The following is a 72,089-nucleotide window of genomic DNA, read 5'->3' as shown; positions in this document are numbered from 1 at the left end:
GAGGCCCTCCAGGACTTGCAGACCCAGAAACACACACAAAAAGAACCCAGCTCTGTGGGGACAGAGGGAGGCAGGCACCAGGCACTCTGGCCACCACTTCTCTTCCTAACAATCGCCATCTGTGTGCAAGGTGACCTCCCATAACCTGGAGCCCCGTCTCCTAAGACACTGCTCTGAAAAGCTGAGGCAAGCAGCACTCTATGCCCTGAGGGCCTGGGTTGGATTCAGACAGTCCTAGGTTCAAATGCCACAACCACTTAGGGCCAAGTGCTCACAAACAACTACTTTGCCTCTCTGAACTTCAGCTGATTCATCCATAAAATGAGAGCTACTCTCAAAAAGATTCAGAATGAATAAGATGATGTACCTAAGACTTCCTCTCTGATGCCTAGGAGACAGTAGGTGATCAATAAACGAGGTGCCATGCATCTTATTCCAGATGTCTTGAGCCCAAAGGCCCAAGTTCAGCCCTGGTCCTCAAGTCAGCCCTTGAAGAGCTCCTGAGCCCCTAGAAGTCCTGCACATCTCCCCTTCCAATCACCTCCTGCTCCCCACCCTAGTCCAGAGCAGCAATGCTGCAGGGTTGGGTGGGCCCCATGACAGCCAGCCCAGCCCTGCATGGTGACTCCGATGTGGCTTCTGCTGGCACACCCTGGAGCATTCAGGCAGACTTTTCTCCCATGCGAGGTCCTTGGCAGTCAGGGGGCCATCCTCCCTCCCTGCAGCCCTCCTTGGCAGAACAAGGGCTGATCCAAGCCCGTCCTTCATTCTGGAATCAGAAGTGTCCCAGATCAACAGCCTGTACTGCTTCCCCATGGAGGAAAGTACAAAATCAATAATCCTTGCCCTTGTGCTGCTCTGGTTAGGGCTTAAACACATTTGTTCATCTGACTATTCACTGATCACATTCTTTGACTATAATACACTTGAATGACATTTATCTTTTCTGAACGCATAATATTTTAAGGTCATAAAATTTTGTGATAAATAATGACTCCTCCAATAAACCAATGCATCAGGGAGTCCTTTGAAGAATTTCTAGAAACTGACTTCTCAACAATGCTATGATGTGGCTTTGTCTAGTGACATCAATTACATCTGAGGCAGGACATTGTCTATGCTGAGTATTCACATACCTTTGAAGACAGGCATTAAGAAAAAAGAATTCTGGTGACTGAATTTTCACTTGACATTGAGCTCTTGGCAGGTAAAGCCCGCCAAATTATCCTTCATTGATGAATGTGAAAACTTATATTTAATTTATAAACATTACTGAGCAACCCTATTAACCCAAAGCCCATGCAATCCCACACCAAAGATAAGAAGAAGCCAGGAAGCATCCAAACATCCCAAGGAAGGGACAGGGCTCTTTAGTCTAACTAGTGGCAGCCACAAAAGAATCCAGAGCAGAGCTGGAAAGAGGAAGCCAAAATGCTGGGAGGCAGTTCTCATGTCTGAGAGAATAATTCCCTGGGGTTTATGCCGAACTGAGCCAATGTTGTAATGTGCACCAAATTTAAAAAGCAGAGCTGATTGAATATTTCAGAGATCAGGATCCCACTGTAAGGGAACCCCAGATATATCAGTCTGCTCTTGCCACAATAATGCTGCATAACAAATTTCCCTTGACGTTTCAGTGGCCTAACCACAACTAGCATGCTCACAAGACTGCAGATGGGCCATGGTGTGATTGATCCAGGGAAAAATGTGAAAGATGCTCTGCTCCAATTAGGAATCCTCTGGGCACCTCCACTCCAGGCCATGGGTTCAGGTCAAGTTCTTGCCACAGCCCAAGTTCAGGGTCCAGTGACCTCATGGTCACTAGAACATGGGAGAACAAGCCCAGCTCCACAGGCACAATGAAAGCCTCTGCTCACAGCACAAGCTCTGATGTTCCACTGGCCAGAGCCAAGAACATGGGCAAACTCAAAATGCAGTCAGGAAAAGAACTGGAGCCAACTGAGTCATCTGCACCTCAGGTGCCCTAGGAGATCCCAGCTGCAATTCATCACCACCCATCCAAGCAGCCTTTTAAGACTTATTTCCTAATCTCCTCTCCATCACAAAAATGTTATGACCACAAATGTACTTTAAATCATTGTTTTACAGTATTTGTATCCGTGCTTTATAAATACTAAAGGGTAAGGTTGTTTGGTTTGGTTTTTCATACGCACCCCCAGACCTGAATGTTGCCCTCTGAGACAGTATCAACCATGTCACGCATACAGGAGATGCAGCAGGTCTACTGGTCTTTGGGGCCCAACATTTCTGCTTCGTGGGAAGAATCAGCTGGATCGCAGAGGTTGGACATCACCTGTTTATTCCCAGTGACTTTGGTCAGGTCTTCCTGTGGCTGGGTCCTCACACTGATGTGCACCTCTTCCGTTTAAAGAAATGATCTCATTTTGTACACAGAATGCAGCCTCAGTGGTGACACCTTCACCCAAGTTTTGCTCAAACAACCAGCAAGTCAAGCAGCATGGATCCTACAGCAGCCATCCAGTTTCTCTGCAGCAGGAGTGTCATATCCTATTAGGGAGTTGACAGTCCGCAGCTATCTTTACAGCCTCCTACAAATGCCTGTTGTTAATATGACTAGCTTAATGCTGCAGCTTAATTCCTCCTTAATGAAAACACGGCAGTTTTTCCCATCAATTACCATAGTGATTAATGATTACCTTTTGTCTACATGCACATCACAGTTCTAAATAGTGAAAGATGTCTCTGCTTCAATTAGGAATTGTGTTCGTCAGCGGGTGACAAATCCCTAAAAGATAATAGAGGCTTAAACAAATTAAAGACATGTTTTTCTCACATGTGAAAAAAAGTCCAGTAATATAGACAGACGGAGGCTAGACGTAGATGCTCATCATCAAATTAAGTGCTGTTGTCTCTCCACACTGCTGTCCTCCACATCTTCAATCTTGCCTCTTGGCCACAAAGCCGCTGTGAGAGTTGCAAATATCACATCTAAGTATCAGACAGGAAAAAGAAGAAAGGGTAGGATAGCAAAACAGTATGCTTCTCAGTAGATTCAGCTTAGTTATTTACACCTCTTTATGCAATTAATGTTATTTCTATATTGCATCTAAAATTATCTCATGTACCATAAGTGGTACATATTGCACACTTTCACAAGTACATGGGTACATCATGGTTGCCCAGGAATCTGTGTGTACTGAAATACTTCTCTTCCCTTCTCGCACATCCTCCATTCTCCCTAAGGCCACCAACACAAAGTGTGCAGGTACTATTGTGACAGAAGAATGGATCACTCAGTGTTAGAGAGAAAAGTTTCAAGTCCTTACAGCCAGGACTTTTCTTCAAGTTGGAAAAGGAAAAGCATCTGAAGACATCAGCCCCGTACAAGAAGCAAAATCTTTTCTGTGTCCTCCTCCCTGCTCAAAATCTGGCATGCACAACCAGATTATGGTTTGGGGGCTGCATTCCTCCCAAAAAAAAACCTTCCCTGAATCTCTGTTTAAATCTTCCCACCCCCCTGGGAGAAAAGGAAGAGGATTCCCCATTTTCCTAAAAGGAAAGATCTCCCCTCCCTGGATACGCCGCCCCTCCCCAGCTTGCAAAGCTTTAAGCCTCTTGAGTCTGTTTGCAACTATAGAAAAGACTTATAAACCACCTACTAACTTCCTCTTCCTCTGTTCTCTACCATAAGAACTCCAATTTTAAACCATGGGACAACGTGACGAGATAAAGGAGTGTATCCCGGCCTCACTTATGTACAACTGGAGGTAGTCAATGTTATGTGAGCCAAAGTTGCTTGGTGGATTTTCCAGGGAATTTCCTTAAGAAAGTCTGACTCAGCTACAAGAAGTGCCTTTTTTTCCTATTCCCTTGCCTCCTAATTCCTGTCTGGAAAAACTAAGGTGATTGCAGGAACTCCAGCAGCCATGACACAACGTGAAGCACTTTCACCATGAAAGCTGACGTTTTACTGGGGTAAAACTGTTTGAAGCCTGACTTTCTAATGATCATCAAGCCACCGTAACCAGTTTTAAACTCTTACTTCTATATGTATGCTGTACAAAAGAAGAGTAAACATTGCCTTATTTAATCGACGGTTATTTGTTTTCTTTTGTATACAACTGAAACTTATCCCAACCAATACAGCAATCCCTACTTTAAAGTTGTGTTCTGATTGTGAATGAACTCACTAACACCTTGCTTTTCAAACTTTAGGATGCAGTAGAGTTACCTGCAACACTCAGTCCAGTGCAGATTGCTGGGCCCAGTCCTCAGAGTTCCTGATGTGGTAATCCTGAGGTGAAGCCTGCACCCCACATTTCCAAGTCCCAGGGACCCTGAAGCTCTGGGAAACACCCTTTGAGAATCACTGCACTGGCTCCTTCCTAATCTATTTGGATAATTCACTTCTCAGACACTAAAGAAAACAAGCCTCTGGAAGCTGAGTCATTCTTGTTTTTCCTTTTCTGAGCCAAAAATTCCTTAATTCCTTTCCCAGACATATCGAACCTTGTTTTCTTTTTCCTTTCTTCCCTTTTTTTGACAGCACACCCCTCCATGTCGGCCATTCTAAGAACCTTTGCTAAGTTGCTAACATAGACTCTGGTCTGTGGGTCCTGGCAAAGATCCACATAATTCACTTGAACCTGCGATTACTTGCAAGCACTTCATCTTGTGCATTTTCTATTTTCCCTTGATCTTTAACAGCTGGAATTTTCACAGAGCTCAAAGTTGCATTGTGCAGAAGGTTTGCAGCTCACTGAGGCTTTGGGTCTTGCTATTTTGTTTTGCATCTGAAGGTAGCACCCATGTTTTTTCCCTCTAATGTGCTGTTTGATTCCTTCTCTCTCCAGCAGGTCAGTTCACCCCCACCACCCAACACAAGTTTTTCCTTCCCAAGTCCCTCCTGTCAGCCCCCACATTCTCTTGTTCTGTAAGACACAATGCAGTGGTCACGTCACTGGACATCTTTTCCCACCCAGCATCCATTCTACCACATCTTGGTGGAAACATCCCGGTTTCTACTTGAAAACAACCTCCCCTCGCTCAACCCTGAAAGTCGTGGGTTGAAGCCCTGTGAATTCCAGAGAACTTCAGGATGTGACTATGGGGTCATGAAGCAAGTAACCAAGTGCAGTGTGGTCTGATGTTGGGCTGAACCCAACAACTAGTGTCTTTATAGAAAGAAATGAAGACACAAACATACACAGAAGGAAGACCACCCAGAAACACAGGGAGGAGACACCTCCTCGGGCCAGAGGTCTCAGAAGAAATCAACCTTGCTGGCACCCTGGTCTCAGATTTCTAGCCCCCAGAATTGGAAGAAAATTAATTTATCTTGTTTAATCCACTTGTTCTGTGGTTCCTTATGACAGCCCCAGCAAACTCATACACCCCTGGCTGTGGGAGTGACAAACTTTTTCCCAAAAAGGGCCATAGAGTAAATATTTCACATTTTGCGAGTCATGTGGTCTCTTGTTTCAACCACTCAGCTCGTACTGTGGCACCAAAGCAGCCATAGACAATGTTCTAAGTGAATGGATGGGGTGTGTCTCAATAATGTTTTATCAACAAAAATGGGCAGGTTGCCCATGGACCATGCTTTGCTGACTTCTGCCCCGGATGATAGGTTCAAGAGTAAGCGTGTGTCTCAGGCCTGGCCAAGGACCACGATTCTCTTCCTCGAGCCAGAAGTTTCAGTGTAGGTATCCAGCCCAGGTAGGTTCAGGTGACTCAGAACTCCTTCAAACAAACAACGAAAGACACTGTACCTTCTTTCCAGTGGCCTGCACTTAGGAGAATGTGAGGAGGCAGCTACTGAAGTGCTCTGCGGGGGGCTCAAGACCTCCTGACACCCAGGCACACCTGCCCTCATTCATATCTCTTCTTACCAGGGACCAGTATTCAGTAGCTGCACCATAAAGACTTTAAGAACAAATGAGTAATAATCAACTATTTATTTTTTAAAAATATGCAAATGAGTGAACTTGGCTGTTTGCTCAGATCAAGTTAACTAGAGAGCAGTCAAGGGCACTGTGTGAACGCAACCAAAAATAACGAATCATGCTGCATTTACCCGCACCTTGTGGAACAGGAGCTTTAAACAACGAGACCCTGGGGGAAAATGTAAGAGTGAATCATTTATCTAGATTCTCCAAGAATGCCCAGAAACAAAGAAGCCTGAAAAACACATCAGATCAAATAATAAAGAGAATGCCAGGCCATCTGAATTTTTATCCTCCAACTAATTTGTGAGATTTTAATTCAGATCTTTAACAAATGAAAGGAAGTTCAAGAGAATTAAAGTTGAAATGCAAAATTTTAAATTGAGAATTGCTTTCTTTTCAGTCTGATATTTATTTCTATGTAGTAATTATTAAAATCGGACACCAGTCTTCTCCAATTGGGTGCTGCCATTGGTCAGAGCAGACTAAGTTAAGCTGCAGGGACAGGCAAGGCCAAAATCTTGGAGCTTTACCTAAATTCACCTCTTGCTCCTGCAAAGACCTCTGGGAGACTGGGTGGGCAGCATTCCAGAGAAGCTGCGCTCTGTGTGGTGACTGCCTTCATCTGTGGCACCTCCATGTCAGCAGATGCTCCTTTACAAGGGAGAGGGAGGGAATGTGGGGGAGAATCACACACACCATGGATGGAGTATAACACTTCTGCTCCCAGCCCATTGGCTGGAACCAGTCACATGGTTATATCAACAGCAGGAAGCTGGGAAATGTAGTCTTGTGGGCACCCAGGAAGAAGGGGGAAGGTGGAAAACAGTGACTGCCACAGCAGGAATCTCTCCAGAGGGAAGAAAGGGCAACATGTCTCTTACAGACCAACAAGGAGAAAGCAAAGAGAAATAGTGGGTTCAACTGCTACTTGGTTCAACTTGGTCCTCAAAATGTCCCTGAGAACAATGTCTGCCAGTGAGACTGGCAGCTATCCTGCTGTATAAGACAGAAAGTAAGAAATACCAGTGGCTATTGGAAAGCTAAATGGGCAGGATGCTTCTTCATTATTGCTAGACTGATAATCATAAAGAGTCTTCCAACATTTTCAGTGTAAAAATGTCATCTCTTTTATGAAGTGCTGGTAATCATAGTTAGTAGTTGTCTATCTAATGTCCTAATTTGACAAAACAAGAATTTGGCAAGCCACCCATGATTTTATACTTTTTTTTTTTAAGTTACTGTGTCAATCTGTAGAACCAAATTCCGGGAGCCGCTGTAGTATTTTGCCTAGAACGTGACTCAAGTGCATGAAGAAAGTGACTTTTGCAGGGATCTTACCCTCTTCCCCAACCCCATGTCCTCCTGACCCTCCATCTGCTTTGCCCATCCTGTGCACTGCTGTTCCTCTTGCCTCGGGCGCCACCAGAGTTTGAGAACACTGGATTTGGGGCAATGCAGGACAGTGGTCTTCAGATGGTAACTAAGCAAGGTGAGCCCCCTGGTGGCTCCACTTACTAACTGGAGTTTCCAGGGCCTGCCATGGGGATGGGGAGCCCTGGGTCCAGGAAAAGAAGGGAAAGATTACAAGAGACCCAAGAAAACATTTGGAGCATAATGAATAGGCTCATTAGCCAGGATGATGGTTTCAAGGTATAAACATACATAAAAACAGATCAGATGGCACGCCTTAAATTAGAACAGTTTATTATATGTTGACTATACTGCAACCAAGCAGTTAAAAATAGTCACTCAGTAAAGAAACATGGCCAACCGTCCGCTGCGGAGCCCAACTTAGGAACATTAATGCCACCCCAGCACGTCAGAGTTTCCACAAATTATGTTTTAAAACAGAAAACTAACCACACTTGCAAACATTTGATGGACTGGACTTGAGCAAGCATAGATTTTGGAGGCTGGAAAAAAAAAAAAAAAAAAAAAGGAATTGTCCATCACAGACAGAGGATGAGTAGAGGTGGGAGGCAGACTGAGCCCAAATGAGAAGAGCGAGCAGCAGCACACGGCAGGAAAGCCTGCCATGGAGGAGACTGGACTTGTGGAGTCTGCCACCAGAGGGTTTCTTCATCCACATGGGCCGCCAACGCCCATTCCCTGGGGAGTCAGAAGCACAGACTGACTGAGCAAATCCATGCACACAGCCAGCTAAGACGACAGGCCCGTGCTTGCTCTCTGGATCTGAGCCGGCTCCATCATGCAGAATCAAGCCACCAGGCAGAGCCACACCACCAGGTCAAAAGTCCAAAGTTTTGCCATTTTGCCATTTTGCCGACTGCAGACCCTGCGTGTTGGTGCTCAGACACAGGCAAAACAGATGGCAGCTCGCCACCCAGAGAAACTGAAAGGTCTCCGTCAAGCCACAGAAGACCTTAAAGCCCAACAGATCACACAGTTTCTTCAAGTGCCCATAAAATATAGTATCCCCAAATGACCTGGTATTTGAACCACCAAGGATGTCTCAACACCCTTTGTAATAACTGATCTCACACTGATGGTAGTGCAATAAGTATAACTAATCATACATCAACTAAAAAAGATAATTCCCAGAGTCCATATATTTAGAAACCTAGATACTTTAGTTAAAGGGTTAAATAAGAAATTTTAGTAGCAACTGTAAAATATTCAGAACCAAATGAACTGGAATGCATGTGATATAGTCCAAATGGTATTTGGAGAGACACAACCATGTAAATTCATTTACCAGAATTGCAAACTTAAAAACTAGGAAAGAATAAACTAAAAACTTCAACTGATGATCTGAGAAAAGCACAAGAAAATAGAGTCAAAAGTTATTGAGAAAAAATAAATAAAAACAGAAATAAACAGAAAAAAATACTAGAATTGACTTACAATGTCACAAGCTGGACCTTTGAAAAAGACCCATAACATAGGAAAATCTCCAGCAAGTCTGGTTCAGAAAAACAAAGACAGACATCACAAATAACATTAGTAATGGAAAGGAGGCTATAACACCAGGTATCACAATGATTTAAAACCAAAATGGACAACTGCATGTGCTATGAAATTTTCAATTCTAGATGACATGTAGTTTTTCAAATACATTACCAAATGTGGCTGAGATGAAATTTTAAAATTAGAAACCAATTACCTTAAAAGAAATTTCAACACTAATGATCTGCCACAAGACGGAGCTGGGGTTGTGACTCAGTGGCAGAGCACTTGCCTCACACATGTTAGGCACTGGGTTTGATCCTCAGCACCACATAAAAATAAATGAACAAAATAAACATATTGTGTCCATCTATAACTAAAAAAAAAGATCTGCCACAAGAGGAAGGAAGAGGGGAAGGTCAGAAAGGAAGGAAGGAAGGGAGAGAGAGAGAGAGAGAGAGAGAGAGAGAGAGAAGGAGAGAGAGAGAGAGGGAGAGATAGAAGGAGAACAAAGACCCCAGGTCCATAAAGCTGGACAAATTCTTCCTAATCTTTAGACAATAAATCTTCTCTTCAGTAGTAAAAATAAAATGCTACCTGACTTATGCTACAAAATTATCATAAGCTTGACATCAAATCCAAATAAACATAACACATGTGAGAAAACTGAAATCCTACCTCACTTAGGAAACAAATGTCAAAAATCCTTTATAAAATCCTAGCAAGTCAAATCCAGCAGTGTATCCAGGGCAGTAAATGAATACCTGAAGACTATCTGCAGAGGAAGAACAATTTGAACAGAGTCCTGGACTGGAAGCCTGAGTCCTGACTCACTGGGTAAATGCTATCAGATTAATCCATGCCTCTGAGCCTCAGTTTCCCCATATCACAGTAAGAGTGGCCACTCATTGAGCATTTCCTGTTCATCAGGAACCGAGCTGAGTGCTTTATGTGGATTGTGTCAGTCAAATTCCATGATGACCAAAAGAGATAAGGGTTACCAATCTCAACTTTCAGATGTTAACAGGTGCAGAGAAGGGACCTGATTGCTGCCTGCCGGAGGGTGGAAACACATCAAGTCCGCCTGCGCTCAGGACCTGTGCTCCCCCCACTGGCCACCGTTCCTCTCCTTCATAAAATGGAAACAAAGATACTCACCTACCTACATTTCGGGTGTTCTGAGCTTCAAATGAGAAAATATGTAAAAAATATGATATAAACTGACAAAAGCTATACAAGTGAAAGTGTGGTTGTTAAATTTTAAATCCTAAGAAGAAAACAGAAGAAATGCTTCATGACATTGACCTGGGCAAGAATTTTTTGGATAAGACCTCAAAAGTATAGGTAACAAAAGAGAAAATAGACAAAAGGCAAAAATGACATCAAACTAAAAAAAACTTCCAATCAGCAAAGGAAGCAAATAACAGACCTATGGAATGGGAGAAAACATTTGAAAACTATACATCTGGCAAGAGGTTAATACCCAAAATATACAAAGAAGTCAAGTATGTATGCACAGACAGACAGACAGACAGACAGACACACACACACACACACACACACACATACACATACACATATACATACTATTTGCATATGCTGCATTATATGATATTTTTATAGGAAATATATGCATATATGAAATTGGGATTATACGTGTTACATTTTCATGTGAATATTCCAACCATCTCTTATGATTATGTATGCTCATAGCCCTACAATAACTTGTTATTCTGTATTGCACCTTGTGGATCTGCTTCTCTGATTGAACCCTGGCTGATACGCACAGAGCCCCCATCTCAGGGTCTGATGGAAGGCAAATTGCTTAATACATGATGGGCTCTGTGACTTACCAAGCCCGCACAGCTAACTAAAGTGGCACTGGGCCTTAGCCTAGGTCTGTGTGACTAAAGGTCTGTCCTCCAGAGCATTAGCCTCTGTAGTGCTGAGCAGAGATGAAGATGGACATCCGGGTCACCTTCACTTGGTGCACACTGGCAGAACTCCTCCAGATGTGTCCAAACAGTCCACCCCTCCCGCCCTCCAGCAATGAGAGAACCTCGCAGCAGGGAGTCTGAGGGCAGCAACTGACTAATTCGCAGCGCAGGTGTTCTTGTCGGATATTGATAGCGGGTCTGAAGTCAAAATAGAGTATCTCTGGCTCTTTCTACACCAGCAGGTGTTTCACGCTCCCAGCACCCGAAATGTGTGTGCCTTCTAAGTCTGTAAAAATAGGCATCCCCCATAGTTCTCTATAGGAACACTTGGAAATAAACAACATTTGGGAAGCTGCATATATCTTATATGAAATTGCTCCACTTTCACAAGAGGCTTGCTAAGTCGGATGCGTGAACATAGGTATTTGTATATTCATAAATTTCTGGTGCTGATACACTTAGAATTCACTGTTCCTGAGAAAGGCAGGAAGAGGCAGGTCAACTGTGAACACGCACTGCTTTTTTTAAGAGTTCTTTGCTAAATGAACTTGTAAATTTCTAAATTGCTTTATGTTGTTAAAATCCTAAATGTTATGCATTCATATTAAAATCTCAAACTCTAAGTAGGATATTTTGAAAACCTCAAATAAAATTTAACCATTCTAATTTGATTACTACCCCACTTAGGTAATTTTTATACCAAATATTTCTCATCTACCTGAATTTCCAATAATTGCCCTTACACCTGGACTTTCTTCTCAGTAGAGGAAAATAAATCCTATAGGTAACAAGTTATTTTAAAACTGCTTTTATTCTAGACTTCAAAACTCAGAGAGAATGTACTTTTTGTATTCTATAACTTGGGATCAACAATCCATTGTCATGAAAATCACATATCTTATTATTCACAAGTAATATCTTGGTGGAATAGTTAACTAAACGATGCGAGGATTTGCCTCTTTTAAAATCATGTCCATTCAATGCCTTTAAAAAGGTACTAAAACGCAAGGAAAGAGAACATTAACCCTAAATCCCAGAGAAAAAGCTTAAGTTAAAAGCGATTTTCCAAATTAAATGAACAAATTTTTTTTTAATTCTTGTCCATAACTCATGAAGATAAATCTATACATTTATGTCTCTGTTCATATTTTATTATGTGTAGGTCTACATTCATATTTACATAGAGACAGATATAAATACTTGGTAAATCGCAGCATTCTATCTATATGTTCATTTACATCTAGGCAGACACAGAGGTAGGCGAATTCAGGAAGTCACTAAGAAACGAACGTGGAGAGCCACTGGACAAGAAGGCATCAATGCAAAAGACCCTCATTAAAGAAGAAAACAGGTCGAGGAAATCTAGATTCCACGAAAAGAATCAAAATTCACACTGGAGATAGTTTCAAACTAAGCAAGAAGGACTCTGTAGAAAACTGAAAATGAACACAGGAGATAAACTTGAGAAGAATCCTCCTCAAGAAGGCAGAGGAGGGGAAAAAAGCAATGAAAATCAATTTTGATGGCAGAATATGAGATGTAAAATCAAGCATGTGTGCCGTGAGAAGAAACATAAAAATGCCATTGCCCTGTCAATGTCTACAGCCATGAAACAAGAGATCGAACGTGTTTCTTGTGACAATAAACACAAACAGATAAAGTTCTCCGACAAATGACGATAAATTTCAAAGAAGGTTTTAAAAAAACAAAACTACCTATCGCTTAACTTGCATATACGAAAGAAGAAGATTAAGTAAGGTCATAAACTGGGCATGGTGGCGCACGCCTGTAATCCCAGAGAGTCAGGAGGCTGAGGTAGGAGGATTGCAAGTTCAAGGCCCACCTTAGCACCTTAGGAAGACCCTGTCTCAAAATTTAAAAAAATAAAATAAAAGGACAGGGGATGTGGCTCAGGTGGTTAAGCATCCCTGAGTTCTATCCTTGGTACCAAGAGATGAAATTAAATAATTGAGAAAGATATGTAGGCAAATGAAATCAAAAAAAACAAAAAAAACGAAACACAATGAGAGGTAAAAGTGAGGATTCAGCCTAGTGTTCGCACAGGTGAACGGCGCGCACTGGAGGGGTCTTGTCCTGGAGCAGCCTCTTCCCAGCCTTCCTGGGCAACCCCATGTTGGGCTTGAAATCCGCCTTTACAGAGTACTTACACCATAAAAATCAGCAAATACTAGAAATTGAAGAAGGGTTTTTGTCTGATTTTTCTTGGGGGACACTATAGTTTAGATATTAAGCATCCCCCCCAAAGGTCCAAGTGTCATAGGTGCGGTCCCCAGTGTGGTGCCACTGAGAGCCGGGGCCTAGTGGGAGACCTTCCAGTTACTGAGGGCAAGCTCTTAAAGGGGACAGTGGGACTCCTGCCCCTTCCTTTTCCTCTCTTTCACTTCCTGGCCAACAAGTTCATGGTTTTGCTCCGTCATGTGCTTCCACTATAATATGCTGTCCACACTGTCACAGGCTCAAAGAAATGGAGCCAGTCAATCATGGACTAAAACCTCTGGAACCATGAGCCTAAACAAACCTTCTCTGTATGTAAGTTCCCAACGTGTCAAGTGTTTGTTATAGTAACGGAAAGCTGACCGGCACAGGGAGTGGTATGTTTTTGTTTTGGAGAATTGGTTTACTAGCACACCACTACATGTACTTCTTTCTTTCTCTCTCCTCAACTTTCTCCAGTTTTGTGGATGTTATCTGACCTTTGAGATCACAGTACATATGATTAAAATACTTTTATTTGTTGTGATGGTTAATTTTAAGTGTCAACTTGACTGGTCCATGGGCTATCCAGATCAAACATCATTTTAGGTGTTTCTGCAAGGGTGTTTTTAGATAATATTAACATTTCAATCAATAGAATAGAGCAGATTGTCCTACACAAAGTGGGTGGGCCTCATCCAGTCAGTTGAAGACTTGAATATAAGGGAAAGTTGGATTTACCCCAAGTAAGAGGGAATTCTCTAGTGGACTGCCTTTGGACTTTACCTGCACCCTCCATTCTCCTGGGTCTTGAACCTGCTATCCCACACATGAATTTAGATTTGCCACTCTCCATTATATCCCATGAGCCAATTCCTTAAAGTCAATCTCTTTCTATGATACAGTGTATGCACATCATTTTGGCTCTGTTGTTAGAGAACCTCAACATTTGTATATTTTATGCTTTTGAAGATTTTGTGAATATTTTTATTTTTCCCTAGGCATTCTAGTAGTAATTTAGATTTAATGTATTGCTCACTTAGTGACTTACAACTAGTTATTTTACAGCATGAATTCAACATTGTTAATTTTTTAATCTGATTCACTTCTCAGCTGTCTGGAATGTGACGATCAGTAATTATTTTCAGGAAGAGAATGTTAAAGATATGTGTCCCGAGAAGGCCTTTCTGTTGAATTCCCACATGAGCAGCAGAGGAGCTGGGTATCAAAATCTCCATGCACTATGTTCCTCTCCATTTTCTGTATAGCTGTTTCATTGGCTTTGATCATTTGATGTTTCAGATTAATCTTTTTTTTAATCTCTTGTTTTTTTTCCCTTGTGAAATAGTCTTTTATCCCAAGTGCTCATTTTTCTTAAGAGTCAAGCATTTCATCTGCATAGCCTATATCATTGATTTGTAGATGAAATTTTTTCACATTTTTTCCACTATCTGCCACATGGTAACAGCATGGAGGTTCTGCAAATCCTTTAAAGTGACATTTCTGAGACACCAAGCATAAAACCTTTAACTTGTTGCTATGTGTGTTAACTATTTGTTTCTCTCTTTCCATTAATCTAATCTCTTTTTATCCTTAGTAAACTACAAGTCTGACATCTACATCCTCCTTTGGCCAAAACTATCTTCAATCACCCCTCTGAATTATTCCTTCTTACTATGCCACTTCTTTCTACTTCTTTCTTGAGAAATTCTTACTCACCCTCTGCTCTCCTCTTCTGTCTTTTCTGAAGTCGGCATTCATGTCTTTGTCCTCTTCCTCTGAGTGTTGCAAGAAATGTATCACGTCTCCCACTTCATTTGATTCTATTTTATGTATTAAACAACCCACAAATTAGATAGCTATTGTGTCCATCATAGATTTTAATTTGTCAATCACATATTTTCTCTCCAGTGAGAGAGGGGAGAGAGAGAGAGAGAGAGAGAGAGAGAGAGAGAGAGAGAATTTTTAATATTTATTTTTTAGTTCTCGGTGGACACAACATCTTTGTTGGTATGTGGTGCTGAGGATCGAACCCGGGCCGCACGCATGCCAGGCGAGCGCGCTACCGCTTGAGCCACATCCCCAGCCCATCTACCTCTTTACCTTTTAAAAGTACAAGTGTAATGTTTACAAGGTAAATGATCCCCCCAAATCGTGTTAAAGCATGACATAGAAATACGGTGAACATGTGCCCTTTCCCTGTGGCTCCTCTAGCTCACAGGTGGTATTTGCTCTGGGTGCTGGGTTTCATCCTGCACTGACGTCTGGTACCCTTACCTATGTAGTTAGTTTTTCTCATGCACTTGCTCCTCTGTGGTCATGAGCAGTGATGCCAAAGCCACTGCATCTGGACCTAGCAGTGTCCCTCAAACTCAGAGTGTAAGTATAGTGGGGTTCACCCCCTCCTCATTCAACCTGAGGAAGCTCTTCCCCACTTCTCTCCTAGTCCTCACCCTACAAGGGAAACTCACCCAGAGAATTAACCCATCCAGTCTTGCTCCACCAGAGCACAAACTAGCACATCTCCTGATCTCTCCCACTCTGTCCCTAACATCTGGCCCTTTCCTCCTGGTGACCATCTTATCTCCAAAAAAGCCACCTCTCCAGAGTCCAGCCAATGATTCTGATGTGATTCACATGTTTCTTTTTGAAGAATTTGCTACTTACATAAATAGCCATTCCCTAAATCCCCATCAGTCATCATTCCTACCGAGACAAAGTACAACCCAGAGGGACATTTTTGTTTTTATTAAAATGATGCAAGATAATTAAGATATTATTAACTAGTTTTGAATCATTCAGGAGTCTTTTAAATTCTTTATCTAATGAGATTAGAAACTCACACTAATTAGTATGGGAAAGAAATTTATTTCCTTCATCCAAATAAATAAGCAATTTCTCACACCCCCTACATTTGTGGAGTTGTGTTTGGGTGAAAGATGTAAAAAGATGAAAGAGTCTTCAGGATTTATTGCTGATTCCATCAAGGCAGAACTTTGTATTTATGCAAGTCAACTAGAACAAAATAACAAAGCACACTAATTATTATGGGCATACAAATAAGGTTAAGCTTCGTAGCTATATTCACACAGTCTATGTGCTATACATTGCAAACCACAAAAATATACTGTGCATGTGTATGTATATACACTAAAAATCCACCTATATTTAAGCCTAATTGAAACCCTATTTATCTATTTTTCATTCCTTCCCTTGGATTTTCTGTCAACTCAAAATAAATTCCCCAAACAGTTAATATTCAATTTTCATTTATTTCATTTCAATCTCCTTTCTTTGGAACCATAGTCATTTTGCTGGAAAAAAAAATGAGGTAAAGTTTCATCCAAATATATTTTTACTCTACTCTAATAATATATTTTAATATACAACCTAGTATGAGGAATAAGGGGTATAGTGAAGGAAAAAAAAAACAGAGGAGGAATATGTACTTTCTCAGGGACTGAAAATTTACTATGAAATATAGTCCTTTGAAGCTACAACTCAAACTAACAAAATTATCTGTGTGATGTGTTTTCAAATCTGTGTTACCAAATTGTTCTGCTCCTGCAAGAGTCTACTTAATTCAAAATATCCTTTTCCTGATATTTACTGATTTCCGACTCTGCACAGGGAAATTCAGTTGATTATTGAGACATTTCTGTGAGGAACCATCCATTACTGTTCTCCCATTTTATAGGCAAAATGTCCGAGACTTGGGGCTGGGGTTATGGCTCAGGGGAAGAGCACTTGCCTAGCACATGTGAGGTACTGGGTTGGATCCACATAAGAGTAAATAATTAAAGGTATTGTGTCCATCTACAACTAAAAAAAAAATTTTTTAAAGTCCAAGACTCGAGACTTGCTTGCAGCCACACTACTAATAAGATACACAGGAAGAATTTACTGACATGCCTCTCTGGTTCCAGAACCTATGCTTTTCCAAAAGACTGGGCTTCTTGAAAGGAAGCTCCTCTTTGCCTACTGTGGTTACACCTCACACATACACTTCGATGGGCCTTCAAGAAACGGCATTACCTGATTGAATAAAATGCCCATGGAAATCAAGAATGGACTAACATTAAGAAATTTAAAATCCAGCCCATAGCTACAATAGAGAAAGATTTGTGAGATTATAAGATTTGATTTAAAATTCCCAATTTTAAATAAATTCCTTGAAAAAGAGAAATACAGTGTGTGAAGAAACATTTCAAGTGGAAACAAGCAGATTTCCCCAAAGACAGAGGAAGCAGGGCCCTTGCTAAACTTTGTTCTTCAGGAACATGCTGGCCAAGTCCCGGAGCTCTGGAAGCCAAACTTAAACATCCCCCAATAGAACAGTGGTGTATTTTTCTTCCAGCATTGGTTTGTTTCTTTGGAGAAACAAATAGGAAAGACATAGCAGTGGTAAATTCCAGAAATCCCTCAGTGAAGCCAGGGCATCTACAGGCTTCAACCCCACACACTGAGCTACCCCCCAACCTTTTGCTGCCCAATTCTTTTTTTTAATTTTTTTAATCGTACATTTATTGAGGTTGGATTTTTATTAAATGTTTACCTTTATATAATTGCAGATTCATCTGTACTTATTAGAAATCATAGAAAAGAACACGATGTGCCCTTTGTCCTTTCTTTAATATTAATAGAAAGCCAAGAATGATCAGCAGGCATATAGGGCAGCAAGTCATGGACAAGGAACCAAAGGAAAGAGACTTCCCTGAAGCAGAAAAGGGCTGTTACACTCCTTTCCAGGCCTCTCCTGCTCAGGGGCAGCTGGGTTATTCAGACACTTTCTGTTGTGCAGGGGGCTCAGACCCAGGAAGCAAGGTTCAGGGCTCCCCGGCAGGCGGAAGAAGATGCAAGACACAGTTAGGATAGTCGACATGCCATATGTTATCCAAAGGTTCTCAGCTGCAGCCCCAGCCAGTTCCCTTTAGCCTCCTTTTTATATACAAACAAAGAAGGCACACTGCTGACAGGTTACATCAGTGGGCACATGCTCACAAGCAAATCAGTGTACTGAAGCAGAGTGTTTCTGACCTTGACTACACACTAACCATAACATAGCCAATACACAGCCTTGGCTACTACTAACATAAATCATAACAGAGCCCACTAGAAGACTCAGCAAGGGAGCCTAACTATAGCCATCTGGGGCCTGCCCTAACACCTTGATTCTGGGGATTGAATCTGAAATAAGAGATGCCAAGAGTTGGAGGAGAACACATCCACCACCCAGTGGGCCATGCTTCCTGGAGGTAGAGAGGAGGGTAGATCTGCCTATGATCTTGGTCCCTAACTTTCTTAGTTCCTGCCCTTTCTAATAACTGATTCTCCAGTCTTCCTGGAAATCATGAGAATTGTGCAGTCGCTTTCCACAAATTCCTTTGATTTTTAATAAGCCAGAATCAATTTCAATTGCTTGCCACATAGCACCTGTCTCCACTGATCCCCAAATTGCAATAGAATATGTGTGGTATCGTTTAAATAAATAGCTACCCACAAAATAATGATTATGGCTAATGTTTATTTTCTTTCTTTTTATTGTTCTGTGTTTTCCAACTTTTGTATGCTATGCATGTGTATAATGATGTTAAAATATGCCTAATAATTGATAAATGCACTGCACGGCTGTCACAAACCAAATTCTCCCAGAAACAGACTCTGAGAAAGAGATTGGCACACAGAGAACTCATTAGGGAATTCTCAACACCTTGGAGGAAGCAGAGGACACAGGATTGGTCCAAAGAAGGTGATGCAGCCACAACCAAGGCCTCTGCGGATCCCAGGAGGAGCTCGCTGAGCTATTCTAGAAACCATTCTAGATTCTCCATGCCCACAGTGAGCACCTCTGCTTGACAAGATGGAACCACTCAGACCCTTATTCCCAAAGGATCTAAGCACTTGGTCACTTGTGCTTCTCAGGCATGGTGACCTACACTTTTTGGCTACTCCCTTTTGCCATCCAGAGTGGGCCAACTAATATCAAAACATGCCCAGGGAACTCACTTGTGTGTCAGTGCCATTCTCCCCGCCATTTCTGCGTAACAGCAGTCCAACATGCTCCTAAAGATGAGGGACAACTGCACTTGTCAGAATGGTGACTCCTCTCATCACTTACTCTCTGCTCTTGGTACCAGGAGGCTGGGGTGACAGAGAACAGCCATAGATTCAAGTATAAATAACTTTTGTTGAACCTTCTGGTGTGAGCATTCCCTCTCTAGGAATCAGGAGTTTTAAACCTATAGATCCAAATTTGTGGGGACAAGGAGCACAAATTCTCCATATAGGTCATTGGAACCACTCCTTGGTTCCCAGACCTGTCCTACCTCATGGGGAGACGCCACCACACACTGGTGATTCATGTAGGGGTAGACTGTGTCCTGAAAGATGGTATCCCTTCCAAGCTGTGCCCATCCGCACCTGCCACAGGTCACATTATTGCTCTATCAAGCCACCAGTTTCCTGTCCTTAGGACGTGGAGAGCCTGGCAGAGGCCAGCTTATGATAGACAGTTCTGGCCACATGGTCACTTGCTATCCTGAGTGGGGCACTCTTTTTCTACCACACCTGAGTAGTACACTAGGAGCTACTTTTCAAAATGGGTGTAATTCTCCAATGCAGGTAGCATGGCCTTGCTCTAAAATCACAGAGGTCTGCATTGTGGGTCTCCTATAGGGACTTGCCATAAATCCATATGGTGTCCATCAGCATCACAGACATCTTTAATACACAGCATCTGCATAGGTCATGCAGCCCAAGATGAAGGGTTATCTGAGCCAGGAACTGGATCTCCTATAGAGGCTCGTTTCTTACCTCGTTCCCTCACAAAGCTCATACCCTTTCAAGACATTTATATAGGGCTCAGAGCAGAATTCCAAAGTGTGGAATATGCTGCTCATCTGGAATGTCAATGATGTCACCAGTATAGTAGACCAATGGGATGTCCACAGGATCCAGGACCTTTGGATCTGTATTTTGGCAGAGAGCAGAAAAGTTAAGCTATGCTTGGGACTAGACAGTCAATGCGTACTCTTGCCCATGCTTATAAATGGAAACTGTCTCTGGTCCTCCTCTCCAAAAGGGGGTGAAACTCAACATATTTGCTAGATCAGTGGTCACACCCCATGTTTCTAAGGAGATACTGATCTGCTCCAGCAAAAGATACAAAATTTGGCAAGCAGCTGTATTCCAGTGCTGGTGGGTAACAAACAAAAACAGTGACTTAAGGGCCAGCATTGTGGCTCTGTGGTAGAGCACTTGCCTAGCACGTGTGAGGCACTGGGTTTGATTCTCAGTACCACATATAAATAAATAAAATAAAGGTCCATCAACAACTAAAAATATATGTGTATTAAAAAAACAGTGACTTAAAACAATAATAATAGCAATCACTTTGCTCCAATTCTGGAGGTCAGCTGGGGTCAGCTAGACAAATCTCACTGTGGTGTCTTGTGACATTACAGTGAGACACTAGGTGGGATGGGGACCATCACAAAGGTTTTTTCATTCACATGTCTGGTTGCAGGGCTGAGAACACACAATCAACTAGAGAGCTAATACTTCTATGGTCCCTTGGGCATGTCTCAGTCTCTCCACTTTTTCTCCCCCACCCCCATTCAGCCAGCCATCCCTCTCTTCCTTTCTCTCTCTTTTAATAGTGGTCTCGGGGTAGCCAGATACATTACATGGCAGCTAAAGTATCTCTGAGTGCGTATCCCAAGGGAAACTGGCATGGTCCTTTGTGAATCAACCTTGGAAGTCACACGGCATCACATCTGCCACACTCTGTTCATGGAGGTAGTCACAAAGGTCACCCAGATCCAAGGATACAGAGAGCACCTTTTGATAAGACTAGTGTCCAGAAATTTATAGACAGGTCTGCTGTTTGCCTGCTATGATAGTTTATACCCCATAGGAAACCACTGTGGGGTGCTGCCAGTTATCAGTGTGTCTATTCAAATTGTATCTGGCAGCCCAGGAAGAAGTATTCTTGGGTAAGGTGGCTTTGTTCATTGGAGCAAGTCTTAGAGACTCAGAGCCCTCCAACGTTTCAAGCAGACGGAGGCTGAATGCCTGTTTTGACTTGAGGGGCAGAAGGGTTCTGAGTGGCAGACCACAGCATCCACTCAATGACTGATCGTTATGTTCTCTGGTAAGAATTTATGGTTAAACTGCAAGAATCTGTCTGGAAGTAGAATAGATTTTTTTCAAGATTGGATAAAGAGCCATGAGCCAGCCTTTTGATTTATTAGTCTTAAAGGGCAATTCTCATGAATAAGCTATTCTACAAGCTTATCTCTCCCACTGAAATGATCCACAAACTATCAGCCCATTTCCTTCTTTGAACTACTTGCTTGGCTTCCAAACATCATTCTCACTGTAAATGTCAATGCTGTTTGTCATATATTTCTGTGTAAGTAGAAATGGGCAATGATTAGATCTATTGCCCACCTTTGAGATGAGCCAACTTGAATTTCCGAAACCTATTTTTTTGTAATTGAGAAATAACCTTCACTCAGTGGTATTTCTTAGAAAAATATAAGGAGACATTCCAAATCAAGAATTTCAGGGGTCAAGAAAGGACCAGGCCATGAAGAAATGCAAAACAGAATTTCTTTCAAATGAGCTATAACTTAGATGCATTTATTTATTTACCAAACTTTTATTTCTTTTTTTCCCTGCATTTTCCCTGGTGCATCAGAGTTGTACATAACGATGGGATTTGTTGCTGCATAGCCATACATGCACACAATGTAATAATATAATTTAGCCAATATCACTTGCCAGCGCCCCCATGCTTCCTCTGCCTCCCACCCCTTCTTCCCTTTCCTACTGGGCTCCCTTTTAATTTTTATGATGGTCTCCAGTTCCATCCATTTTCCTTCCAGTGCCAAGTCATTTCATTTTCTTTTTATGGCTGAATAAAATTCCATGGTGTGTGTGTGTGTGTGTGTGTGTGTGTGTGTGTGTGTGTCATTTTCTTTATCAAAACTCATGCTTTTAGCCCAAAATTTAGTGCAACATACAAAAATTAATGAATTAAAAGATAAACAGTAAAAGAATTCTCCCTCTCATCTTCATACCCATGTCTCCAATTTCCTTCAACAGAAAACCAGCACTGTTAGTTGTTACATGCCCTGCCAGATTCTATGTATATGCAACATAAATCAATCAAATATTTCTTATTCAAGCATAGTCTATAAAATGTATATGTGGTGTGTGTGTGTGTGTGTATATATATATATACCTTATCCACAAAAGGCAGTAAATTATAACACCATTATGCACCTTTCCTTTTTCATTTATGAAAATCAGTTGTAAGAAACTGTAGTCTTTGGGGTTTTGCTGCAAAACATTGTCACTTGGAATTTTTTGATTATCATAGTATTATTATTATTACATGGGTCCTTGGAATAATAACTTTGTGTTGCTTATAATTTACAGACTTGATTCTATTTCACATGTTCCACCTCAATAGCAAAGTCTTAAAATAAAAATGCATGATTTATTTACTTTTTAACATTAACTTGCAGGTCACTCACTGTAAGTAACATGGCTCAATAATCAGATGCAATTTAATGTCTTCTTCTACCAACCCTGCACTTCTATAAGACTGTAAGGAAAGGAAGCATCTTTGGAAAAGCATCTGAAGTCTAAATCAAAGTCCCCTTATGAAAGAGTTGCCTGGGGAATGGGCACTAGTCATTAACCCAGTGCAAGAGGCCCAAACTCCAAATCAGGCAAATGTGTTTCAACAACATCATCAGTGTCTGCTGAAAAAAGACAACTCTTAGCACAACCCTTCTCAAGGTCAAAGCTCTTTCTCAGGTCTGGCTTCCAGGCCCATGACCTGAGAGGCAGATTGGGCCCCATGCTCAGAAAGCCCTTGTCTGGCTGATTGCTCTGCTGTTGCCATCATGAAAATCTCAATGATTTTCTAACAAAGACACCCCACATTTTCATTTTGCACTGTGCCCCACAAATTGTGTAGCTGGTCCTGCCCCCCTTAAAATATATGCTAAAAAGGACAATGCTGTAAGTAATATTTCCAAAAATAAGAAAAAAAATACTTTGCCAAGCTTGCCGTGTGTAGGTATTATTTTCTCCACAGAAAAGCTTCTCAGGGCTCCACGTCAAACCCTACAGAAGGTTAATTGCCTGATCCATATGAACCACTATCATTTTTAGAAAAAACTACTTGCTCCAAAGAGGAACAGGTAATTAGTTTTCACGTTCAACTTCATTCTTACCTTTTTTCCCTCCCGATTTCCATTAATGATGAATGGCTTGTCAAACAGTAAAAATGTTTTTAATTTAATTGCAGAGTCATCAAAAGTCCTTATTTCCAAGAGAAAAGATTCACTTAATGATTAAATTCCTTCTGCCTCTATGAGTAATAATTAGTTAACCAAATAGAAAATCTTCTTTCAGTGAACCTCATACAGCATTAGAATTCAGGTGACACCATCTTCAGAGAATTAACATAACTGATACGCACCACTGGGTCCTCTATTTTCAGAGAATCAATATGAGTGAAACCCACCAGTGGGGGCCCCTATGGATCTCAGGTCCTGGGCAGAGCTCCAGGGGTCTTGCAATTTATAATGGTTCATTTTGTGGGTCAACTTGACTAGGACATGGTGCACCCATATGTTTGCTCAAGCATTATTCTGGGTGTTTCTGTGGAGATGTTTTTGGATGAGTTTAACACTGAAATCAATGGGCTGACTAAATATATTACCCTCCCCAACTGGTGTTTTTTTCCTGCCTTCCAACTTGAACTGAAACATCAGTTCTTCCAGGGTTTTGAGTCTGCTGGCTTTTGAAGCAGAATGATACTATCAGGTCTCCTGAGATTCCAGTCTGCCAATTCACCCCTTAGACCCTGGGTCTTGTCAGCCTCCAAAATTATGTGAGCCTTTTCCTTATAATAAATCTCTCTATGGATATCTTCATCTTCTGAATTCTATTTCTCTGGAGAACCCCAAATAATATAACACTGCTTCTCTAGACCCGCATGTACCAAGCATTGTCTGAAAATGGAATCAGAAACAGGCTTTTTAAAGACAGACACTGGGAAAAAAATTCCTTATTTTTGATACAAGGAATTGAACCCAAGGGCACTTTACCCCTTTTATATTGAGACACGTTCTCACTGAGTTGCCTGGGCTGGCCTCAAACTTGTTATCCTCCTGAGTCACTGTGAGTACAGTCATGAATTTTTTTTTTTTTTTTTTTTTTTTTTAGTGTTTGTAGAGATTATCGCATTGATAAGACACAATGTATGTGCAAGTGTTGCTGAATTGATAGGAACTTTTTAACAAGTACTATCTCAATCCTGGACATAAAAGTTCTACTCTCATCATGAGGCAGTGATCCAAAAACATTTTGCCTTTATGCTAAAGGCACGCTAAAACACAGAAGGATGGGAATCATCTGAGCCACAAGTTCAAATTTAAATGACTGGGGTGGCATTTAAGGTCTTTAGACATCTGAAAGAGCCAGAAGCCGGAAAGTGATTAACATATTTAGAAGTCAGTTAGCCTGGGCTCCGCCCCAGGCATAGTTAGGTGGCCTTGGACAAGTTACTCAACACCTCTGAGTCTTAGACTCTCATTTGAAAAAAAAAAGAGAGAGAATACTAGCACTTGCCTCAGAGAGTTGCAGAATAAAGTGAGAAAACTGCTTAGTCTCCCCTAATGTATAATGAGCACTTCACAGAACCTAGGAACTACACTTGCAATGGTGGTTACCTGTTTGCACCTGGCACAGAGCAGTCCGATGAAGATTTATTTCCCAGCCTCAGCACCCAGCACTTGCCAATCCCACCCCAAGCTCCAGCTGAGCCCTTAAACCACCACAGCAAACTCTAAGAAGCTCCTTGGTGACCAGCCCTAGGAGAGGCGCTCCGCCCAGGGATCACTTCCCTATTATGGGTTTGTTCATGTCCTAAGGAATTTCCACTTGCAGCTCCTTCTGCCCCAAACAAGTTTTTCTCCTTTTCCCCTTGGTTAGCCAGGCTTCAGAGCTGTGCTCAAACGTCAGCTCCTCCAGAAAGCCTTTCTGGACAGCCAAACTAGAAGTTTCCTTATCATATACTCTCAGGACCCCTGGGTTTTTGAACACAGATTATTGAACACAGGCTCTTTGGTCAGTGGCCTCCTTTTGAGAAAGAACTCCAAGAAAAGGGAGGCCTTGGGGTACTTCCCATCCCTGAATCCAGCCAAGTGTACGGAGCTCTCTGTATCTGTGGGCTCTACGACCACGGATTCAACCAAGTTCAGACTGGCAATACTCACAAGTACCACATCAGTAATGAACATGGACAAACTTTTCCCTGTCATCATTCCCCAAACAATGCAGTAAGGACATCTAGTGTCATGGCATTTAGAAATTATTCAAGGAATACAGGGTAAGGGAGGTGACAAGCAAATAGCATACCATTTTGTACAAGGAACTTGAGCAGCTGCACGAAATGGCATCTGCAGGGATCCTGCAACCTAACCCCGACAGATACCAAGGGATGATCCGGGATATGTAGAAAGACTCACCTCAGGGAATGAAGTTGCTTGCAGTGATGATGCTGACAGTGGTCTAAGTGTGGCATTTGAGGCAAAGTTAACTGAGGGGTGCTGAATTCCCACTCGAGTCAGAAAATGATGCTTAATCTCATTCCTAGTCTCACGCCAAAGGCCAAAGGGTAAGTGACTGCCCGGTACACACGTGGGCAAAACTGAAAACTGCAGAGTGGCCTAGAGGGAAAGAAATGGTTTCAGTGATCATAATAGTCTAAGGGGGAAAAAAACAGTCTAAGATACAAAACAAAAATAAAAGATTTGGAAATTTATTGTGACAGTAATTTTTTGGCAGGGGGCTCATGGAATCCCTTCACTTTCAGGTGAAAACATTTACCCAGAAACAAAATTAAATTTGTAGATATAATCTGTTACATTTTACGAAAGTCTGCCTCTGTAGATAACAACACTTAACTGTGGCCCACCACACATATTAAATCTAGAACGCACAAGGTATATCTTAGTGCTGATGAAATATTTAAACAATCACTGTGAAATTTTTCTTTCTGCTTTTATTATAAAAGCAATATAAGTTCATGGTAAGAAAAACAAACAGAACAGGAGGGAAGAAACTGAAATCTAAATTTCTAATGCTGGTGCCAACCATTCAGTTCAACTCCCCAATGGCCACTGCTAGTGTTGAGATTTTGTATCATTCCAGAGTTTTCCATGCCGTCCACATGAGGATCCAATTTGCTTTTCTGATGTTTTTAGACAAATGGGATTCTACTACACGTTATTGGTTTACAACTGCTCTTTTCTATGCATAACAGGCACTGGGTGTCTTTTCTACATTCAACTTTTAATAGCTGCAGGACAGTTCACTTAACAGAGGTGCATGAAAAGTTGACTAGTCTCCTATGATTGGAGATTTAGTAGAAATGTCCAAGAAGGAACAATGATTCACACAATGATGATCGCCGGGTTTCTATTCTCACAACTAAAAGGCTCAGGGGTCACTCTAGTTAAACTGGGCTAACTGGGCTGCACGACATAACCACACAAGAGACACAAATGCCTTTTTCTTTGGGGTCGCTGTGACAGCTCCTCTGACCTTAAGGGTTTGCAGAAAGAGGGAGAGAGCGAGAGCAAGCGCTGGCTGACCCCTTTTATTGAGGGAAGCTATTCAAATGAGGCAAGGGGTCAGGTTTCAGGGGGCTGAGTCTATCTTCATGATGTCCACTGTCAGCAGGTTGACTGACATCTGGGTAGGCCACACCCAAGGGCACAGTAAGAGGAGGGGACACACGAAGGGGTTATATTACAAAGGAACAGGTGAGCGTAGCTTCACCCATGGGGCTGTAGCAAGACACACCCATTTCTGTGACTGAGCGCCTCAGCACCCAGCTGGGGAGTGTAACTCAGTCACCCGTAAGGTTGGCCCCCCACAGATGATGAATGAATACCCTCCTGCACAAGCTCCCCACTAGAACACAAGCCCCATAGTGGCAGGGATTTTGCCCAGTTTGTTTACTCTCAGAAATTAGTACATACACATGGGGCGCCCACCGAACACACCAAGCGCCCAGTGAACATTCACTGGGTATATGTATCTTCACATGTGCATCCATCTACACAGGAATTTAAAAGTTATATAAATATTTTTTGACCAATCACCCTCCAAAATGACTGCTCCACTGTATATTCCTATCAGTGGTTTTGTTGTTGTTGCTTTGTTCTGTTTTGACAGCTAGGGACTTCACCTTTAAAGTTCAGTGCAGTAGAAATAACGAAAGCTGTATATTCACTTCCAATTGCTTCACTATGACAAGATAACCGGTTACCTGAAACTGAGTGGCTTAACCAACACAGATTCATTAGCTTCCAGTTCTAGAGGTAAGAAGTCCAAAATGGGTCAGCGGGGTGATCCTTCTGGAATCTCTTAGGGTGAATCCTTTTTTATTTATTTTTTTATTTTATTTTATTTTATTTTTTTGCCATTTTCAACTCCTAACAGCCGTATTTCTTGGCTTAGGGACCCTTCCACATCACCCCAACCTCGGTTTCCCCTGTCACACACAGTTCTTTTACCCCTCTTTTTTCTTTAGAAGAACCCTTGTGGTGACACTGGCCTCACCTGGATAACCGGGATGATCTCCCATCTCGAGGTCCTCAGTTTAACCATATTAGCAAAGCCCCTTTTGTCATGGACAATAACATGCAGATTAGGATGGCACCTTTCAGGAGCCATCTGCCTACCGCAGCTGGGCAATCGGGCTAACACATCAGCATTATCAGTCCCAAAACACATTCCCTAAACATGGGCTGAATTCCCGTTACCCAATCCTGAACTGAATCTGAGAAACACACTAAGGAGCTCCTCAGCCTGGGCCAAATTCCGTAACCTCCCTGGGCCTCCATCCTTCTCACTTGTGGAACTGCAGAGATGAACATCTGTTGCCCGGGAAATGATGCAGTTGTGTCTACAGCCATGTCGTTCCACTTAAGCAGAACTCAGGAATTCCTGTATGCTGTTTCCATCATGACAAAATGTAAACAACAACAAAAAAAAAATAGAATATTAAGAAGGTAGAGAGACAGATCCTCTTGGAATCTGTCAGTGTGAATGTCAATGGGTGCAGATATTCCAGGGAGCAGTGTGTCAATGCGAATGTATCATGAAAACCCTTACAGATATGGGTTCTCTTTGTTCCAGTGATTATCCATTTCCAGAAGTGTATCTTAAGGACATAGTTAAATTTCTACACAAAGATATGTAGTGAAAGATTATAATATGGGGGGAGGGCAGAAACGAACTTTTATTAAGTGTTCTCTAATAAAGGATTAGATAAAAAAAAAAGAAAGAAAGAAAGAAAGAAAAAAGTGTGGTACACCCACATCACAGACACCTCAACAGTCCTATCAAAGGACTTTGTGAAAGCGCATTAATATCATGTTTTAAAGTTTGCTAACATTAGTGACAAACTAGGGGTTTAGATTAGGATCATTTATTGTGTTACAGAAGTAAAAGAACTCTGTGTGACTGTGTGTGAGTGTGAGAGTGTGTGTGTGTGTGTGTGTGTGTGTGTGTGTGTGTGCAAGTGCACAGAGTTTAGGGGGGGAAAGGACTAAAAACAGATTTATGAAGCAACAGTGGTTATTTCTGGGTAACTGGAATATCAAGTCATTTTATTTTTGCTTAGTCGTATTTTCTATTTTCTGGCGATGAAAGTGGAGTCGTGGGGAGGGACAGGGGATTCCTGCACAGGACCAGTCAGTCCCCAGTTGGGTTAACAGGCCTCTCTGGGTGTGGACAAATGCGACGCACGGGGTCCCTCTAGTGGAAGGCGGGACGCAGCTGCTGCGGAGACTCCAGGTGGCGACTTTTAAAATAGCTTATTGTATTCAAGGCCTTTAGAAGCAAAGTAGCTGATATTCTGTTTAATTAAAAAAAAATAAATAATAGGGAGAAGGTAAGCTTCAAAAATAAAGACTAACCCTCATCCTGAGGAAAAATCTAGGCGCACCTGAAATACTAACAATTCGCTTTTTTTTAACTGTCGATGTTTGGAGATTAAATACCCGAGACTTTCCTCTCTCCTGGGACTTTGGTAGCTTGCGTTCTAAGTCTAAGGTACCCAGAAGCATCAGGATGGAGCCTGAGGCCTGGAAGTGACGCCACTTCCGAGCACTGACACCTCAGAATCTTCGGTTCCACTCGGCTCCACTCCGGCACGGTTTGACCAGGACTTGCCCTGGGGTTCGGCTTCCTTCGGCTACCTTCGGGCGACTCTAGTCTCGGCCTCGGTTCCTCTTCAGTATACCTTCGGCTTGCACTCGGCTTGCATTCGGCTCTCTTCGGCTACCTTCGTCCCGCACTCGTCCCAGCCTCGGCTTTCCTCGCCTCCTCCTCGGCTGCGTTCGGCCAGCGCTCGTCCTCGCGGGGCTCGTCTCTCTTCGGCAGCGTTCGGCGAACGCTCGTCTCCGTTCGGCTCTTTCCGCCTTCATTCGGCCGCGGCCCGGGAAGGGCGCCCATGGAGCCGGGATTGCCGGCTCGACGGATAGCCATGGCGCCGCTGTTGGAGTATGAGAGGCAGCTGGTATTGGAACTGCTCGACACTGACGGGCTGGTCGTGTGCGCCCGCGGGCTCGGCGCAGATCGGCTCCTCTACCATTTCCTCCGGCTGCACTGCCACCCGGCCTGCTTGGTGCTGGTGCTCAACACGCAGCCGGCCGAGGAGGTGCGGCGGCCAGTGAGGGGACCCCGGGGCGCCGCCGAGGGCCCCTGAGCGCTGGCAGGCCCTGGCGCGGACGTAGGCTTGCGACAGGGATGGCGGGGCTCGGAGCAGAGGCAGGTCCGAGCACCGAGGGAGGGCGTTGAGTGGGATCCTTGTCACTGCGCGAGGACCCTACAAGAGGAAGTGCTCTGAGCGGAGCAGGGAAATGACAGGAGGAGGGTGGGGTGGGGGTGGGATGGAGGACCCTGCAGAGGAGGCGCCGGAGTCTGCAGCGGAATCTAGACCTGATAAGGGGGGGTGTCCCAAAGCTGGGTATTAAGGGTGTTTCTGGGGGTGTCAGAGGGTGATGGAGAAGATGCTGAGGCTGGAAAGCCCTGTAGTGAAGAGGAAGGCCTGGAGAAATAGCACAGTCCCCAGGAGGGCTAGGGGAAGAGGGCCATGATGTCAGAGGAGAGGGAGCTGGAAGCTGAGGATCCTGGGAAGGTTAACTGAGGTTAGAAGGGCTGACACTGAGGAAGATGGAAGGGGGACACAACTGGGCTGGGGACTCTTGATCCTGAACACAGCCTGGAGAGACAAGTCTGATCACCCCTTAGATAGAGCAGGTGGCCAGGGGAGAGATGTCAGCAGATATAAGTAACCACAAACTCCTCCTGGGTCAGGGACCCCATTTACTTCGTCTATGTATCCCCAGTGCTTGTAGAGTAAACTGGAGGGGTAATGAGCCAAGGGACCTGTTGACATTCTAAAGTCCCTCTAGGATGGTTCGTGATAGAACCAATATCCTAAAAACACTAGATGGAGAAAGGTTTCCCTTGTTATCTTCTGGCTTGAGTGGAAAGCATTTCTAGGTAGCAGAAATCTTTTTGAATCCAGAGTTTAAAAGTTATTTTGTTGTGACCGTTAAAGTGCTAATAATGACTGACGTACATTTATTCCATAGTGTGACCCCAAAAACAAAACAACAACAACAAAAATAACCTGGTTAAGTGTAGATGGGTTGATTGGTCAGCATAAAGTAATAGCCTAGCTTGTGTATTCACTGTTAAGTTTATTATCTCTGAAAAAGGCAGAAATTCATTTTAAATACCTGCAGTCTATTAAAAACTGCCCAATAGCTGTGGTGCACATACTTTAGGATGTGGTGGTGCACTCCTGTAATCCGAAGGACTTGGGAGGTCAGTGCAGGAGGATGGCAAATTGGAGACCAGCCTCAGCAATTTAGGAAGGCCCTAAGCAATTTAGCAAGATCCTGTTTCAAACAGTTAAAAAAAACTGGGGATGTAATTCAGTGGTAAAGCAACCAAGGGTTCAGTCCCCAGTACAAAAAAAAAAAAACTTTGTTAAATAGCCTACTAATGAGTTTGATTTGATTTAGGAGTATTTTATCAGTCAGCTGAAGATAGAAGGAGTTGAACACCTCCCTTGCCGAGTGACAAATGAAATCGCAAGTAACAATCGCTATGAGGTCTACACAAGAGGCGGTGTCATATTTGCAACAAGTCGAATACTGGTGGTTGATTTCTTAACTGACAGAATACCTTCAGATTTAATAACTGGTAAGAATCTGAAATCTCTTTATGTCTGCATCCATGTGTACTTTTTTATCTTTGTCTGTCTGCTCTGCCCAACTGTACACTAGATCCTTCTTGTGAGCAGCATAGTAGCTCTAGATCCTTCTTAACTAACCTCACCACAGACAAATGAGCAATGGTTGTGTTATGACCTGACAGCAGCTCATGGGGGGCAAAGGACTTTTTCAGCTCCATCACAATTTTATGGAACTAACATTGTATAGGACTTTTTCATAGGACTTTTTCAGCTCCATCACAATCTTATGGAACTAACATTGTATACATGGTCCATCATTGATGGAAACATTATTAAGTGGTGCATGACTATATGTATAAAGCTTGACTTTGCCTTTTATGTTCAATAAATACTTGTAGTCAACTGGCTTTTGCTTTTACAACTTAACCAGATTTTGAAATGTTTGTAAATTTTTTTTTTTTTTTTTGGTACCAAGGATTGAACCCAGGGGCACTCAACCACTGAGCCACATCCCCAGCCCTATTTTTGTATTTTATTTAGAGACAGGGTGTCACTGAGTTGCTTAGCACCCTGCTTTTGCTGAGGTTGGCTTTGAACTCGAGATCCTCCTGCCTCAGCCTCCCAAGCCTCTGGGATTACAGGCATGTGCCACCACCCCAAGCTTGTAAATAATCTTTGAATAGTTCCATTAATGCTGTTTTTTCTTAAGAGTAATTATTTCTATGATATTAAATTAGGCCAATTATTTGCTTAATTAATTTTAGAGCAATGTTTTTATTTTGACCAGAATGTACAGAAAAGAATTTATACATGTAGGAATTCATATCATATAGCTAATTTAGGGACTTTGCTTCTCAGTTTACCCTGTGCTTCTCTTCCATCATAGCACCAGAACACTACTTTACATCTTCCTGTTTATTAGTCTGCCATGCTTGGGAGATAAGCTTTTTAAGCACCAGGAAGACCTTGTTCATCCCATGCATGTGACTGGTGCATGGCAGATACTAAACACAGTTGTTAGATGCATGATGGTCAGAAGGCAGTGATATTTAATAAACTTCAGGAAGGCAGAGAACTTGGACATTCATAAGCATTCTCCCTGCTGTGTCTATCATACTGCCCTGAACTAGAAGAGCATCAAGAAATGTGTAATGAATTAACTGTATGGTTTATATGGTTCAGGGTGAACTGGTTAAGGAAAAGTTTTGTACTCTTTTATAACATTTACAGTTGTTATAAACAGTGGCATGGGCCTTGCAGCCAGACTCACCTGACTTTGAATGCTAATATGTTGCTTACAAACAAGTTCTTTAATTGTTAGAACCTTAGTTTTCTCATTTCTTTTTTTTTTTTTTTTGCTTGTTTGTTTGGTTTTATTTATTTATTTATTTGTACCAGAGATGAACCCAGGGTCACTTAATCACTTGAGCCCCACAACCCCAGCCCCTTTTATGTCTTCTTTTGAGACAGGATCTTGCTAAGGTGCTAAGGGCCTTGCTAAGTCGCTGAGGCCGGCTTTTGAACTTTCAGTCCTCCTGCCTAAATCAAGAAAATAGTGCCTCTTAGAATTATAAGGATCAAATGAGATAAAATAAAATGCTCAGCATAGTGCCCGGTACACAGTAAACTCTTAATAAATGATAGCCTTAAAAAATGGCTTTTTTGCACCAGAAATCTTCCTGTGTCATGAAGTTTCTTACTGTTGGCTACTTTATCCTGAGCTTGGTTTTATTTATTTATTTTTTTAATTGACAGAATGAAAAACACATAGAAACTGCCACTAGATGTCAGTATTACTCTGTTCCGCCTCAGCTAGTTAGGCAGAAAGCTGTTGGAATCCAGGCCACCCTCAGGTCCAGCTTGTAGGTGGTTCCTAATTAAAAGTGCCAGATTGCCTCCCCTTTCTCATCAAGTCTCAACCAGTAATGAAGGTGGGACTGCGCTTGCCTGGCTGAGTGGAATGCAAATTAATGCCAGAAATGAATTCTTTCCAGTTCCTCTTCCCTTGGGATTCTCCCCCAGGATCCCTGCAAGAATCTCATCAAAACTTCTACAGACTTCAAGGGCATTCCCTGGAGCGTGTGACCCCCTGAAAAGTACTGACACCCCCGCCCCCAGCTCCAACCCTTTTCTCTGCTTCCACCTATTATCACAGCCATTCTTTCCCAGGTCTCCCTGACAACTAGAACTCCTAAATAGAGAGAGAACTTTACAATGATCTACCCAGATTGTACTTTCCAAAGAATGTAAGACAGGACAATGCATCGTTTATTGCTAAAACTGATCCTGCTGTCTCCAGAGAGAATTCAGAACATCCTTCCCAGAATTTTTTTTTTTTTTAAGAAAGTTCCATGTTAGAGTTTTTTTGTAAACCCAGTGCTGGAATTCAGTTTTATATTCATTCAACAAACATTTCACTTATTAAGGATTCCTGGGTTTTGCAGAAAGGTGCTGAAGCTATGAAGGCGAGCAAGCAGTATGGTGAACTTAAGTTCAAATGTGGCGGTCCGTGAGCTCACCTTCATTGTGCACCAGCTCTGTGTCCCTAGGCAGGTTCCTTAACTTCTCTGTGCCTTGGTCTTTTTTACCTGTAAATCAGGAATGCAGTAGGGCCTCCCATTGAGGCACGAGTGCCTGAGATGCAAAATGGATTTTCCTTCCTTCTGGGTTCTGGAAGAATGACAACCCTTCTGCACACCATATTTTTTAAAATTGAGGTTCACTTTTTCTTCAGTAGTACATTTTTGTTATCTTTAACTTGTATAATATTTCAACCCAAGCTAACTAGACTGTGGCCCATTTATAGAGTCCTTGGGAAAGACCCATCTAATACATATTCTAAAACTGAGGTTTACCTTTCCTTTAGAAGTCCGTTTTTATTATTATTAACTTTATGTAATATTTTAACCAGGCTAATAAAAAGTTGCTTATACATAGAGAGAGTTCTTGTTAAAACCAGCCTACTCAGTACAGAATATTTTCTGGGTAGTAAAGTAGTATGAATATGTATTGGAGGTTATTAGAAAATATTTTATCCATAGATTTATAAGTTAATTTTTATCACATTGGAAACATAATTTGATTAGAGTAAATTTTAGTTCCATCCACATAGATCTAATAGAGGTTGAATCCAGGGGCACTTAACCACTGAACGACATCCCCAGCCCTTTTAATTATTTGCTTTGAGACAGGGTCTTGCTAAATTGCTGAGGCTGACTTTGAATTTGCAATCCTCCTGCCTTAGCCTCCCGAGCCACTGGGATTACAGGTGTGCACCACTGCACCCTGCTAGATCCAATATTTAAACGACAAAATAGCAGACTAAGATTTGAGTTTATTGAACTATGACAAGAGCTCCTAACTCATCATTAGTATCATTTTTCAAACCCTGTGAGTGATAAAACTGGTACTGAAAATACACACGTATATGTATGGCAAATGTATGTACATGTGTGTGCGTGTGTAGCACGTGTATATAGACATAAATGCGCTTACATAGGACTTTATTTAATCTCTCCAGCTGTCTGTGTATATGTGGTTACCAGCTTGATTTAGGCCTGATATTCTGAGAATCATCGTAGAGTAACTGAGTTTTTGATCCAGAAAATGACATCTGTTTACCCTCATATCATCTTGTGTCTCTCCCTGTCATCACTAATCACATTGCAGGAAAAATGGCATGTGTCTAAGAAAGAACTTCTGGCCCAACAGTCTCATTTTATAAATGAGAAAACGTGTATTAAGTGTATTCATTAAAGGTTCTTATTCTAAATAGACTAGTTTAAATAGACTCAAACTGAAGATACTCTGATTCTGAAAATTGATTCAGTCTCATAGGCGATGCAGGCGTTGCCTGAACTTCCAAACTTAAACTATTTTGTCCCCACTGGGTTCATATACAAAAAGAATTCACTGCCCACCTGCTTCCTTCAGCAGGCCAGCAACCCTATTCCAGGGCCTTGAGGCTTATTGTTCCCTTAGCTGGGACCATTCTTGGCCCAGATGACTCTGGAGGTACTCTTCCCGGTCTCCATCCCACATCTATTAAAGCATCACTTTGGTGAAGCCACCCTGTCTAAAAATCCCAAACCACCACTGCCAGGCCTCATTCTCCCTCTCTTCCCATTCATTCTTTCTCCTTACCACTTGAAACGTGCTAACTATTTTTATTTACTTATATTGTGTACCCCACGTTCCACAGGGGTGGGGGCTCACATCTCTTTTGCTCGTGGCTCTATCCCCAGCCCAGAACAGGGCCTGCCCCTTGTCAAGTAGGCATTCCAGAAAAGGTAGAAGGAATGTGTGAGTGAGCAGCAGTGTGTGTGTGAAAACTGCACGTCTGTTCTGTAGCTTAAACTGTCCCTCCCCCCTCAGGCATCTTGGTGTACAGAGCCCACAGGATAATCGAGTCTTGCCAGGAAGCATTCATCCTGCGTCTCTTTCGCCAAAAAAACAAACGTGGTTTCATCAAAGCTTTCACAGACAACGCCGTGGCCTTTGATACTGGTTTCTGTCACGTGGAAAGAGTGATGAGAAATCTTTTTGTGAAGAAGCTCCACCTATGGCCAAGGTAAATCATGTGTAATACATTTTTGTAACAGGGTCTGCTGTAATTTAATTGCACCTTAAAAATAGAACACCAATATAATACGATGTCAGAGTGACGAGTTGTACTAGGTAGATAGATGCCCTATCGTGTTCCTACCAAATGCATCCAGATATAAGTATGTGTGGTCACCCCATTTGTGAATCTTTGGAAAGTAGAAAGAGATTTGAGAGTTCTTTTTCCGGTAGTTACTCAGATCCACTCAAGGACAGCTACTTTACTCCTTCTCAAACATTTAGTGAAGCCCTGCCGCAGTTAGAGGCCCACAGACAACACCTTTTACTGAACTGCAGATTTTATTGGCCAGTTCAGCCACTTCGGGTTTGAGGATTACTCACTGGGGAACTGATGCAGAAAGATTTTGAAGAATTTATGTAAATTTCCAGGGAAAACAAAGTTTCAATTTTCAGTTTTGCAACCTTTGCTAGCAAGTATTTTGTTTATACAGTATGTTAAGAGTAGTAGTTGGGGCTGGGGACAAAGCTCAGTTAGTTGAGTGCTTGCTTTGCATGCACTAAGATCCCCAGCACCACACACACACACACACACACACAAAAAAAGAGTAGTAGTTGTAATACTTTTCCTTTTTTAATTGTACCTTATTTCAGAAGTCAGCAAACTTTTCCTATAAACGACCAGAGAGTAGATATTTTGGGTTTTTCAGGCTATATGGCCTGTCACAATAACTCAGCTCTGTTGTTGAAAAATCAAAAGTAGCCGAAGACAATGGGAAACAGTGGGTGGACTGTGTTTCATAAGCCTAATGAAAACAGGCCTTGAACTTGGCCCAGACCGGAGTCTGCTGACCCTGCCTTATTTGATTTACTTCTATTGATGGAGGTCCAAAGTCGTCTTAAAAACATTACCATTTTGCTTTCCATTTTGTTCATTCCATAATTTCATTCGCAAAAACTATTACAGTATTAAAAACTGGAACCAGGAAAACATAGCTCTGTTGAAACTCCAGAAACTATTTGTCTCTTCAGGTTCCACGTGTCCGTCCACTCGTTCTTAGAGCAGCACAAGCCTGAGGTGGTGGAGATCCATGTTTCCATGACACCTGCCATGCTCGCCATCCAGACGGCCATCCTGGACATCTTGAATGCATGTCTCAAGGAGCTGAAGAGCCACAACCCAACTCTTGAAGTGGAAGATTTATCTTTAGAAAACGCTATTGGGAAACCTTTCGACAAGGTGCTCTTTTTTTCTTTTCTGCTTTAAGTATGATTTGTTGTCATTTTAAAGAATGCAAGTTCTTTTAATATTTGCAGTGTTCTTAATAGAAATTTGCTGTTATCTTACAATTCAACTGGAAATGATTTAAGGTATACCTGCTTTGGTTTATCGCAAAATCTTTGTAGTAAAATAGGGCGGCTCAGCATGTGAGCATAACTCAATTTTGCAGCTCTTTTGTAAGTAGTCATCTCTTATTTTAACTATAGTCAAGAGGCGTATAAATAACTTTGCTCTGAAATGGCAACATTTGGATATCTACAGGTAGAAGAGTTTTACATAAGAATGCTTCGTAATTATGCATGAATTTATCCTCCCTTTTTTTGGAATAAAAAAATAACTTGGATGATAAATGTGAAACCACCTGTGTCTTAAAATTACATTCCAAATTGAGAAAATGGTATGACATTAGCTCGGGGAGTTTTTTTTCACCATATGTTAATTTTAATACTGGTATATAAATGTCTAATACTATAATGAATTATAGATCCAGAAAATGCTGGCTTTTAAAATTTCCAAGCAACTTTTTGTTATACTTTGGTAGAAGATGTTAATGCCTTTTTTAAGCTCTGAATCAATTTCTGTGTTACTGATGATTATCAAAAAGAACAAGTTTAACTTCTCATTTCTCTGATTCTTTCAGAGAATCACTTTTATTGTGAAATATTAACACATAAAACTAATTTCATGTATTCTGTTTCTCCATCCTAAAGTGTGTTATAATTTAATGAGTGCTGATAATTTGTATATATGATATAAATGGCATATATCATATATATTATTTATACACATATAGACTATATATGACATTAAACACTAGAAAAATAAAAATAGCCTATATATTTTACACTGTATATCTGTTTATCATCCACTGGCTAATAAAAGCCAAAGCATTGTTTTAGATGTTCTTTTAGTAGTCACATTTAAACATAGACATTGTATCTTGTTTAAAAAAAAAAATTAACCTTTTGTAGATCTTTTTACAAAAGAGGCATGTCGTTAGTTCAATGTCCCAACTTGTCTAGGACAGTCTTGGCATCTTCCTGTGGTCCTGGAGTAATTATTAATAGTAACTCATTTCATTTTTATCAGAGTCCTGGTTCGGCCAGTAGATTACATGGTCTTCCAAATAACTATCTGCTCAGTATTCAATTTGTTAGATGAGATGCTGTGCAATGACACTGCTTCTGTTCATTAAAACGGATACTGATTTTCTGATATTTATCAGGCTTTTTCCCTCCTTGACAGTAATATAGATAAACATAATAATAGGTTGACTACTATCTGATCATAAAAATTATAGCAAAAGATACTCGGCTTTGTATTTGAAAAATTAGATTTATTATTAGAATTTTATGAACTGAAATTTTCTAGTCACTTCCTTGGGGAATAATGTTTTGGGTTCCTAATTGTAGTAAAGTATATATCACGTGAAAGTTTACTGTTTTAACCATTTTTAGGGAACAAGGAGCAATCCTCATTGAAGGTACAGTTTGTGTTAGAAAGCTGTATTGAATATATTTAGCAATACTCAGTTTTATTCTTGTTTTAGACAATCCGCCATTATCTGGACCCCTTGTGGCACCAGCTTGGAGCCAAGACCAAATCCTTGGTTCAGGATTTAAAGATACTGAGAACTTTGCTACAGTATCTCTCTCAGTACGACTGTGTCACATTTCTTAACCTTCTGGAATCTCTGAGAGCAACGGAGAAGGCTTTTGGTCAGAATTCAGGTGTGATATAACACTATTAATATTATTCTAGGAGTTGACTTGAATGAAGTGTTAGATTTGGGGGGGCCAGATATGGGACATGGTATATTCAACTACATGTTATATACTAAGATCTCAAATTACATTTTATGTTCACTGCACAAGGATGTAGGTTTTATTGATAGCTAATGTTTCCGCCTACATAACTTCTGTTCTGTGTAATAATAAATATTCATATCCATTCCAGGCAATTTTATTTCTAGAAAAGACCACGTATAGTACAGGCAGTCTCCAACTTAGAAATAGGTTGTGTTCTGGAAGTTTAGTTGTTAGGCATTTAAAATTCATTTTCCCCAAAGAGACAGCAAGGGGTGGATTTCGTCAGCTAGTATTGAGGACTGAAAAGAAGAGATTTGCAGGAAATAACACATACACACAACTGGCTGCCATCTTATTTTCCTGCCAGCTACACCCTTCCCCCATTACCAGGACCCTCGGCACAAAGGGTCAAGATTTAATACAATTAATAATTTGTACTCCTTCAGAATCATTCTTAAGTCATAACCTTTAAACATTAAGTCAGTAAAGAATGCATTTACTGCTAGTACACTTTCCTTCCGCTGCCTTGGTTTACACAAATGCATCAATAATGTGGTCCACCACAGGACTTTTATACCTTTATTGGAAATATCAACACAGTGATTAAAAAAAAAAGCCAAATAATGTCTTTGTATTATTTTGAGAAGAGTTTGGGCATTGCAGACTGCCTAAAAACATCTTGGGAACACCCAGGAGTCCATGGACCATACTTCAAAAATCACTAGTCTAGCCAAACAGTGGTAGCGGCCATAACTATGAGGAAGGTCCTGGTAGGGAGGGAAAGAAGATGGCGGCCAACTGGGTATGGTCATGTGACCGTCAAGAGACTATTTTAAATGAACCATGAATTGAAACCTTTTTTTTTTTTTTTTTAACTTTTTGCACTAGGTTGGCTGTTTCTTGACTCCAGCACCTCAATGTTTGTAAATGCTCGAGCAAGGGTTTATCATGTTCCAGATGCCAAAATGAGTAAAAAAGGCAAAATGCCTGAAAAAACGGAGATGAAAGAAGGGCAAGGTACTTAAGTCATTAAGTGTTTCTTTTATTTAAGTATTTGGCATGGAAACACCAAGTTAAAAATGTAAATTACATTCTTCAGCAACATGTTAAATACATATGTGCATGTTATTTGTTCATAAATTGAAGGTATTGAGCATGACAAATCTCAGATTGCCAAAGGATTCCAAATAACAATGATCCAGTACCAATCAAGAGTATTCTTACTGCTATGTAAAAACTATAAATTGATTTTTTTAATAAAACTCCAAAGTAACTACTATCTTAGCACTTAAAGTCTTGTGTAACTTTTTTTTTCTTTTTGGTAGTGGGGATTGAACCCAGGGGTGCCTTACCTCTGAACTACATCCCATCCCCTTTTACTTTTTATTTTGAGACAGGGTCTTGCTGAATTGCTGAGGCTGCCCTGAAACTTTCAATCCTCTTGCCTCAGCCTCCCCAGTTACTGGGATTACAGGTGTGCCCCACCATGCCTGCCCCCTTTTAACTTTTAAAGAATGTAAATAGACTAGAAGGAGGAATCTGCGGATTTGATTCTAACATCTAAATATAGTGTCACATATCACTAGTTTTCTTAAAGGGATGGATAGAATTAATACTTACTTTCTGTCTAGTTTAAAGGTCTGACTCAAGATTTAATTAATACTGTGTTTGAGTATTGTAGAAATAAATGTTTGATTGTTGTCTTCTTTTCTCCAAGTTCAGGATTATAAAAATTGGGGGGATTTTGGAAATAATACTATCACTCTCTACCAGTTCCCCGTACAAAGCATCACAGTAGTCAGCTAACATAGAACCATCTCCCTTTAGCACCATGCATGTAACTTTCTGTTAAGGCTTCATACCACCTATGTTAGTGCCGGTTTGAAGTATCTGTCATTTAGACCTTAAGTAGGCCTTTTTTAGGAAAGCAGGTTCTATCTAGCATCATTCCATCAATTGATAACTGGAAGGGTGCTGGTGTAAGCTTATGAGATGGTGCTGGTGAACTAAAAGCCTTCGGAATACCTGAGGAGTAGATAATATCACGTAGAATGAGGTTATCTTTTATGTCTATGCAGAATCAAAAAAGGAACTGGTCCTAGAAAAGAACCCCAAGTGGGAGGCACTGACTGAAGTACTGAAAGAAATTGAGGCCGAAAATAAGGAGAGCGAAGCCCTTGGTGGCCCAGGTAGGAATAAAGGACATGATGACATTTGCTTTCAGAGGCTTTCAAATGAGCCTTAATTTGACAAGCTCTTTAACTATTTTGTTTATAAACTGTAGCTGAATAAATTCCAGTAGAATGCAGATCCTACAGCAGTCTCCGTTCTATTCCTTTGATGTGATTTTTCTCCAGGTTAAATCATTGTGCATTCATGAAGCAGGTTTTTCACTGATTGGGTTATCAGGACTTCTATTTAAAGATTCAGCTAATCTCTGCATATATATTCACCAGGCCTTCAATCTGGAATCCCTAAGGAATAAGCCAATGGGTTTGTGTTATAACTCAGCAAAAGAGGCTTAACTCCTGTGGAGTGACATTGGGCTAACCCTAGAAAAAAATACAAATTTTAGGCCTGCTGTCTTCAAACATGGGTATTCTAGTAGATTGGCACAATAGACCAAACATGAACTATAAATTTAAAAATAAGACCAGATCAAAAAGAAAAGTATCTATTGAGTCTCTGAACTCCTACAAAGCAACCAAGGAGCACCCAATCCTTGTGTTAGTCAATACACTGATAATAATATCCCATGCCATGATTTATGACCCAGGGTCATAGGTGCTCACTGCAGAAAAATGAAAAAGATAAAGAAAGGGAGAAGGAGAAATTGCCTCTAGCAGCTGATGTTAACATTGGTGTGTTTCTTTCCAGGTTTCCTTTCAAGAGTTTTTTATTCCACACTATTAAAGTCATTAGCATAGTGAATAATTTTTGGATAGAGAATTAATGGGTCAAATGGAATTAACATTTTTAAAGTTCTTTAGACATATTATCGCACCAATTTCTATCAAGTTCTCATTTCTTTTAGCAACCTAAGAGCTTATCTCTTTTTAACCTAGCTGTTTGTCATGAGTACTCACGTATCTGTACATATAGTTTATATACATCTATCAGTTTTATTAATTTGATTGAAGAAGATGTTTTAAATTTTGATATCTGATAAGCTCCATAGTTTCTGAAATGCATTTTTTTCTTCTGTGAATCGTCTTCATTTCCTTGGCCAATTTAGACCATGTCCACAGTTTGTATTAGCTCTTTATACAGTAAAGATTACTAACGTTCGTCATAGTTATTAAAAGTTCTGTGACTTCACCTTTCTTAAATACAGCTTTCTGTATTATTCTTATAAAGTAAAGACAATGGTCTCTAGGGGAAGGTTGTTGTTTTGAGCTGCTGAGGATCAAACCCAGGGCCTGCCAGGCTAGGCAACTCCTCTGCCACTCCTTTACCACTGAGCTACACCCAACCTCTTCCACTGCTTTTAAGTCTAGATCATCATCTCCATCAAGAGATGGATAGTCACTTCTTTTTTATTTTTTTTTTTATTTATTTCATTTTTAAAAAATTTTTTTAGTCATAGTTAGACACAATATCTTGATTTTATTTATTTACTTTTATGTGGGGCTGAGGATTGTACCCATCACCTCCCACGTGCTAGGCCAGAGCTCTACTGCTAAGCCACAATCCCAGCCCACTTCTTTTTCTTCTCGAGTTAATTTTTAACATTTGACTTTATAATCCATTTGGAATTTATTCGGGCGTAAAAGATCCTCTGCAAAGTTATTAATTAAAAAGAGCTTCCCTAAAGCCACTGTTGGGCTGCGGCTGTACTTTCCATGAGACTCTAAATAGCTCTGGCTTCAGCTTGACACAGAAGATTTAAGAAACCCCGACAAAGAGGGAAGGGAAAGGCACGCAGTGCGCACCCAAGACCCCTTTTAGACCATTTGTAACTGGTGGCTCCATTAGAGGAGGCTGAGGTGCCTCTGCGTTGGAGGGAGCAGTGGGGCACGTGGGAAGGGACCGGCGCCATCACCAGGTAACGCTCTTGCCTGCTTCTAGGCCAGGTGCTCATCTGTGCCAGCGACGAGCGCACGTGCGCGCAGCTGCGGGACTACCTGACCGCGGGCGCCGAGGCCCTCCTGCTGAGGCTCTACAGGAAGACCTTCGAGAAGGACAGCAAGGCTGAAGAGGTGTGGCTGAGGTTCCGGAAGGAGGACGGCTCCAAGAGAGCCGCGAAATCCCACAAAAGACCCAAAGAGCCCCAGAACAAAGACCGGGCCTCCGCCAGGGACAGGGGTCTCAAGAAGAAGAAGCGAAAGTTGACGCTGACGCAGATGATGGGAAAGTCGGAGGAACTGGAAGAGGCCGCGGACGCGGAGGAAGGTGACCGCCGAGAAGCGGGCAGCAGCCCCGAGAGTGGCGAGGAGGAGGTGAAGCACGAAGCCTTCGATGTCAATCTGTCCTCGGATGCCGCCTACGGGATCCTCAAGGAGCCGCTCACCATCATCCACCCACTGCTGGGCTGCAGTGACCCGTACGCGCTGACCAGGGTGCTGCACGAAGTGGAGCCGCGGTACGTGGTGCTCTACGACGCAGAGCTCACCTTCGTCCGGCAGCTGGAAATCTACAGGGCCAGCAGGCCCGGGAAACCTCTGAGGCAAGTCACAGAGAACACTGGCCGTTTGCTTACCTCCCACGTCCCACTGTGACCACGCAGGTTGGGCTTATGGAACCTTAGTTTGCTTTTTGATGAATCTGAGCAGCAGGGGACGAATGTCAGATGCAGTAGCAGAGCATCAGACCTAAGGGACTCCCCCTGTTCTTGTTGCCCTGCACAGTGTTCTTTCTGTGATAGTTTCCAACGTAGGGGGCGCAGTATAGTGTTTTAGCATTCTAAGTTCTACCAGAAGTTATAACTATGACTTGGCTGAATCATTTTAATCTTATAAAATGTCTTTCTTACAAATTTTAATAAGTGACTCTCTAAATTACATCCGCATAAAATGAAAGCATTTGGAGGGGGGATTACTATACCCAGTTTTCTTGAGTTTCAAGAAGGATCAAATGAGAAATCTACAGAAATACCACATGAGAAAACGATGCCTCCCAAGGAATACAGTGTTCTAGCTCTCCACTTATCTGAGGGGAAATAAACAGCAAAATTAATATCCTGAACTCAGCCTGAACCAAAAGCAGAGCCAAAAGAAACCTTTCTCGCAGTCTAACTAATGCAGCCTTTCAGAGTGGAGATGAATGGAGGAGCTGGATCAGAAATAATGCAGAGATAAAGAGATTAGATGAAGCTGGTAAAATCACTACAGGCTGGTAAATTTTTCATACTTTACTCTCGATCAACTTTGTAGCTAGTGTGTATGTAGAAATTTCTTTCTTGTCTGAGCACAGAATAGCATATTATCTGGAGCAGAAGAGACCCCAGGGTACAGCTACCAGCTCTGTCAGTGGGAAACTAAGGCCCAGAAGTGGCGAGGGACTTGGCCTTAGCCACAGGATACATCCACAGGAGAGCCAAGGCCCCTTAACTCTTTGCCCACTGATTTCCCTGTCTGTTGGTCAGAGAAACATAATCCAGGAAGATGAAGGCTAAAAGAAAAACCAAGGCTGAAAAGGGAGAGTACCTCTGATAAAGAAAACCACTGAGGAGCAGAGGTGCTCAATTCAGCTTTTAGCTGCAAACAAGATATATTAAAAGCAGGCCTTTTTACGAGAAAATATATCAAATTATTTTTTGAGATGCCTAATAGAATCCATATGTCCTTTCCATCCATGTACTTATATAAAATGTGTGACGGCTCTGTTCTGTTAATATGTGAATAAAAGAAAACCAAGAAAGTATTGTGAAGGTAAAGGTCATATAGATTCATCTGTTTATTTTTCACCAACGTGACCTTTTATAAGCCGGTTTTTATAACTCTTCTCCAGCTTAAGTTTGGCAGAGATGCAGAGAAAAAATTAAAAAAAAGAGAAGCCTCTAAAATTCTGTTTTATGTTTATGAGGAAAGAATTATTCTATCCCTCCAGATAGATTTCAGTATTATCCTTCACTCTGTTCCCCCATTTGATGAAAGAATTTAAAAAAAAAAAAAAAAAACCTCTTTGGGTAATGAGACCTTTGACAGGTGGGGTTTAGGCTGCTGAATTTGACTAAGTACGTAATGAATGGTAACTTTGATTCTTAGTCAAACATTTATTATTTGAGCAGTCTGGGTTGCTGGTTTCAGATGCTCTGCTGCTCCTTTCATGGATTAAAAAGTGCGTTCCTGCAGCCTAAAGGAGTTCTGTCTTGACTTGCAGGGTTTACTTTCTCATATATGGAGGTTCCACAGAAGAGCAACGCTATCTCACCGCTCTGAGGAAAGAAAAGGAAGCTTTTGAAAAACTCATAAGGTACTCCCTCAATGATCAGCATGGATGTCTCGAGAACACCGAGGGCCTTTTACAGGCCAGGGGCCTCTTGGGTGGGGGAAGATGCACCAGCCCTGGGCAAAAGGGGAGGGGGAGGATGGGTAGTGGGGTCCAGCCAGGGTGTCCCCAGACTGTGCCTCTTGCATACTTGCCTTTTCTTCCTCCCTTTCCCTCCCACCATCTCCACTGCTCTTCAGCAGTTTAGTTAGTAGAGCACCAGTTGTGTTCCCTACGTGGAATGCTTCAGACTAGAAGTTTTGTTTCGTTTTTTCTTTTTTTTTTTTTTCCCCAGATTTTGGAATATTGGCACATACATAATGAGATATGTTAAAATAGGATCCAAGTCTAAATACAAAGTTCATTTATGTTTCAAATGCACCTTGTACACATAGCCTGAAGGTCATTTGAGACAGCTTTTGTAGCACACCTGCTTTTCGACTGCACCCCAGGACGGAAGTCAGCTGGGGGATGTTTCATTTGTACTATCATGTCAGCACTTAGACAGTTTTGGAACATTGTGGATTTCAGATTTTCGGATTAGGGATGCTGGGGCCTATATTGGGAAAATGTTAAAGAAAACTTCTGCTTCTAAAAAACTATAATAGGAAACATCCAAAATCTTACTAAAACATTGCTTCTTTAAGAAATGTCTTCTTAAATCTCCCTCCTCCCCACCTTATGCACAAGATTCCTCCTTTTCCATTGAATTGTGATATTTTTTTTCCCCTCCTTGTAAAATCTCCATTGTCCGTAGGTGGGTGGCTACTTTTACCATTTACTGGGAAATACTTTTATGACCCACCCAGTTCTGATCCCCATCAGTAGAAACATTCCAGGGAGAAAAAAAAATTAAGATGTTGTTTATCTGAACATATGTGTATGCTTTTAATAATGGAGATCTGTAGCATTCCAAATCCCAGTAAAAAATGTTTTTCAGCTTAACATAAGGAAAATGTTTATGAGATATTTACAAACTGGTTGGCTACCTCTTGCCCCTGAAAGCTTTCTAGAAATCTGATGATCCTCCACCAGGGATCTTGTCAATGATCTTGTCATTGGAAATTGCAGTTAGGTATGGGAAGATGATCTCTAAGAGGCCTCAGAAGCCAGGGCCAAGGCTGGATCAGGCATCATTGAGCCAAGCCACAGAGAGGTTAGACCATCAGAGACCATGGCCTGCATGAGTATGGCAGGTCCACACCAGGCTTCCACCCCTCAGACACTGGCGAGGTACCAGTGGCAACAAGAGGGCAAAAATTATTTTTTAGTGGCAGTCAGCCTGCCAGGGCACTAGACAGGATTTCAAAAATGGACAGCCATCCTGCCGCACTGCCTCTAGGTTCTGGGTGGGAATAGTCTATGCCTTCTTGGAGTTTATCCTCCCGTGCAAAAGACCTAGACTCTAAATGACCATAAAGAGCATAATAAATAGGGTTGAGAGCACTGCCAACAGCAAAGGTAAAAGAAAAGATTTAGCAGGAGAGCGGATGGAGGGATCGACCTAGGCCAGAAGCCTGTCGGGAGCAGCTGCAGGAGGCAGGGGTGTTCAAGCTGGTTCTGGAAAAAGCTGTGGGATTTGCCAGGCAGATGGGGTGGAAAGCCGGTCACGCTGAACAAAGGGCCCGGGAGTGCGAGCTGAGGCCCACTGAGGGTTTGGGACTTCAGGGCCCAGGACAGCACTGCAGTGCTCTGAGTGGGAGTGTGACTTAGGTGAATTTGTAAAGGTTTTCCCTGACGTGAAACTGAGAAATGAATCAGCGTGGAAACTAGTCAGAAGGCTGATGTGATTGTTGGGTGAGAGAAGGTGGCCTGCATCACTGGGTTAATGGAGAGGACGGGACAGATTTAAGAGATATTTAAGGAGCTAGAATCAAAGAATTGGTGATGTGGGCCAGTACCTCCTACCCATTTTTTCACTCTTTTTTAAAAAAACATCCTCTCCCTATATTGTCTCTAATTAAAATAATTGTCACCAAATCACAAATGAACACCGAGAGCTAAAATATTCAGATTAGGGCATTAGTGTTCCCCTCAAGGGTCCCCAAAGCCGCTCTGAGACTCACTGGTTCTCTAGAAGGATTCATGTGACTCAGAAAGACTGTGATGTTCACAGTTGGGTTTATTACAGCAAAAGGATACAGATTAAATCAGCAAGGGAAAAGACAGGCAGGTGACATCCAGGAAAACCAGGATTATGCTTCCAAGTGTCCTGCCCTAGAGTCACAGAGATGTGCTTAACCCTCCCGGCAGCCACGTGCGAACGCACGGGCCAAGATTGGCCACAGAGAAACTCAGAGAGCTTTGGCCTCCAGGGTTTTCACGGGGGCCCAGCCACGCAGACCCCAAACCTCAGAGCAAAACCAGGCATTCACCACGAGCCACATTTTTAGCATAACTGTCTAATCAAACGGGGACAAGGGGACATGGGCCCAAGGCCTCAGGCATTCAAAGCCCTCTTACCAAGAAGAATATTCCAGGGGTCATCACTCATGAGCCAAAGGCCATTCCCAAGGAGACAGGCCTGTCTGGGAAGTGGGCAGTTTGAACATCTCCTGTCAAGTGAATTAACCCTTTCCCCGCAGGGCACGGTGGCCAGAGGAGCTTAGACCGCCAGGCAGGCATCGTCCGAGGGGGTGGGTTTTCTGTACCAGCCTTTAGTTGTGTGGCGGCCTCTTCTCTGATACATCAGGAACCTAATTGAGCAAATGGTACTTTTAGTAGGTAGTGGTCAGGTCCAGGGGACCCCATGTCACTCCTGGTTTATGCTCAGTGACATATAAGTGAACCCCCGCACCTAGACCTCACCCAGCAGAACCTGGAACATGGACTCCCCCACTTCAATGGGACAATGTTTCCACATCAGGTTTTACTCTAATTTTATTTAAGATCCACCATAACTTTTTCTATGGCAATTGCCTACTTGCTATAAATGAAATCTCCCATATTACACAACAGTCAGATGGTTCTGCTATCTAGAATCCTAAGATATTTGCCTTCCCAGAAAACTTGGGGAATTTGAGAGGTGTTTGTTTAGAAAACGGCATTTGAGGTGTCTCTCTGCTGAAAGAGCATTTCCCCCACTCTGTACTTAGAAGAAAATTGAACATGAGAATAAGATAATGTGCTTTTGCCAAGGCCTCCATGGGTGGTGTAAGAACAAAAGCAACACTCCTATTTAACCAGAAGGGAATGGATCAGGCAAACTGGCAGGGGAAGAATTGTTTGGCTGTGTTAAAGATGAGTAGATTACAGATTGATAAGAGAAAAGAGACCACACTGCTAGGTATTGATAATAAAATGTTCCCAGGGTAGAAAACTGTAAGATCCTCAGCATGCAAAGTCTTGAGGAGGTCACTGCTTTTCAAAGGAAGTGGTGAGACTATTGGAAATTTTACCGTTAGAAGATACAGTCACAAGCTAGGTTAGCTGGAGGGCTTGAGTAAGTGCCCATTTGAAGAGAGACTTCTAATACAGCACCTCCTTCCTATATTAAAATATTGTGCAAGCTGTTCAGATGTCACTGAAAATATCAAAGCAAAAGCAGGAGCCCTCAGTACTTTAGATTAAGCAGAAGCAGGACGCTGAATTTCCAAAGTTATTTTGTGTCTATCTCGCAGATTAACTCCGATAGTTATGCTGAACGGGAGGACAAGGAATCAAAGGTTCACAATGAGGGCAAGTTCCTGATGAGTGAATCTGAGAGACTGGTTAGGAAGGTTTATCTTCCTCAGAGTCCAGGTTTCATTTCTGGGGTATATTTTTTTTCCTCACAAATGGAAACAGTCATGGAATCATTTGAAATCATTCTGGGTATTTTAGCGTAACCCTGGATGTTTCGGGGATGCAGTTACGACATTCTAAGGATAATACAGCAGTCCTAACAGCCACACTGATGCTGCAGTTATTCTGTGCCAAGCACTGTTCAGAGCAGCTTACGTGTCTAATGCAGTCCTCAGAGCAGTCTTTTGAAGTGAGTTTTATCATTAGCCCCATTTTACAGATGAAGAAATTGAGGCACAAAGCCATTAAATGACTTGCCTAAGGTCACACAGCCAGCAAGTGGTTCAGATTCACATGACATGGAACAGGGTCTGCCCCCCACAGGTGACAGACCAATCAGGAAATGGGGATGCCGGCCCTCATGTGATATGTAGCTTAGCTAGTAAAATAAGCAGAAATAAAGAGGGGAGAAAAAAAGAACAAAAACAATGAATTTGGTAATTCCAAATGTTCAAGGAAAAAAAAAATTTATAGGAGCAAAAATTTTCTTGCCTGATTAGCCTTTTGTCCTAACCAGCGTGTGGCTGTGGTGGAGCAGCAAGCATGGCCTCCCCAGCCATTACCAAGGTGAGGACGGTCCAGCGGGGAGAATGAGGAAGAAAGCACAGCTAGAACTTTGTCTGCCCCCTCACCATCTATTTATGCTGAACTGAGAATAACTTTGCATCTGTAGATGCTTTCAAATAGTCTAGAATTTAAAATTACAATTTCTGTTCTTTAGTGGTATTTTAAATGGTATTCTGCTCTAAAACATCATTTATCCAGAGTGGCTGAAGAATTGGTCCGTTTGATTTCATTTCCTTTAATCAGAAAATCTCAGTTGCTCCGACCCTTGCTGAGGTTGGTTAGTACTGACCAAGCCCCTTCTGCCTCGCCTTACTCTGGCCTGTTCTGCTGCAGTTCCTCAGTCCTGCGAGGTTTTTCCAGGGCTTTGTTTGTTTCCTCAACTCGGCTACAAGCCCCTGGAGGGAAGAGGCCCAGCGACTCTGTCTCTTCTGTCATACCTGGCACAGATGGGACACTCAGTACTCGCTGTTTCATGAGTTAATTATAGCATCCTTTACTGGTTTTGAAAAATGAGTACAGCAAACCCAGGATACTCTCGCGGTGACTGCTGAGGAACGTGTCATGCCATAGCTTTGAGTTGCAAGCCTTAGTTAGAATTGTGATCTGCAATCACAGACAGAGACTGAGCTACCTTGAAGTTAGGGGTCCCTGTACGGTGGTGTCTGCATCCCAGGGCCTAGCCCAGCACAAGGGGCACTGCACAGTGTCCTTCAGTGGATACCCGAGTGATGGTCGAACACTACTGCTGAGGTATAGCATACTGAGATGTTGATTTTCTGTTTCCATCTCTGGTAGAAATTTGGTTCATGCATGAACCTGCATTTCCCTTTAAAATTGAGGGTGCTTAAGGGAGCCACCCACCTGGAGATTTTTAAATCAAAGTGCTATCATATGTGTGTTTTCATTTTCTTAATCATTGATTTTCTAACCTCTAGTTAATGAGTACCCTGAAAAAAAAATATATATATATATATAAATGATTTCATTTTAAGTACCAATAACATGTTAGCTTTGCACACAGCTTCAAATCAACTCTAACATTTTTTACATGCATGTTTATTGTCTCAAAATACTTGAATATAGAAAAAATTTATAAATAGCTGGGGTTTTATTTATTTTTTTTTTTAACTCTAGAGGATCAAGAAGTAGCACCCAACCAAGAAATTCTTCCCGCTCCCTTCACCCATCACGTGCACCTGTGTGTTCCCTTCCGATGTATTTCTCGTACTCTCTTTTACAGTGACAGTCACGTAGATCACATCAGATACGAAAATTCTCAAAAGATTAAAATCTAGAATTTCGAAATCAATTCAAAAAAATGTGTCAAATGTTTCCTCCCCCAGGGAAAAGGCGAGCATGGTCATCCCTGAAGAGAGAGAAGGCCGAGACGACACCAACCTGGACCTTGCAAGAGGCGCAGCATCGACAAATGCGTCCACCGACACCCGCAAAGCCGGTGAGTCCTGCCCTCTGCCAAGAACCTCTGTTGCCCGGAAGGAGCTTGGCTTTTCTCCAAAAACTCCTAAAAACAGAGATGGGGCCAGGGAGAGGACATCAGCTCCCACACTCCAGCCTCGGTTCTGCCATTTAATAGCCACACATCTTCCCCAGAACAAAGCCACTGTGCCACCTGTAAAACACATCAGGTTGAGTCCCGTGCTCCTAAGCTTAGAAGTGGTTGTGTCCAGTATTAGATCTAGAACCGCTGATTGAGACTCAGAATGCTCTTTTCCAAAGAAACTTTGGTGGATGCTGATTAGGTTTTGGTCTTAAATCAAAAAAGCCAATTTGACCCCCAGCTGAGGGGATTTCTCCCTCCTTCCTCTGCCTCTCCCTTCAGGTGTATACCTAGGGGAGTTACTCTGGGCACAGACATCCCAGGTGTCTGGCAATCTCGTTTCTATGCAGTATTTGCACTGGCATGCTAACAAGTTCTGCCGAAGGCCAAGTACACCATGAACCAGAAGTAACCATTTCCCACACCCAAGTCCCCATCTTCCCATGACAGCAGCTGGTGGGGCTGAAAGTCCAGCTCAGTGGTAGTGATTGCCTAGCATGCACCAAGGCCCTGGGTTCCAGCCCCAGCACAACAAAAATAAAAAATAAAAATAAAAATGTAACCCATGAAAACAGCTAGGGTTGGCCAAGCAACATGAGAAAAACAATAAAATTGAGTTGATTTAACTACTGGTGAGGTCAGGGCCACTGAGACCACTGGGTCTCAGAATTTAGAAGACTCCAGAGTAACCTCAAGTGCTTCCAGAACTGTAGATGCACTGGCCTCCATCCATAGAAACTCTGATTCACTGGGTGTGGAATGGACTCTGCATCTCCTCTGATGGAAGTGGTCCTTGGACCATGCTTTGGGAAACACTGCCTCAGAACATCTGTGTCTTTTTTGATAAGATTCTTAACAACTCATCAAGGTTGGTGACATTTCATGAAGGACTGCAGAGTGGAAGACACTATGAGAAGGATATATAAGAACATGCAGGTACCACACAGAAGTCTCTTAATGGAAGTCTGCCCTTTTGAGTTCCATCCTTAAAGCCTCTGTATGAGTTTCCTATTGCTGCTGTAACAAATTCCCATAGACTTGGTGGCTTGAAATACCATGCATTTATGGTCTTGCAGTTCTGCAGGCAGGTCAGAATTCCAAATTGATTTCAGTAGGCTAGGATAAAGATCCAGCAGGGCTGTGTCCCTGCCAGAGGCTCCAGTAGAGAATCTCTTTCCCTGTTTTTTTTTTTTTTTTTTTTTCCAGTGCCTAGAAGCTATCTGCATTCCTTAGCCCATAGCCTCTTCCTCCACCTTCAAAGCCAGTACTACAATGTCTTCTCTCCTCTCTGACCCTCCTCCTTCCCTCTTTCACTTTTAAGGACACATGGGCCTACTCACATAGTCCAGGATAATCTCCCAATCTCCAGATGCTTAACTTAATCACATGTGCAAAGTCCCTCTGACCATGTCAAGTGTCTTATTTACACGTTGCAGAGATTGGGGTGTGGGCATCTTTGGGGGGGCCTTAGCTCTGCAATACCCTCCATAGCTGTAAGTGTAGTCCTTAACAGCAGCATTAGCATCTCCTAGAGTTTTGTTAGAAATGGGGAGTCTTAGGACCCTTAAGTCCCAGCCCTACTCTTTACACCATCCCTGGTGATAGGTGTGTCCATGAGAGCATCAGAAGCTGTGTTCCTGTTTTTCTTGCAGTGTCCTCTTTTCCCAAGGACTGTCTTTTCTCTGGACCCTCTTTTCTCGGGACTCACTGAAATCATGACAGCAGCTCTAAGGCAGTTGACTCAGTGAGCATGCTAAGTGTCTAGTGTGTAGCAGGCTCTGCCCTAGGACTTGGGAGTACACGCCCAGTGCCATGTGGCGAGGGCCCTTGGAGGGAACAAACTGGCGCAAACCAGAACAGACATGTCTGTACCCGTGAGTCATGGCAAGTTAAGACCCATGGAGGCCTCCCGGTTCTGTTTAGTTTTAAGGGAATTCACCTCTGCTTTCTCTATAAATAAACGTCGTAGAAAAGAGAGAAAAATGTGGAATCATGCCACGTGGCATTATGTAACCATCCATCAGAGGATGACAACAGAAACACAGATATTAAACTCTATCAGAGCTCCTCCAAGAGTGTCTCCCCAGTGACACGACTGAAAAGGCTCCTTTTTTTTCTTTTTTCTTTTCGTAGGTGGCCAGGAGCAGAACGGCGTGCAGCAGAGCATCGTAGTGGACATGCGCGAGTTTCGCAGCGAGCTGCCATCCCTGATCCACCGCCGGGGCATCGACATTGAGCCCGTGACCCTGGAGGTGGGCGACTACATCCTGACCCCGGAGATGTGCGTGGAGCGCAAGAGCATCAGCGACCTGATCGGCTCCCTCAACAACGGCCGCCTCTACAGCCAGTGCGTGTCCATGTCCCGCTACTACAGGCGCCCGCTGCTGCTCATCGAGTTCGACCCGAGCAAGCCCTTCTCCCTCACGCCCCGCGGAGCCTTGTTCCAGGAGATCTCCGGCAACGACGTCAGCTCCAAGCTCGCCCTTCTCACGCTCCACTTCCCCAGGCTGCGGCTCCTCTGGTGCCCGTCCCCCCACGCCACCGCCGAGCTGTTCGAGGAACTGAAACAAAACAAGCCGCAGCCCGACGCGGCCACGGCCCTGGCGGTCACGGCCGACGCCGAAACCCTCCCCGAGTCGGACAAGTACAGCCCCGGCCCCCAGGACTTCTTGTTAAAAATGCCCGGAGTGAACGCCAAAAACTGCCACTCCTTGATGCACCACGTTCAGAACATCGCGGAACTGGCCACCCTGTCCCTGGACAAGCTCACGGGCCTCCTGGGGCACGCTGCCAACGCCAAGCAGCTGTACGAGTTCCTTCACACCCCCTATGCCGAAGTGGTGTCTAAAGGGAAGGTGAAAAAGTGAGCAGTCTGGTCGCCCCCCCGACCTGCCAGCCGCCCGGGGTCATGACTGATCACCCGCTCAGTGATTCCTTCCTTTCCAGTGCTTTCAATGACTGTGCGTTCCGTCCCCAAGGTCGGTGGACCAGAAGCCAAGCTTCCTGTGCACGTTGGGCTGAGGTGTCTCTCTCAGTGTCCCTGGCCTCTCTCTCTCCCCCTCCCCGCGGCACTGTCCAGGTCAGGCCCAGTCTATTCCATCTCTAAATGAGGAGTGTCGGGGCCAGACAGAGGTTCTGCCAGTGTCCATAGAAGGCTGCTCCGAAGCAAGCAGGAATCTGTGTCTCCTACACAAACTGATAAGACACACAATCAATCATGTTCTTACCCGGCTCTCTACCTAGGGCCCTCTGGAACCCTGAGAAGGAGCCTCTCTGCCACTCCTCACCAGTTCTTTCCACCACATTTCCTTCAATTTCATACTCCTTGGGGACTTCCTACTGCTAATTTAAGAGAGCCACTTCTAAAACTGGCTGACGAGTCTCCTAACCACCCAAATATATGCAGCACCTACTAGAACTTGGTTATCGGAAACCAGTACTTTTAAGACATGAGATGAATTACCTGTTCACAGAATCGAGTGGTACAGGTGCAGGAGCCCTTAGAATTCTCAGTTCTTGCACATGGTCAGTCTCCTAAATCCCAAAGATCTCTAAGCCCAAATGAATACTCACAGTCTTGTAAAGACTCCCAGTTTTCCCACCTGTCTTCCCTAACTAAGAAACTCATACCACATCCTCTGGAAACACATGGTCCTCTGGGTCCCCATGCCTCCTGTTCCTGTACCAGGCACCTCCTCCTTTTCCTGGGTGAGCTCTCCAACATGAGCAATCCTCAAAGCTTTTAAGATTGAGTTTTCTTTCTTTCCTGTTGAGATAAAAGGATTATAGATAAATGGAAGATCAAAGCATAGAATATATAAAAGCTCAAATGAAATGTATAAAGAGACTAATTCCTTCTAAATCTCCTCCTGATTGACTTAGGTCTGCTTTTTACTGAGGTGTGCATGCAAGGTCTCCATAGCATCTCTGCATTTTTTAAACTTTGATATTTAAACATTATTAACTTAGCCATTATTATTCACTGTTTAGTAACGAGCAGTCAATTTTCTACCTCAAGAGCTGCTGTAGGCATCAGTTCTGCTGTCCCTGTCATCCAGTATAACCTTTGATCAGTGTCAGCTCTTTCTTGGTTGGTCATGACAAACTAGGACAGTGACCCTGGTAACAGAAATGTGTCTTCTCTTTTAACAAAAGCACTTACTTTTGAACCTCTCATTGGCATCTTGATTTGTTAGTACTTAAAAGTATGTTGGTCCCTCACTGTCCGTGGAGACTGGTTCCAGAACCCTCCTGTGGCACCAAATCTATGGATGCTCAGGTCCCTCCTATAAAACAGTGTAGTCTTTGCACACCACCTGTGCACATCCTGCTGTGTATTTTAAACCATCTCTAGATTATCTAAGTATTTAATACAGTGTAAATGCTGGGTAAGTAGCTGTTAGACTGTTCTGTTTAGAGAATAATGACAAAGGGGGGGTGTCTATATACATTCAGCACAAATGCAGTTTTATTTTGTTTCCAAAATCTTTTCGATTCTCAGTTAAATCTACGATACAGAACCCTTGGATACAGACTGTGGGTTTGGAACTCCCTACAGGGCACATCAGGAAAGAATTGAGGGGTATCAAGAGCCAGTTTGATGACCATGAACTCCGTGAGGTGATGTAGAGAACAGTGAAGGAAACAGGTGGAATAAAGATTTGAGCTACTAGTTTTGTCCCAGGGATAAAACTATACCCTCCAGGGTAAGAAACAAACCCACTGAATGATGACAACATTAATTGTTGGCATTCACTTCTGTATTTATTATTTTATGTAAGAGTTTAATCATAGTGTATTGACCACTAAAATAGACATACCACTTCAAATGACAATGGTCATTGTCACATTTCTTCACCCTAGCCTAGCACTTCAGCCTCGGGTATGTAATTTCTATTTTTTTCTTCTTGTATAATTCCACCTGCCTTTTATTGTTGTATCATTACATAAAACAAAAATCTTCACATAGTGTGTTCCATGATGGGGGTTTCATTCCAAGCGTTCAAAACTTAAGTCCTTCTGAGAGCTACCATATTAAGCAACCCATGTCATCCGATACAATGTGGATAACAGTCTCAACTGTATTTTTTTCCAGTGTCCCTTAACTCTCAAAATCTGCTGCCTGCTCTTGTACCTACGGGGACATGAGGACAGGTACACCGTCTCTTGTATGTTTGAATTTCGACCAGTAATTTCTAATGAACTTTAATTGGTCATTATAGGTGAAGGACTCTCCCTGTTACTTCCTCTCCCAACTAAATGAGTGTATTTTAATGTATTTCCAGTTGTGGAAAACTTTCAATATATTCATCAAGTATTTACTTTTCTCAAATTTTTTTATGAATTTTTACAATCAAAGAATCTTTGATAAAGGAACTACAGATGCATGCCGTTGCAAAATTAAAGTATTACTTTATTTTCTAGCAACATTTTACTAACTTTGCCTTTTTCCTTCCAACTAGCAAATATCCAATTTACTGGTGAACTCATATGTAGCTTTTTCAAGACCTTTTTTAAAAGCCAGATAGATCATCATTGCTGTTCTGATTTTACAAGTTTTTTGCCTAAAAACTTGAAAACACATGAAATATTGTGAGAAATCATTTTGAGTTTTGTTTATTTAAATCATAGTACCTCTCTTGATATTCCTTAAAATTACATAGGAAGAAATCATTTTTCATAGTGGCCGTAAATACTGTAAGTCACTGTTTCTTTAGTCTGAGGCTTAGTAGACTGGGTGTCTACTAAGAATGCAATTCCCCAGCTCAGCAGGACCTGAAGATAATTGTCTCTCGTTCATCAACCCATCAGGACACAAAGGAATAAATTCAGGTTTGGTGGTGGTGAGGTGACTTAGTACAAGACTAAGCCTGGGCCTTCAGCAGGAAAACCTTCCCTGAAGCAAATCTGGGGAAAGTAGCCAGAGGAGGGAGTCAGGCATTATTGACCTTTGTTCTTGGTTTTGAAGCATAATTTGATCTTCTTTTTTTTTGGCTCAGAGAACTTTAGGGAAATTCTCCTTTGTCTTCAGTTTAACCTAGAAATGGCCCCTGAAAAACCAACACATTAGGAAGATTCTTTTCTCAGCCTAGAGTATATTCACATGTCACCAGACTCCGAAATGAGTTGTCACTGTGCTTTATTATTTTGCCTCATAGCTATTTCCTTTCCGACCCTGAACTTGAACACTTCATGACCCATCTTTTTAGCAGCCTTTACCACTGTGCTAGTGTTTTTTTTAATTTATGGTTGTGTAAGTCAAGATTTGGATGGGAGGAAGATGAAACTGAAATACATCTATCTGTCACCAATGTGTGTGTGTGTGCGCGTGCGTGCGTGTGTGTGATAAAATGTATATTTATTCAACATCCTCCTCAGTATGTTACAGACAAAGCAAAAATAAAATGTATAGTGAAAGGGCATATATTGCCAACAACGTGTTAGTAAGTATTTAAAATTCAGAGTATCTTTTCTTTTTCATTACGCAGAATAAATGATTAAAGCTGAACATTGGTGAACCACTCACTGCCTGTGCTGTCTGACTTGCTAGTGATCCACTTTTTACAACATCAACATACTCCCCACTTTTTTTTTTGCCATAAATATACTTTTCTGTGGGTTATTTTCACTCTGCAACAATCTACTTAACCAAGGGAAGGAGGAAGTATCCTCCTTTTGAAAATACTCAGTTCTCTGGTACACAATGATTGCACAGTAAACACAGTTCCTGGGACATCTTAAGGAAGGTTAATTTTCCTGGTTATGCCCACCACATGGATACTTGTCCCTTTGACATCAAAATTGGAATTCACTGTAATTTTTTAAGCAAGTTTAATTATTAGTTTACAAATTGACTCAATGATTTAATTATTCTTGATTTGGCTTTAAAATGTAGCTCCATATCCCTTTTTAATGAGACATGGGATACTTTATTACTCAAAATGCTTTAATATCTGAATAAAAATTTCGGCAGCCTAATGAACCTTTTCTTAGTAGTAATGTGACTTGCATTTGTTGAGGCTTTATGCATTCTCATTTAATCCTCAACAAAACCATAAAGATGCTCAATCCTGTTTTACAGGATCAAAGCTGAAACACAGAGAGGTTAAGTAATTTGCCCACAATCACCCATAGTAAATGGTGGAACTGATCAGAAATCAAGTAGTCTGAATCTAGAGCACAGAATGAAACACTGTGGACAGATTTGGGGAAGGAGCAGTTTGTGAGACTGGTTTGTGTCCACTTTCCTATATCTAATTACAAATATGCTCTAGAAAAAGCAAATTGTTTTGCATTTCTTGGCAAATTTATTTCTGCATGTCCCCTAAACCTCCAGGTCCTTGACTTTCTCCTAAACCAGTCTTAACATCTTCCTGATTTCCTAATTAATTCAGTCAAGTAGAATCTTTGACTTCTGGTTTTTTTCTTTTTAATGAGACTTTTAACTTTTTGAAAATTATACTTTGCAAGAGTATTGCCAACATGAGCTCATATAATTCCCATATAATGATAAGACCCACTTCCAACCTCATGCATCCTTAAGTTAAACTGGTCAAGTAGAAGAGAATAACACACACACATACATATATGCTGTGTAAGATATACATACATATATATATATATAATTTTATATATATAATTTCTTAAAGAGAAGTATAATTGGGTACTATGATATTAATATATTAAAAACTGCAAGTTGATATTAGTTTTAAGAATTCAGACAATTTTAAGAGGCTGGCCCGTTGCTCAATGGACTCGCATTCTATTTGCAAAAGCCCAGTGTTTGATCTGAGTTCCTCCCTTGTGGAGTCATGGATAACCCTATGGGTGTTACAGATTCGTGGATGATAAAAGAAGAATTTTAAATATTCTCAGGGATCTCCCTGTGTGACCACGATATCTCTACACTGAGAAGAACATGACTCTCTGAGGACTGAAAGGTAAACAAAACTCGTGATTTCAAAGGGGTTTCCTGGGATTAGTGAAAATAGTCAATAAACCAGGTCTAGTGAAATAGTGGCATAGCACATTTGAAAGGAACCCTCTCCTATGATTTTCAGCTCTGGAATGTGGTGTCAATTAGAGACTGCCTTTGCCTGAGTGAGAGAGTTGCATCCCCGTGCAACTTAATTTCTGGCAAGGGTGTCACCCGACAGCTTAGGAGAGAAGACAATTGAGTAAAGAAGCGTGACTGGGCAGGTCTGTCCAGCGTCAGCCATTCATTGCATAAGGTGCAGAACTGTCTGGGTTTGATGCTGTTAACAGTCTCTGCCATCAGGGATGCCCAGCCTTGTCATAAAGAGACGTCAAAGCTAGAACATGAGCAAGCAGAATGAAATTGACACAGGAGAGATGTAAGTGCTCTGGAGGTCAGAGGAGGAGGGCAAATCCACAGAAGGACTAGGAGGGGCCTTGGAACAGTGGTGGAAGTCCAGACGGGTCTGAAAGAACAGCTAGGACTTCAACAGACAGATGTGGTGGGGCCCTTCGGTAGAGTCCACCAGCTCAGCAAAGATTCGTGGAAATGGAACAATGGTGTTTGAAGACTTGTGAACAGTGAGGCAGGAGCAACATAGTGGGCCCACCTTGTACCAGGCTCCCGAGGGATAGGATAAGAGGCTTGTCCTCAATTCAGTAGAAAAGCAGAAGGAAAAGATGTGACCAAGAAGTCCATTTGAGTTTGAAATGGAAAGGAACTACTATTAATTGAGCACTTACAGTGTGCCGGGGACTTGATAGTTATTATCATAACCTTACAGCCAGGAGACTGAGACTCTGGAGAGATTGAGAAATTAAAACGACAGCAGAAATAACTGCAAGTTCAAATCACAAAGCTCACCTTCTTTCTCCCACTCCTTGCTGGCTGGCAGGGTGGAATGGTGGGGAGATCACTGCAGAAGCCACTGTACCCAACCCAAGCAATAGGTAATGAGGGCCAGAAAGAGGAAGATGGCTTTGGAAATGGAAGCAGCCAAAGTTGGCCAGTATCCAAGAGGTATCCAAGTAGGCCAGTCAATGGGGCAAAGGAAATAGATGCCTAGGAGGAGTCCAAAGCCAGTTTTGAAGCCTGGACTCAGGAAATAATGGGAGTGTTTAACAGGAAAAAAAAAAAAAAAAAAGCAATTCTAGAGAAGGGCTTGTTTTAGAGGAAGGATAATCTCAGTCTGATAGTTACTGTGAGATAGGTCAGGTCCATTTAAGGTGGAGGAGAATCTGCACAGAAGAGAGAGGTGAAGGCTTCGCATAAATGGCTAAAGGTGAAGAAACACAGAAGGACCAGCAGACAGCTTTAGACCATGCCCACCTTTAGGTGGAGGATAGAGACACAGAACTCGGGGGAGGAAAGGGAGAGGGAACTGAATCACAGTAACCAGCCTGAAAGGCAGGAGAGAATTCCAAGGCACTGACCGCAGTCCTAGTGCTGGTGGCCTCAAGATGTACCGCAGAGGGCACTGGTCATCCTGGGTCATGGGGCAGGGGCCTGGGACACACTGCAGCCTGAGAGGCTGAGAAGCCACAGGGAAGGTGAAGATGGGGAAAGAGACTGACCGGGGCGAGGCCCAGGTCAAAGGTGACTCTGTTCATGGGTGATGGGGATGCGGGAGCAGAGCAGACTGGGAGAAGGAAAAACGCCCCAGAGAAGAACAGACAATTAAACAGCTCTGGCTAACGCTCAGAGCTGGAGGTAGAGAAAAAAATAATAATAAAAGTGGCCTTGCTTTTCTTCCTTTCCCACCTACAGAAAACCTGTTTTTGTATTGATTTGCCTCTTCTTAAAGAGGAGCATTTATGTTACCAGGCGTACCTCCAACTTGGCACAGAACCACAAGTCACAGTGAACAACAGCCAGCGCTTTTCTGAAGCCTTCTATTTTAACAAAGCAGTGGTGCTGTTTGGCCGAGAGGGCTGCCCGTATGTACACTGGCTGGGGAAAGGCCTAGAATCCCAACTGTCTGTAAGCCAAGTTTCCAGCTTTATTATTACTGAAAGCATCCCTTTCAGCAAGTTACAAAGTCAAACCGCGTGCTGGCTAAGGGCACCTGAAGCGGCCAGCAGAGGTTCAGTGGCTCTCCCCAGCCAATCCCAAGACTTGGTAAGGATTTTTATTTTGGTTGTGCTGAGCTTACTGTAACTGGGGCGGCCGAGTTGCTATGGTGATTTGTTCTCAAAACAAAGCGCTTTGCTTCAATGCATTGAAACAGCCGATAAATCTACTTAATGTTGACTTGATCATGACATTAATTCTAGTTGAGACAGCACCCCCACCCCCGACCTCACCCCCGCTCCCATGAGGACTTGGGTATAGGAATCTGAAGCGGTCCAAGAAGGCATTGGCTAAAAAAAATAATAATAATGCAACTTGGCTTTTTAAACCTGGGGCTCTACAATTGACAGAGTTGAAGGCTGCTGGCTTGCAGCCTGGAGAGCTGCACCCTGGGGGCGGCCTGCAGCTGGGGGAAGGTTCGTCCTGGAGCAATTATGTAGTTAATTGCTCCAGTGTGGGCCTAGGTTGAAGGTTGTGACTCACACTTGGAGCTCACCCCTCCGTGCAGGTGGGGCGGACAGGATGCAGGATGCAAGGACTTCAGCTGCAGCTTCCCGTTCCTCTGGTACATCTGCGAGTCCTCGCCCCGGTCTGCCCTTGAGGTGTGGGAAAGGCAGATCTCAGCTCCTCCGCGCGGGCCCTCTTGGTCTCACCAGTAGGGGTCCCCATTGAGTCACGAGTCCTGAACTGCTGAGGCCGGAGTCACCGGACACCGTCAGGATGACTGCGCTTTGACTGGGGTGCCTCTGCCTCTGATTTCTTGCCTAACCCCGTAACATGGGAGAGAAGAAAAAGGAGATGCCTGACTTCCAGCGTGACTCATTCATTATAAACAAAACGGAGGACAGATTCACTGCCTCTTATCGGAACCGAGTATGTGCCCCAGGACAAGCGTGAGTCAGAACAGAAGTCCTGAGCCTTGTGGATCAGAGCATTCCCCCCCCCCCTGCAGCCCCACCTCCCCAGGAAGAGGTGCACTGGGGGTGTAGCGCTGTGGGATTCTTAAATCCTATCAGAGACCCCACATTGAACCCTGGGCTTCTAAGTGAGTCAAATCCCCTCAAAACCAAGAAGCCTTCCAAGTTAAAGATAAAAATTGGCCATATCTACAAAGAAACTCATTTTGGAGTGGACAGAAATGTCTGTGATCTTAGCAATGATGATTTCTCAGCATATGTCAAGAATCAACAAAGGACACTTTAAATATGTACAGTTTACTCTATGTAAATGATACTTAAATGGTTTGGGTTTTTTTTTTTTTTTTTAAGAAGAAATAGCGGGGCTGGGGTGGTAGCTCAGTGGTGGAGCGCTTGCCATGCAGGCATGAGACACTAGGTTGGATCCTCAGAACCACATATAAAAATAAACAAATAAAACAAAGATATTGTGTCCATCTACAACCCCAAAACAACTCGCAAACTGGCGGAGGTAAAAACACCTAGCCACAACCCGTCTTCAGTGTGCTGTGTCTTGAAGCTCCAGGTAGCTCTTCTCTTTCCATCCATAGCCATGTCTGCTTGTGTGTGGGTGCAAACCCATAAAAGACACTGGCCTGCAGGGATCCCGATGTTTTATCATGGAACACTGATCCCAGTCTCCCAGAGCATGTGTTACTTATTTTTTCACTTAAGACCCCACTCTCCAAATGGAATGGTAGCAGCAAGAAGGGGTGAAGCCCAGGTTGGCAACCAATTTGGAGTGGTGGTGGTGGGGAGATGTTAGGTAGCCAAGAAAAAGAAGCACCTTCTGTGGACTCTGCCCCACCCCACCTCAGGCAGCCACGGGGTGGAGAGGGCTGTTTGTGCCTTCGTGTTCCAGGGGAGGCAAGTCGGGTCAAGTCCACAGCATGACTGCACTCAAGAGCTGACTGTCAGCGGTGCCTGCAAAACACGCACAGGAGAAATGACTTCACGCTTGGAGACCAGCTTACCAGCAAGCATATGAATTTAGGGGAAAACGAACACAGGACTTAGATGGAAAGCAAAACAATAACAAAAAATGAAGTAGTTTGGCAAGTGGAGTCACTCAAAGAATGAGCAGTCACCAGCAGAGGGACGGGGGTTCAGATTTTTTTTTTTAATATAAATAACCTCAATTGGGAAAATATGAACATGTGTCTGTGCATGAACCTCCTATGACTTCCTGAAAAGTATATGGGATTTTTCTCCATTTGGATAAAATGGCCTTAGGGGGCAGGAAAAGGAACTTTTCCTTTCTCCTTCTGGAGGTATGCTCTTGCTTATATATCTGCTTTTGATGGCTAATCTTATGGGAAAGGTCTGTATTTCTTTCATTTTGACGGCTAATTTCATCCCAAAGGACTTAATTATGTCTTTCATTTTCCCCTTTGGTTTCTAATATGACCAGCATTAGACCCTGCTGCTGTCTTTTGGCAAAGAAATTCAAGGTTTGTGTCCAAGCCATCTGGAGAATTTGTCGTTTTAACAAGAGGGCCATCTATGTGGGAGGGCTTTGTTAGTCTCCTAATTGCTCAATCAGTGTGTGTGTGGGGGCGGTGGTGTGCATGCACATATGCTGCCTCTCCAGATTCTGTACACTCTTTGAAGGTATGTCCTTGCCATGTGGATGTCCTCAAGCGCAATGCCTATCAGTGTCTGTAATTCCCAAAGATAGTCTCAGATTACAACTTCTTTTGACATATGCCATAAATACATTCATACTTTTTAGATCGATCTTTTTGCTATAGAAAACACTGTCCAGAGAAAATATGTTCTCAACTAGTCTTTCTCTTGAAATCCAAAAATTAGTATTTGGAAAATCATGTCTGTTTATTCAACAAGCATTCTGAAGTGCCTACTCTGTGCCAGAACAGCAGAGCCCATCCCATAGATCAGAGTCAACAGGTCGTTGTTTTCTCCAGGCCCTAAAGAAACCAAAAAACAGAGCAAGCTTTTGTATTTGTAATAGTGGAATTGCAGTAACAGTTACTTATTTAAAACAATGACAACTAACTCATTGCCTGGAAGTAGCCTGTGTTCGCAGCACTCCAATATGCATTACAGAGCTCCGCGGTGCTATAAGCATGGGTTACAGAAGTTGCAAAAGGATACTTGGTGGCAAACTGCCAAGCAAGACCTTATTTCACATTTAATGCCTCGTAGGAACAGGAGAGGAGTCTTTGGAGCAGACAGGAAAGTTCAGTTGTTGTGAAAAGCAAGGAATCCATGTCCTCTGTTGCTGGCTTTACTGAGCCGGGTCTGGGTGCCGTCCGGAAATGGAAGAGAATATTTACAAAAGAAAATACATTCTTCAGGTGGGTGTTTTGTAATGTACTCCTGAGAGCTGTTGTGGAGATAAGTTTCATAATGGGGCCTTTTAGAACAAGCTCTGAACCTTCCATCTGTCCCTTTGAATTGAATTAGTCAATCTGTGGTCCAAACTCAAACCTCCTGTGTTTCTTATAATTACTAACCTTATTTCCCTCATCTTAGTCTAACTTCTGTTTAAAATAGATGCTTTTATAATTGGCCCCCTGGTACTTAATAGTCCACAAAACATGCATTGATCCATGCATGAACTTCTTTGTTATTTTCAATGAAGATAAAACTCCTAAAACTTCCCCTCCCCCCATTGCCAAAAAAAAAAAAAAACCACAAGGACCTTACAAGAAATTAAAACATATATCAACCCTATATATCCATGTTCATTTGATCTCCCTCCTTCTCCCAAGCCAAAGTGAACCCTCATCCTGAGTTATGTGATTAATATTCCCTGACATTCTTTTCTATAGGATCTTATCGAGTCTCCTTTGTGGGGGCTGGGGATGTAGCTCAGTTGGTAGAGTGCTTGCCTCGCATGCACAAGGCCCTGGGTTCAATCCCCAGCACCACAAAAAAATAAAAATAAAAGTCTTCTTTGTGTTATATGTATTAAGTATGTGTATGCATACATGTTGTTTTAACTTTATTTTTAAAAAAAAAGTGTAATTGTAGGGTTTACTTATATTGGTAAGATCCACCCTGGTGATGCATGTGGCAGGCATTTGGTTTGGCCTTTCTATAATATTTCATTGTATGAATATATCAGAATTTATTCACCAGCACTCCCTTTCCTGGTTGTCTAGGTTACTCATAGGTTCCTGATATTATGAACTGTACTTTCATGAACATTCTTACATCTATCCAGTCTTATCCATGTGCAATCTAGGAGTGAAATAGTTAGGTTAAGGGTTACATTCAACTTTAGAGGACAGTGTCAAACTGGGTTTTTCTGTGTGTTTTTACTGGCGCATTATAGTTTTATATAGCAGATATATAATCATATATACATGGAATACAATTCCCCGTTTCATTCCCCAGTACTTCCTCTTTCCTCCCCCTCCTCCCTCACCTGTTCTCCTCCCTCTACTCTCCTGGTCTGCCTTCTCTTTATTTATTGCTTCTTTTTAAATTGGTGCTGTATAGTTATACAAAAAGGTGGAATTCACCGTGGTACATTCGTATGTGTTCATAGCATAATTTGGTCAATTTCATTTCACAGCTCTTTCCTTTTCCTGTGCTTCCTCCCTCCCCCTCTACTCCACTGATATATTTTCCTGGGATCCACCCTCCTTTTAATTTTTTTTTCTTATTTTGCTCTAGCTTTCACATATAAGCAAAAAAAAAAAAAAAATCATTTGGCCCTTGACTTTCTGAGCCTGGCTTATTTCACTTAGCGTGATGTTCTCCAATTCCACCCACTCATTCACTTTCCAGTAAATGCCATCGTTCCATTCTTCTTTATAGCAGAGTGAAACTCCCTTGCATAGATATACCATATTTTCTTCATTCCTTCATGTGTTGACAAGCACCTGGGCTGGTTCCATAACTAAGTTATTGTGAATTGTGTTGCTATAAATGTTGATGCGGCTGCATCCCTATAGTGTGCTAACTTTAGATCTTTTGGATAAATATCAAGGAGTGGGATAACTGGGTCATCTGGTGGCTCATTTACGGAATATCCATACTGCTTTCCAAAGTGCTTGTACTAATTTGCAGTCCCACTGACAATGTCTGAGTGTACCTTTCCCCCCTCATCCTCATTTTTTCCTTATTATGCCTGGCAGGTTGATAAGATGCTTTGGGTCAAGTTCCCAAAACAGACCCTGGGTCACATACCATTAAAGCTAGAAGAAGCTTTAGAGATAGGAATGAGGAACCTAACTAAGGCTTATTCACTCCAACAACTATTAATCAAGACTAACTTGGTGCTAATTATTGCCCTAAGCCCTGGAAATTTATTAAAGAATGAGTCAAACAAGACCTCCACTTTCCTGGGGTTACCGTCTCATCTTGGGAGGGAGTCAGGATGACAGTGTGATTAAGGTACTATGAAAAATACACAATGGTTAGATAGGGAGAGCAAGAAACAGAAAGCTACTGTTCTTGGGCCTCCCTTATTCTCCTTTGCCTTCCTGGGAGCAATGCTGAATAGTAGGGCATCTACAAGCACTCCAACTCCCATCTGAAAACACCTTCCACCACTGCCTGGATTGCTATCTGATATGCCACTCAAACCCACTAGTGCAGCCCCAGCACCCAAGCTAAGCTAACATGATTCAGAGAGCCACGGAACTATCAGTACACAAGACTGGATATGTTCTGAAATCCACTGGTGTCAAGTGTGCCCTCCCTGAGCACCCGCTGTGTGCCAGGGTCCTGTGGCAGGTACCAGGGCTACCAAGATGAAAAAGGTCAGTGCTTATGATCTCCAGGAACTCACAATACCCTGGGCAAGGAAGAAACACATGGTGACACTCTCAAAGCACTGCATGTGCTGTGATGGAGACGTGAATGGAATTCACTGGGGAACCCAGAAGAGAAATGTCTAGTCTGGTCTTGGAAGTCAGAAAGACTTCCTGCAAGAAGGGAGGCCTGCTGGAACAGTTTGTGCTCTGTAAGGCCACCAGGAGCAGAGAGCTAGGTGGGTGCTAGAGAACTAGTTCTGAGGTTAAGCACACAATTTTAAGCACACAACTCGGGCTCAAACAGCCTCACTTAATATCTTACATTACCCAACCAGCAAAAGCATTCATTTCCTCATCTGTAAAACAGGGATGATAGAGAACCTATTAGGAGAATTAAATTGAAATGTGTCCAGTACTTAGCTCTTAGTCAATTCCTTTCATGACCAACTCACAGCAAATCAATTGGCCAAATGACCAATACACTGAATTTGCCTTACCGAGTAACTTTAATTAGAATATTCATCTTTGAGTTTCCTATTGTAAGGTATGCTTTTCTGTTTATTAACCAAATTTAGCTTGATAATGCCACCCAGCAAATGAATCTTGTGTAATGCTACCTTTTAAAAAGTGACATACGCAAAGCCCTGGGTTCAACCTTTAGCACTGCAAAGGGGTGGGGGGGGGGCGGTGGCAAAGCAGGAATAAGTCTAAGCTGATTTTTTTCCCATGTGAATTGATATTTTCCAAATATTAAGCATTTAATGGTCAAACAAATTTGCTTTAGTTTCTTCTCACTTCCTTTTGATACTCATGAATGTCTTTTTCTATTCTTTCAATTGTAAATACTTTTTATGATCTTTCATCAGTTCTCTCTCTCTCCCTCTCTCTCTCTCTCTCTGTCTCTCTCTCTCTCTCTAGTTGAACAGAATCTCAGTTGACTGAAACAGCAGACATCTAAATGCTGGATAAGAGGGTTTTGTGATTGTTAGAAAATATGAACAGGAAATAAATAAATAAATGTGTGTATGTAAATTTTTACTAAACAGATATCATTTCCAGCACTTCAGTGTGTATCCTAGATTTTTCTTCTGTCAGGCTTAAATTTAAATTTATTAAGTTTAAAATAGAATTTAGTTGTAATTCAGTTTTAAACAAACCAAATTTTAATGCAAAACATCCCCAAGAAGCCTGAAATCTCAATTAAGTTTAAAAGCATATTAGAGAAATCAGGATTAGCTGAAACAATTCTTTCCTGAGAAATGCTGAAAATTTTGACTCTAACAAGAATCATCTGAAATACGTGAATAAGTAGCAGTTTGCATAAACATTTGACATAAAAATGTGTTCAATCGTTCAAAAGCGAGAAAGTTAATTTCCTCGGAATAAACTAGTATAATGAATCATGTTATCAGTACTTCATTTCTGATAGGCATTAACCATAAATAGAAACTTTAAAGGAAACACTCAACAAAACCAGCTTTATAAAAGCCCAAGATTGTTAAGTGATCATCAAAAAGTTGAACAAAGATTGTAAACAAAGCATTGACCATTTTCTTTAAAAAAAAAAAAAAAAAACCTCAATGTAACCATTTTACAATCCAGATAACGGGTACATGGTATACATGGTAATTTGTGGTATAATTTTTCCCCCATGGCTGGGTACTGATCCCAGGATCTCACACATGCTAGGTAAGCACTACTATGTTCTACCACTGAGCCTCACTCCATAGCCCTGTATAATGTTTATGTAAGTTTGAAAATTCTAAATATGCAGGCCAGGGGTGGGGGCAGGAAGTTGATGTAAGATCAAAATTTCCTATAAGAAATGCTGAAAGCATACTCCTATCAATAACAACCAAAACTAAACATCGCCTAAAGCTATGACATTTTCTGGTAAAGGCTACCGAAACTTTTTTTTCTGTTTTAATGGATAACCAAACTGATAATGTTGGCCAGTGGTTCATTCTGGAAAACTAATTTAATAAATGGGTTTTCATAGATTGATTCCTGGGATATTAAGCCTCAGAGAAGAGAACGCACTCCTGGCAGGAAAAAAAAAAAAAAAGAAAAAAGAAAGTAGATGTGGGAAAGAGGAAGCCACAGAATTTAGCTGGAATTCTGCAACCCGGAGAGGGAGAGGGAATATGGAGGCGTTTGGCAGGGCCCACTCCTAGGGCAGTTAAAGCCATGGAGGGTTTTATAATACTTGGAAGTTGTATTGTGAGGGTTTTTGTTTCCTGATTGTAAGCATAACATGATCTCATCGAATCTGGACTAAGGAGAAGAATCTAAAAAAAGAAAATGAAAAACATGATCCTGTCACATTTTTACAGGACATGCTAATAAGCATTATTTCTTGATACTTTACTTTTTCTCCTGAAAGGCTGTATGTTTTGATATATGACCAGTAGGTGACTGCCTGACCCCAGTCAAGGACCTTTCTCCACCCTGGAGCACCTATCAGTATTGACCATTATTTTTATTCATTTATTTTTTTCTAATGTATTATACATGACAGCAGAATGCATTTCAATTTATAGTACACCCATAGAGCACAATTTTCCATGTCTCTGGTCGTATACCAAGTAGAGTCACACCATTTGTGTCTTCATACATGTACTTAGGGTAATGATGTCCATCTCGTTCCTCCATCTTTCCTACCCCCATGTCCCCTCCCTCCCCCTCCCTTCCGTTTGCCCTGTCTAAAGTTCCTCCATTTCTACCCTGCTCCTCCCGGCACCCCCATTACGGATCAACATCCACGTATCAGAGAAAACATTTGGCCTTTGGTTTTGGGGATTGGCTTACTTAGCATGATATTCTTATCTTTAAAAAAAAAAAAAAGGAACTTCTGCTAAAGAAATTACAGCAGTCCTTTTATCCACATGGGGTAGGTCCCAAGACGCCAACAGATGCCTGAAAACACTGAACCCGCTATCTACTGCTTTTTCTATGCATATATGTATACCTAGGAGAAAGTTTGTAAATTAGGCACAGTAAGAGACTAACAGCAGTAATTAATAATAAAATATGACAGATATAGCAATATGCTATATATGCAAATGTCCTCTCTCTCTCCCTCTCTCTCTCTCTCTCTCTCTCTCTCTCTCTCTCTCTCTCTCTCTCTCTCTCAGATAAATAAATAAATGTGTGTATGTAAATTCATACTAGACATATATCATTTCCAGCACTTCAATGTGTATTCTAGACTATTCTTCTCTCATTACTCACATGGATGTTATGGAATCTTCTCATATACAGTATATTCTAATTTGTAAGTTTTTCTGCCTAACACTACATATAGTTCAAGTTATAAATGTTCATCTACATCAGTGTTTGAGTGGTACAGAATATTGCATCGTGTGGGCAGTGTCTAAACTGCATTCCAAAAGTGCGTCACAGTCACCAACCAATCACAATGGACTCTGGCTAGTGCTGTCATACACTGTCATTGACCGGGGCTTCACTGAGCCAATCCCACTGTGCTGACTCTTGTTTCCATTTGTCCCCAACCAGCTGCAAGGATGAAATGAGTATCTTGTTCACTAAATCTTTGTGCACAGCATGATCATTTTCTAAGGAGACAGTTTTTAAAAGTTCAATCATAAGTTTTATTAAGTTTAATAATTCTTAATCAAAAGAATTTCCGTGTTTTAACTTTTATAATATATTTAACCAAATTGTTCTCCAAGGTTTTATCAATTTACATTCACTTTGGTAGGAAACAGGGGTCCATTTCCCACACCCTCTGAGAATACTACCATCAATAATCTAAGTTCAAATAGCATTTCACTAATTTAGTCTGCATGTCTTCTATTACTATTGAGATGAAATTTTCCATGTTTCTTGGTCATTTTGTTTGTCTGTGTGGACTTGCTGTTGGTATTCTTTCTCCTTTTGTCCACCAAGTGTCCTTTCTCTTATTTATTTGCAAGAAGTATGTCTACTGAGAGCATTGTTTTCATAAAAGCTGCAAACCTTTTGAATAAATTTGTCTTTTGTCTTTTTTCTATAACTTTGTCTTTTAGATTCTTAAAAATATTATATTGTTAATCTTTCAGTATTTTTTTAATTCTTTTTGTGTTTGAGTGTGCATATATATTTGTATATAATCCACCCAATTTTTCTTTTGGTATTCTTTTTTCATTCTCTTTATTTAAATCTTAGTTCCACTGAAAATTGATATCAATATGAGATACAAATGCACGGACCTAACCTTCTTTGAAATGATGAGCTTCGTGGTTGAACAACATTTTTTGAAAATATTCTCTTTGCCTCCTGATTTTAATCGGCACCTTTGTCTTATGTTGTACATCTGTTTGTAGCTGGATATATATTTTTGTCTTTCAATTCTATTCCTATGTTATGTTGATTATTCTTGCAATCATAAATGTTTATCATTCTGTAACAACTTTTAATAACTTGTTGAATAGTTGCCTTTCTATTATTATTCTGTTTGAAATTTTTATTGGCTAACTGGCCATCGTTAAGCATTTATTCTTCTACATGAATATTCAATATTTCTTTTGTCATGTTTTTTTAAAAAATTGTGATTTGATTTTTCTTGGAATTATGTCACATTTATGTTATTCTGGTAATGATGGGCATCCTTTACAACATTAGGAAATTAGTGTGTTTTGCCATTTGTTGAAGCCGTTTTTCATGTTCTTCAGTCATATTTTATAGTTCACTCCATAAAGATGGAGCGATTAACTTGCCCAGTTAATTTGAAGCTATTTACCATCACTGCACATTGGGACAGAGCTCGCCTCCCTCTGCCCTGCCCTCGCCATCCTGCTCTGTGAACTTTTATGGGTTTTGTAACTGACCATCTTGCGGGGCTCACTCACTATGAATACTTTTTCAGCTGATACTTTTGAACATTTCAGGTAGGACAATGATAATTTTGTGCCCTTCTCAATATTCCTATTTTTTTTCTCTTGTCCTGAGCGTGGTTCAGGAATTCACAATTGTGGGGACACCATTTACCCCGCCTCACTATCTCTGAATCTATTGGACCAGAGCACCCTCATTTTCCCTTCTCTCTCTTTCCTCAGTGCCTGATTATCAGGACTGGGA

The 72,089-nt window shown here is 42.0% G+C and overlaps 1 protein-coding gene and 1 non-coding gene across 2 annotated transcripts; both read left to right on the top strand.

Moving 5' to 3' along the window:
* The first annotated feature begins 29,490 nt into the window (after positions 1-29,490).
* Ercc4 (ERCC excision repair 4, endonuclease catalytic subunit) lies at positions 29,491-57,800 on the top strand. Its single transcript, XM_005323682.5, has 11 exons — positions 29,491-29,744; positions 31,120-31,300; positions 35,667-35,862; positions 36,885-37,092; positions 38,684-38,864; positions 39,831-39,959; positions 41,021-41,131; positions 43,011-43,608; positions 45,264-45,356; positions 51,065-51,177; positions 53,413-57,800. Exons 1-11 carry the CDS (start codon positions 29,538-29,540, stop codon positions 54,144-54,146), a joined length of 2,751 nt encoding a protein of 916 aa, XP_005323739.1. The 5' UTR covers positions 29,491-29,537; the 3' UTR covers positions 54,147-57,800.
* Positions 57,801-65,103: 7,303 nt separating this feature from the next.
* Trnaa-cgc (transfer RNA alanine (anticodon CGC)) lies at positions 65,104-65,177 on the top strand. The gene has a single exon. It is a non-coding gene; the product is annotated as a tRNA-Ala (tRNA).
* The last annotated feature ends 6,912 nt before the right edge of the window (positions 65,178-72,089 follow it).

This window comes from Ictidomys tridecemlineatus, chromosome 10 (assembly GCF_052094955.1).
Source record: "Ictidomys tridecemlineatus isolate mIctTri1 chromosome 10, mIctTri1.hap1, whole genome shotgun sequence".
NCBI lineage: Eukaryota > Metazoa > Chordata > Mammalia > Rodentia > Sciuridae > Ictidomys > Ictidomys tridecemlineatus.
Note: the sequence above shows the minus strand (reverse complement) of the source record. Positions and strands in the feature narration are given on the sequence as shown.

Excerpts from the sequence above, each read along its gene's own strand:
- Ercc4 (XM_005323682.5), top strand. The coding sequence starts at position 29,538 with ATGGAGCCGGGATTGCCGGCTCGACGGATAGCCATGGCGCCGCTGTTG. Across the intron at positions 29,745-31,119 it reads ACACGCAGCCGGCCGAGGAG|GAGTATTTTATCAGTCAGCT; the intron begins GTGCGGCGGCCA and ends GATTTGATTTAG. Across the intron at positions 37,093-38,683 it reads TTGGGAAACCTTTCGACAAG|ACAATCCGCCATTATCTGGA; the intron begins GTGCTCTTTTTT and ends TTCTTGTTTTAG.